At 34.3% G+C, this 72,089-nt stretch overlaps 4 protein-coding genes, 1 long non-coding RNA gene and 1 pseudogene across 7 annotated transcripts; 1 reads left to right on the top strand and 5 right to left on the bottom strand.

Annotated features, from left to right (window-relative positions):
* Positions 1–1,402: 1,402 nt before the first annotated feature.
* LOC123890540 (F-box/kelch-repeat protein At3g23880-like) lies at positions 1,403–2,629 on the bottom strand. Its single transcript, XM_045940181.1, has 2 exons — positions 2,289–2,629; positions 1,403–2,213 (listed from the first exon to the last, which is right to left on the bottom strand). Exons 1-2 carry the CDS (start codon positions 2,627–2,629, stop codon positions 1,403–1,405), a joined length of 1,152 nt encoding a protein of 383 aa, XP_045796137.1.
* A 20,774-nt stretch (positions 2,630–23,403) lies between these two features.
* LOC123890532 lies at positions 23,404–28,133 on the bottom strand (annotated as a pseudogene).
* A 2,367-nt stretch (positions 28,134–30,500) lies between these two features.
* LOC123890528 lies at positions 30,501–30,953 on the bottom strand. The gene has a single exon (XM_045940160.1). The coding sequence runs from the start codon at positions 30,951–30,953 to the stop codon at positions 30,501–30,503; it is 453 nt and encodes a 150-aa protein (XP_045796116.1).
* An 8,089-nt stretch (positions 30,954–39,042) lies between these two features.
* LOC123922653 (eukaryotic initiation factor 4A-III-like) lies at positions 39,043–45,033 on the bottom strand. 3 transcript variants are annotated; one of them, XM_045975358.1, is made up of 7 exons: positions 44,662–44,956; positions 43,701–44,035; positions 41,074–41,310; positions 40,205–40,312; positions 40,004–40,123; positions 39,659–39,735; positions 39,043–39,275 (listed from the first exon to the last, which is right to left on the bottom strand). In XM_045975358.1, the coding sequence occupies exons 4-7, from the start codon at positions 40,268–40,270 to the stop codon at positions 39,185–39,187; spliced, it is 354 nt and encodes a 117-aa protein (XP_045831314.1). In that variant the 5' UTR covers positions 40,271–40,312; positions 41,074–41,310; positions 43,701–44,035; positions 44,662–44,956; the 3' UTR covers positions 39,043–39,184. The 3 variants fall into 3 exon arrangements, with proteins under 3 accessions (XP_045831314.1, XP_045831310.1, XP_045831305.1); XM_045975354.1 differs by lacking the exons at positions 39,043–39,275; positions 39,659–39,735; positions 40,004–40,123; positions 40,205–40,312; positions 41,074–41,310 and having other exon boundaries at positions 42,600–44,035; positions 44,662–45,033; XM_045975349.1 differs by lacking the exons at positions 39,043–39,275; positions 39,659–39,735; positions 40,004–40,123; positions 40,205–40,312; positions 41,074–41,310 and having other exon boundaries at positions 42,600–44,091; positions 44,662–44,962.
* A 2,426-nt stretch (positions 45,034–47,459) lies between these two features.
* LOC123890519 lies at positions 47,460–48,524 on the bottom strand. Its single transcript, XM_045940148.1, has one exon. It carries the CDS (start codon positions 48,522–48,524, stop codon positions 47,460–47,462), a length of 1,065 nt encoding a protein of 354 aa, XP_045796104.1.
* Positions 48,525–49,386: 862 nt separating this feature from the next.
* On the top strand, positions 49,387–52,617 carry LOC123883886. The gene is made up of 3 exons (XR_006800512.1): positions 49,387–49,966; positions 51,986–52,229; positions 52,349–52,617. It is a non-coding gene; the product is annotated as an uncharacterized LOC123883886 (long non-coding RNA).
* The last annotated feature ends 19,472 nt before the right edge of the window (positions 52,618–72,089 follow it).

Genomic DNA, 72,089 nt, shown 5'->3' with positions numbered 1-72,089 from the left:
TAAAAATGTGGAAATACCTTGATGTAATTTTCACTCCTTTGATGATTGCGCCTGAAAACGACCAACAATCGGACGATTTCACGGTTGGTTTCGTAAAGGGCGATTTTTGGAGGGTTTTGAGTGGTTTTTTCGTTTTACGACTTCTGCAGAAGTTGGGCAAGTCTTATATATAAGACTTGCTCGCCTTACACAGAGCGAACTATTTTTTAAAGGTTTCGCCGCATTGGTAGCGAGCGAGTGTCTGATATGGGGGTGGTGACTCTAAAGGGTCAGTCACTTTTACAACGCTCGCCCTATTGATGGCGTGTGGTTGCTCGCCCTCCATAGGGCGAGAGGGGCACTATGGTCATTTCAGAGGGTGTTTGAGTGTATGCAGGGGGTGCGAAAAGTAGAACTCTTCATGTTATTAAGTGGGTTATCAATCACTCTTCTATCTCTATGTAATGTTTATGTATCATTCAGTATATGGAATATTCGTCATAGCCTTTGTAGTTTTTGAATTTTCAATTTTCACATGTGCATCCAATCACTCGGAACTCTATTTTTTCATTGTCCAGACTCCACTGCACACCAATACGCCGATTTCACCGTGTAGATGGATTTGTTGTTGAATTTCCGTTAGAGCCTATCCTCCTCCTCCACATCAATTGCCGTAATAAGTTTGTGAACTTCCTGCTCATCCCCTTCATTCAACACTACCTCTACGACATTCCAATTCCAAAATCCAGCCAAATTGCTATACAGGTAGTCTTAATAACATATTAAAACAATTCATTAAAATATGGCATTCCAAAAACAACACTGCTGCCAATATCAACACCTCAACGCAACACAACCTCCTCCGCTGCCAATATCAACACCGCAACGCAACATATCTCCAGAAGCTAACCTCTTATTTGAGAAGTGTTTGCATATCCAAAAGCAAACCACCTTATTTCTATCTTCAAGTCTTTGCTATATACGAGTGACGACAAGTGCAAAAAATTAACATACAATACCTGAGAAAATGGACTACATATCATTTTTATATGGCAGTAATCTTTAACTTTGGTGCATCGAACATTAGATTTATAATTACTAAATACTCAATGTGACCACCTCATTGTCTCTCATAGATCTCCCAAATATATGGTGCAAAATTTGAATCAATTATGCCGATGATTAATACGTGATTGTGAATGATGTAAAATGTAATGAACGATGATAGAAGCAACAACTCTAATTAACAAATTAATAAAAATAACATAGCAATTTATCTAGTTGACCATACATCAATAATAAACCATGAAATCACCGGTATCCAAAATAAGGATAAAATACATATAAATAACAAGACCATAAATTAACTTATACGTTGTAGTTGAGTCTCTAGCTCAAGGTCACTTAGCACAACATCTAAATCCTAATATTGAGAAAAAGGAGATATCAAACTCTCAACGTAGATGTTTGGTATCACCAGACCATCATTGATGTTTTGAATTTTAGGAATGTTAAAAGTATCATTTCTAAAATCATAGATAACCAAACTAGATTTCTTCTTCTTCAAAAACTGCATCAGCAGTTGGTCATCTTCTGAAACATACATTGCCCTGCGATATCCATGAAACTCGGGATCTGTCATGTAAGGAACACTTAACAATTTAGTCCAAGACTGCTCATTTCCATGTTCCTTCATAATCCAAACATCAGAATAGTTGGGACGTTGAGAGACGATACACAAGCAACCCTTCAACTCTTGGAAGGCCATGTTAGAGTGGTATGGCTCCTTAGATAGAGGATGTAAAAGCTTCCGATAGGAATCTTTTTCCAAGTCAAGTGAAAGAATATGCCATAAACAATTATCAACATCATATACCAACCAATCAACGGTGTCGTAATTGACACATATTCCCATCCGTAGGCGGAAATAAAATGGAACACTTCGCATCCTTGTCCAATAATCGGTACCAAGCATATGACTGTGAACATTAAGTTGTCTATTCTCGGTCAAAGAAACAACGACAATCTTATAATTATCGGTGAAACGATGATACATTAAGGTATACTTGGTTTGTATATAGTGATTTTGTTGTGGGTTTTCCAAAGGAGGCAATAACTTAAACTTTCTAATGGAAGGGTTAAAAACAAGAGCTGACAATGCATCAATCCCAAAACAGAAGATGCCGTCACGGGAGGAAACTCCCCCAAAACTGAGTTTTTTAGTAGAAAGGAGAGTGTACTTTATCTGCGAAGCAGTAATAGTGGAGAGGTTGTCATTGTTGAGAAGAGAAGACATTAAAAAATCAGATAGAAGAAACTTACGAAAGTAGTAGGGCACAGGAGTTAGGATGAGGTGGACGCGATCGTGAAGTGTGGTTGACAATCGAAATTCCTTCTTATGAAATTTGGAATCATGGGAGATGAGATAATTCCATGACTTGCAGACGCAACAGAATTGGAGGAGGAATTTTACAGGGATCCAACATAGGATTTTTGTAACCAGATCGAACGGAAGAGTGGGCAGAGACGGCGCGTCAATTGAATTGTCTGGAGTTGTGGATGAGGAAGAGATCGGTGTTAGCTTTTCCTCCGTCGGTGACTGGTACGAACCGCCGTTGTTTTCGCCATTGCCTTTGCTACCTGCCGTCATCATCACTCTGAATCCAAAAGGAAAACACGAACGTGGTTTAGATTGCGGCAGTCAGAGTTGGATGTTACAAAATCCACTCTTGCATTTTATACTAATAATATTACAATCTTCAATAATATTTTTTTTGGTTAAATAGTCTAGCGCGGCTAGAAATTATATTTAAAGGTGAATAAGTGGAGTCTCTGGTGTTCAAATTTCAGCTCCTACACATAAAAATGTGATGTTCCTACTAACTGAGTTAAGCTCGCGGAGACCAATAATATTTTTAATAATATAAATCTTACAATACAGGTAAGATTATATACTCCCTCCGACTTCATTTATAAGCAAAAATCAACAAAAAATTTGGCTTTAAATATAAGCAAAAGTAGTTAAAAGTAAACAAATTCAACTCACTTACCAAAAAAAAACAAATTCAACTCTATTTAATGTTATTGTTCCAAAAATATCCCTCATTAATTATTCTACTTTTTAAGATGATTGCATAATCCCAATGCAAATTTAATGTATTGTAAATGATACAGTAGTTTTGTAAATATAACAATTTTCTTAATAAATATGAAATAAGGGTTTTTAGCCTACAAATAAGGCCGGAGGGAATATATGTTAAATTTTATCAAAATCTAAAATCCATGTGTGTCATTCTCTTTGGTTTTGGAGGAACAATGAGTTGCATAATTAAATGTTCCAAAGACCCTTGTCCCTTGTATCCTGTGCAACACATTGCACAAGCTGTGAAATACTAGTATAATCTTGTTGTTCATACTAATAAAATCGTGAGTGACGTTCAACACGAAACAGTTTTGATAGGTTGCCAGTCGCCATTAAATGGGTAGGTGAAGTTGAACTCGAATGGGTCTTGCAAAGAGAATGAGACAATTGAATGTGGTGGTTTCATACTGTAGGGATTTAAGAGGAGTTTTTCAAAAAAATTTAACCTCTTAGCGGAACAATCCCGATGAACGGATCTTGATTAAACCATTAATCACAAAACCACAAGTTTATGTGTTTACCTCTTGAAGTGCAGAACCTTTGAAGTAGAAACTGTTTCTGATCACGAGCAAAGCAAAGTAGCGATGCATCTACTCGGTCCACACGAACAGAACTTCTCCGATGACCGGTGCTAGCCAGTTCCACCAGAGATTCAGAGAGAATGGGGTTTAGAGAGCGGCGGCTAGGTTTCACTTTGTGAATTAGGTTAAGCTTACAAAACTTCATCACAAGGGTTCTATTTATAGAACCACTTGTGTGATCATCAAACCAAGCACTGCACCGTACCTTACGGTGGACCGTATTTCTCTATTTTCATAAATTAAATAATAAGTCATACTTAATTATTTAATTACTAATAAGTCCTACTTATTATTTTATAAATAAGTCTTACTTATTTATTTCTCTCATCTATCTGTTCTTTGTGTGTGACCCTATAGGTTCTCGTAACGTTGGCAATAATATTAAATCACATATCTAATATTATAAACAGTGAGCGGTATCTAGCAACACATCACTGCTACCCAAGTGACGAGAATGTCATGTGATCTGACGAAACCTTTCTATGATAACGATCTTATGTATAATTATCCCTTTGCCCTTATATCTATATTGACCACAAGGCATAGATCGTGTCACCCTTGTATGGTTCAATATTTTATTTCTTGATCCCAGAATATACTAAACAACGAATAAGCTCAATATCTCATATTGACTTAGTTCGGCGTGGCCACGCATTTTATCAGTTATATTCCATCAAGAGGCCTACAGATATTGCTCCTGTTATGTAAGAGGGGCAAATTCCATCTAGGTCACTCATGTCCCTCAGCATGATTTGTAGAGTACCCATCAACCGACTTTATAGTCATCCTGTTACGGACAATGTTTGAACGGCAACTAAGTATTCTACTCCACATCTAGGGTCCATAGTGGTTTCAGGTCGAAGGGTGGTATACACCATTATCACTATGAGAATAACTTATGACACTTTTCATAACATACAATGTAGCATTCTCATGGCGGGTCAATCCAATATAAATATTACTCCTAATATTTATATCTATGTGAAGACTTGATATCTCATATCCATGACTCGTGAGATGAAGTCATCGGTCTACTCACATAATAGTCTCTATGTTTTACTGTTATCCCACATCACAGTAAAACTTGACTATGGATACTTTAAGAATAGTGTCATTATGTTTAATGGAGTCTCACTATTAAGTCACACTTAATGTTCCATTAATTAGACTAGCTATTCTAGGGACTTTATTAGTTTCAAACAAACATAATAAAGAAATGCCTTATTATATATATTAAATATATAAATCAAAGTCATCATACAAAAGACGATTCTATCAAAATAGATTGGCTTTTAGGGCTTACTCCAACAATCTCCCACTAGCACTAAAGCCAATCAGATATTAACTCAACATCTATTGGACTAGCGTCATCATCAAGCATCTTCTATGCAAGATTTTCTATTAGTGGATAAGAAACTCTTTCCTATGTTGGTACCCGATACATCTTCCAATTTACACTTTTGATCTTCTATAAAAAGAAATCAAGTGTCAAAACTTGTATTTGAATCGTTGGTGAGATCTGGTTTTCCGTTGCTTGCAAGATTAAACCATTACCATCTTTAATGAGGTCAAGGGAATCTGCAATGTAAGGAAAACAATTTTCTGCCTCATTTTATGAGACAAACTATTCAAATCATATATTTGACCTTTGTAATAGATATATCAATCTTCTGAAGTTTGTAAGCTTACAGATTTGACATCCGAGCATAAAGTTTATTCCAGACTACAATCTGGGTATACTGTTCTTCGGTTTTGGACAATCAGTATCATTGTAACTCATTTACAATGATCATTTCCATATCCGATCAAGAAGTCATCCTTAGTGATTTTAAGATATCCATGGATATTCTTGATGGTGATCTAATGACAATCACTAGAAATAATTGGTACATATTGTTTATACTAATAGCATATAGTACATCTGGTCTAGTACATATCATGATATACATGATCAATCCAATTGCCAAAGCATTTGGTTACTTCTCATGCATCCCTTTCTCATCCAATGAGGTTGGATATTGTCTAGGAGACAAAAAATACATCATGTGACGTGTGCAATAATTTCAATAAAATTAAGCACATGAGGTGTCTGTACACTTCATCAAATTTGTACATAGGCTAAGGTTGAGATATGTCAATAATCTATCTCTATAGATCTTGATTCCTAACTTTTAGGAAGTCTCGCCTAAGTATTTCATTAAGAAACAATTACCTAATCATGTCTTACATGTGTAGTGTATGAAAATTGTCTTGATGATCAGTATGTCATCCACATACAATACCAAATTAATTTAAATACTCCCACTGACTTTCTTGTGTGCACAAGAGTTCCTTTATTAATCTTAGTTTTCATAAAACTTGATCAATAAAACTGATAATTCAACTTTGAGAAATTTGAACAAATTCATAAATGAATTTTGTAATTTATATACTTTTCTAGCATCCTTTAGATTAACGAAACCCCGTCCATATGTCAAATACATATGTAAGGTCATTCCAATTAAGGAATGTAACCTCGTTGTCCATCTGCCAGAACTCGTAGTAAAACATACAATAATTGCAAGTGGAATCAAATGAGTTTAAGCACTATGATTGAAATAAAGGTTTCATCATAATTGCATCATGATTTGTATGAAACCTTTCACATTCAATCACACCATAAAGGTATTCACAATACCATCCATGTGAATCTTTACAACAAGACTCATATTTATCCTATGAGTCTTACTCAATTGGATGACAAAACAATATCCATATATGTTTTGTGTACATGGACTCTTTATAAGTCACATTCTCATCTTCCATGAGCATCATATATCACCTTGTCGAGTCATGGTAAAACCGTGACTCTCAACTGTGTGATATGACATATCCGACTTATATAGGTCTTGTGCTACTCGAACTGGTGATCCAACAACAACTCTTGTTGAACCAATTCATGTTCCATTCTCAAAACATGTGTTTTGTGGTACTCGAATTTACTCAAGTTCTACATCACTCCCACTATCTTTTCTAGAGACACATTCCTTCTAAAGGAATATTTTAATTCTAGTAACAAAACAACTTTTGTCCTTGAGAGTGTTGTAGAATTAGTATTTCTAAGTTTCTTTAGGATCCCTCCACAAATACACATTAATCCAAGTTGGAATTATGTTTATCTTATAAACCGTACAATCCCAAACTACCATAAAGTCAAACTAGGTACTTTTACCTCCATATCAAATATGGTGTCTTTATGATTTCTTTTATTGGAACTTTTGTGGGTAAAGAATAACTCTAATTAAAATAATTTTTCGAAAGAGTCACTGGAGATATAAACGAACTATCTTATTTGTAATCATGTCGAACATGATGTAATATAAATAGTTGTTACTATACTCCTTATCTAAGTATTTACCATTACGACTTGTTCGTATGGTCTTAATACTTTTCAAAATTAATCATTTACTTCATTCATAAATTCTTTGAACAAATTCAAAGAATCATACTTTGTGTCAACCACACATATTCACATCTACTAAGCTAATTAGTAATGTAAATGAAGTAAAAGAAATAAAATTATATCTAGCAAATAATTAGTTTAGTGGTTCATATACATCTCATATGTATATATTTCAAATAGATAAAATGTCACTTTGCCTTAGTTGGTAATTGACATACTGAACTATTTTCAAAAGTGGAACTTACATTCTTCAAATGATATAAATCAAATGAGTTCAAAATTCCTATCTATGGAATCTAGAAATGTGTGTCTCACTTATTAGTACTAAACAATATTAATTGCCACTAATTTACAAGGTTCAAATCTTATTTGATCCTTATACATCATTGTTATAGATAAGGTTATCAAGTTGATGGAACTCAATTCCATTACTCAATTAGAACAATAGAATAGAAAACATTATTTGGATAATGAAACAACACTTGTCTATTATTCAAACAAGCAGTCCTTTTTCTTGTCAATACAAGGTTTAGGTCCAATGTTTCTATTATTAAATGAAACATAATAACAATTATTTGGTTCCATGTCAAACTCAACTTCTACGATCAATGAAACTATTTTATTCTAAACGTAGGTTGACTTTATCTATGGTCAAATTTTCACTTCTTTAAACAACTTCATATTTCAACAAATATGAAATTTGCATTTGGTATCATATACCTAAGATGCAAAAGTGAATAATTTAACTTTCTATAACAAAATGTACGAAGAAGTCTTACTTCTTTCTTTCATTTTGACTCTTTCAAAACTATTAGCAGTTTTTTCTCGTATTTGAGAACAATTCTCAATATATATGTACCAATTCAGAAACTCTTTTATGAACTTTATGTCCTTCATAAGGACCTTTTACAGTAAAATATAAATTATTTGCCAAATATATCTAATTACGAAAATAAGAATATTTGTATCATGATTAAAACATATTTAACTAGGTCTTTAATTAAATATGCTCCCACTATTTTACTCAAACCAAATGACCCTCAACATTTGATTCGGAAAATTCCGTTGGAAGATTTTCTAGTGGGAATGAGATCCATATTTCACTTTGTTTTAAGTCAGCGTTGGGCTGATTACACAAAACGTAGTTATTTAGGTAGGAAACTGTTTCCAATTGTATCTCATACAACTCTCATATCCTTTCCGTTGGGTGAATAACACTTATTCTAATCCATCATATGGAATAACCCAACATTTGCTTCTAAAGTCATATAATCATATTATATTTTCTTTAGTTAAGTTAAACCCAATAAATAGCAATCGGATAAACTGGTTATCTCACCGCAACTTATCAATATTGACAATGCACTTTACGTTGGCAAAACCTACATTAATCGATATTGATCTTGAAGGGTGCTATTCTTTGGAAAGCATAAAACTTAATATAGACACATCTTACTAGTATAGAAAATGCACCTTGCGTTGGCAAAACCTACATCTTCAATATTAGTCTTTATGAGTACTTGAAGGATTTTTAATTAAATTTGATCTCACCGACATGTGTATGTTTCACTTTACATGACATTCATGTAAATATGCGTTTAATAATTATATAAAACATACATGGCAAATATAATTAAAACATACATCTCATGCATCACATACATAAAATAAACATGGGTAGTATAGTTATGGCCTTCTAATAACGAAAGAATTAAATAAACTAATTTATTACAATTCTTTGACCCTCGAACAGACTTCTCAAGTTACTCCGCCGGCGTCGTTGTTTGGTTTTGTCTCCGGTCATCTCATGAGCAATTTACAATTTACAAAATATTTAAATAAATAAAATAAATTGTCACGACACGCAGGCCGTATTTTTAAATAAACCACGACACGCAGGTCGTATTTAAACCAAACAAAATAAAATCAAACAAACTATGGCCATAACTATACACCTCTAATTAAAATTATAGTTATCATTATAAATTAAATTAATATATGTAAATCGGATATTCACGTAATTAATTTATACTTTAAAATGTTAATGACAATATCAATAATTTTAAAAGCATTGACTTTATACGTTTTGTTTTGGACATAAAGCATGCGTATATCACGCTATATCCAAAGCAGCACACAAAATATGATCATATCATGTATATACTTTATCAAATAAAAACAAACCAAATCAAATTTGAATATATGAAATGAATTTAAATAATTAATTTAAAATAGAATCAAACCTTTTGATTCACAATGACTTTGAAAGTACCTTTGAAAGTACCGAATCAATTAAGTTTAATTCAAATCTTTTAATTCTAAATTAAATATTTGGAATTAAATCTTTGACAATTCTCCAATTATCAAATATGGTAATTTAATCAAAACTCTTTTGATTCATAATCAATTTTATAGTATTGAATCATATCATAATAATTATGAGCCAATCGCAACAAATTACGGGCAATTGATTCAAAGATCTCTTAACCATTAAGAAAAATCAAATCACAGTTTTATTTGTCTCACAAATATATTTATACCACATATAGCTACTGATTAGTTACAAGCACTTATGGAAACGATTTCCAGAGAATATACATAACTAATTCATATCAGTCAAGTACTCTTTTAAATCAGATTAAGTAATTATCACATAATTACTAAATTGAAACCAAATTGATATCAAATTTTAATGCTAAATTAAAATTCAATCTCGGTGATATAGTAACAAAAGCTCCTGATTCAAAATAAGCCAAAACAGAATTGATCTCTTTTATCGCACATCACATGTACGGCAAGCAAAATCAAAACCGTATTTCATAAATCCTATTTCAAACATAAACTAGACTCAAAACCCTTTTGAATCATGTGGTACATTAATTATCATGAGAAGGTTACTGCACATCGCAGAGTTTTAAGAAAATACATGGCTAGTTTAATTCCAAATGCAAGTCACAAAAATTAAAACAATTTTTCATTTGGCATCATGGAAACAAGATAACTTCTCATGCTAATTTCATGTGGCTTCTAGTAAAATAGGACCTCTTGGATTAAAAACAATTAATTCACAAGTATCACAACATATATATCACATATATAACAAGTGATAAATGGAAACCGATTCATAAAATACATTGAGTGCTCACACGCAGCAACATAAGTAAATTCATATGAATCAAATCCAATTCTAATAAACACACTTAGGGATTAAAATATTGTTAACATGTTGTTTCTTCAAATTAAAAATGAAAGCAAAATCAAGCCATGATTTAAAACACCTTTAAATTATTGCGTAATAGTTTTGAATCTAATAATAATAAAATTATATATTGGTTTTCGAATCAAATTCCATCTGCTCCAACCATTGAAGCATAAAACCAGTAATTATCATTCAAGTATATATCACATATATACACAGAACAAAACAATAATGCTTTTCACGAAGAAACACATATATATACATATATCAATCCGATTTGAATATAATGATTTAATCAGAACCGATGCTCTGATACCACTGTAGGGATTTAAGAGGAGTTTTTCAAAAAAATTTAACCTCTTAGCGGAACAATCCCAATGAACGGATCTTGATTAAACCATTAATCACAAAACCACAAGTTTATGTGTTTACCTCTTGAAGTGCAGAACCTTTGAAGTAGAAACTGTTTCTGATCACGAGCAAAGCAAAGTAGCGATGCATCTACTCGGTCCACACGAACAGAACTTCTCCGATGACCGGTGCTAGCCAGTTCCACCAGAGATTCAGAGAGAATGGGGTTTAGAGAGCGGCGGCTAGGTTTCACTTTGTGAATTAGGTTAAGCTTACAAAACTTCATCACAAGGGTTCTATTTATAGAACCACTTGTGTGATCATCAAACCAAGCACTGCACCGTACCTTACGGTGGACCGTATTTCTCTATTTTCATAAATTAAATAATAAGTCATACTTAATTATTTAATTACTAATAAGTCCTACTTATTATTTTATAAATAAGTCTTACTTATTTATTTCTCTCATCTATCTGTTCTTTGTGTGTGACCCTATAGGTTCTCGTAACGTTGGCAATAATATTAAATCACATATCTAATATTATAAACAGTGAGCGGTATCTAGCAACACATCACTGCTACCCAAGTGACGAGAATGTCATGTGATCTGACGAAACCTTTCTATGATAACGATCTTATGTATAATTATCCCTTTGCCCTTATATCTATATTGACCACAAGGCATAGATCGTGTCACCCTTGTATGGTTCAATATTTTATTTCTTGATCCCAGAATATACTAAACAACGAATAAGCTCAATATCTCATATTGACTTAGTTCGGCGTGGCCACGCATTTTATCAGTTATATTCCATCAAGAGGCCTACAGATATTGCTCCTGTTATGTAAGAGGGGCAAATTCCATCTAGGTCACTCATGTCCCTCAGCATGATTTGTAGAGTACCCATCAACCGACTTTATAGTCATCCTGTTACGGACAATGTTTGAACGGCAACTAAGTATTCTACTCCACATCTAGGGTCCATAGTGGTTTCAGGTCGAAGGGTGGTATACACCATTATCACTATGAGAATAACTTATGACACTTTTCATAACATACAATGTAGCATTCTCATGGCGGGTCAATCCAATATAAATATTACTCCTAATATTTATATCTATGTGAAGACTTGATATCTCATATCCATGACTCGTGAGATGAAGTCATCGGTCTACTCACATAATAGTCTCTATGTTTTACTGTTATCCCACATCACAGTAAAACTTGACTATGGATACTTTAAGAATAGTGTCATTATGTTTAATGGAGTCTCACTATTAAGTCACACTTAATGTTCCATTAATTAGACTAGCTATTCTAGGGACTTTATTAGTTTGAAACAAACATAATAAAGAAATGCCTTATTATATATATTAAATATATAAATCAAAGTCATCATACAAAAGACGATTCTATCAAAATAGATTGGCTTTTAGGGCTTACTCCAACACATACGAGGGTGCAATGGAGAATGGTTAGGGTCTTGCAAAAAAGAAGCTAAAGTCGCCACATCAGTGACACATGTTTGACCTACTTTCCTTCTGCCCTTTTATCCATTTACCAGCCATAAGAGGGTTTTTCTTCTCGCACCTCCTCTTTTACACATGTGCCCTCTGATATTCTGATTTTGTCATCTCGCTACTTAGAAAGTGAGTGTGTAAATAGCAAAATTTGGGAGAAAAAGAGTTTCATTTCTAGATAGCAAACTGAGTTCACATTCTAGGATGTGAACCTTATAAAATACATTTCGCAAGTTAAAGTGTGAATCATTCATTCACCTAATTTCCTATTTTCTGTCAAGTTTATCAACTCTTGTAGCATTGATACATGTCTATTGGAAGTATAAATGTAAACTTAGTCATATAAACCAAAGTAACAATTTAGTATAGCTATATTTATGGTGTATGTAATCGGTTGATAATGTCACAACCGCTCTAGTGGCAAATTAAAATATGATATGATATAAGATAGTGACAACATTTTTATAAGGTTCACTAGTTAAAGTGTAAAAGTGTGAATTGAGTTCGCACTCTAAGGCTAACTAGCGAACTGTGTTTTAGTTCACTCTTTAAGCAGCAAACTTTGTTTCAATTCGCACTCTAAGTAGCGAGTGACAATATTTTATACTCAAACTCAACGTCTGTGCCCCCATGAATAAAAAATCATGAAATAAAGAGTTCGTTTTCTAGATAGCAAACTCAGTTCGCATTCTAGAATGCGAACTCTTTTTTCATGATTTTTTTAAGGGGAATGTTAACTTGTGCCCTTAAGAGCACATGTTAAGAAGACCAATGTGGTAAAAAATTATTGCAATAATTTTGTAGGTAGTTTTTGTATCATTAAATACTTTTGTATCATTAAATGTTAGTTTCTATTTTTAGGTAGTTTATCATGTGCCCTTAGGGCACATGTTAACATGACCCTTTTTTTAAATAGTCACAATTATTTTGTCTATTCTAGAAGGACTATTAACCAGAAGATATGTAACACCCAAACCCGTTAATTAATTAACTCTGCCTTTATAAAATCTTTTTATAAAATACGCAGCGGAAAATTGAAAATATGCTTATAAAGCGCTGGTTTGAATACTACAAGCTTCATTCAAAGATAATACTAATACAATTAATTAGTAAAATGTTTGAATAAACAACACAAATCTTCGCATCGACACGATGCGTCATTAGTCGTACAAAACGGATACATTTTCAAAATGAAACTAAACCAAACAGAGTGTTCTCAAAGGACTCTATATAGATATAAAACCCCTTTTTCCCGTGTCTCAATCAGAGCAGAGCTTCACCATTTCACTCGGACGAGGCTAACACATAACCTGTCAACCTGGACCCCCAAAGGTCCAGCAAATAACACAAAGCAGAGAGTTAGAAAACATAAACATAAATATAAGTGTGAGTAGTATACTACACACTTCACACGCTATCATACATTTCTAACTCACGCACATACATCGTCAAATACGACTACCAATTAATCATTCATTTACAAACACACAAATCATATAGTTTCACGTCTTCTCGGACACTACCAAAGTGTTCATTTTATAGTCATGACGGACTCTACACTTGTTCATTTTATAGTCATGACGGACTCTACACTTGTTCATTTTATAGTCATGACGGACTCTGCTCACATACCAAGACATGGCAACAATCACAGTATTAAACAATTAGTAAATACCAAAGCTTAACACATACGGAAAACACATTACAATCCAATCAGATAATGTCACATAACAATTATCAAGTATATGTACATTTACCCTAATGCAATCTAATGCCATTTACTCATGTCATGTCCCCTAGACACAACTAATGCATGTGGTACCATTTCCACGTTGTTCAGATTTTAGTCATGACGGACTGTTCAGATTATAGTCATGTACGGACTGTTCAGATTATAGTCATGCACGGACTCTACATCAGTTTTACATCATGCAGGATGCTGTCAATTTTACATCATGCAGGATGTTCGTCACCCCATTTAAGATGGACTAACAGTTTTACATCATGTTGGATGCTGGCCAACTTAGACCATCTCATTCAGTTTTACATCGTTGCTGGATGGTGTCAGTTTTAGATCATGCAGGATCATCATCAATACAGTTTTAAATCATGTCGGATCTCGGTTATCATCAACCATCTCACTCATAAAGAGGAGTCACACAGTTTTATATCATGTTTGGATATGGGCTCTAGATTTCGGATAACATAATCCCATCTTCGGCCACTTTTGGAAAACATAGTCCATTTACTCTATTGGAATACACATGATTCCAATATCACAATTTATTCATAAATGCATGATTACTTATAAACACATCAAATACATGACGCTCTCTAGCTCGAAGCTAATTATTCATTGATACGAAAACACAATTCCAACATCTATCATATTAGGATAACACAATATCCTATTACTCAATTTATAATTATTCACATGATAATTATCTGCATACTCATTTTTATACACACAAGGTTTCATTTACACTTATGTCATAAAACATACATCATTCTCTTATCATTGTAAATTAATGCTAAAACATATACATACTCACTTTAAGCTACAACTTATTGCATACACGTTTATCAATCATATAACGATTAACAATAAGAATTAACAGTATCAACATGTATCAACAATCATGTAAGGATACCCTTAAACCATGTTACAAGTGCCTAATTACACTTATAAACATCAACAAAATTGCTGTCACAGAGGCCTTCGCTGAGCGAAGGCTCAGCGAGACATGGCGAATCTCACCAGGAAGTCACCTGCTCATGGCGAGCATTGGCGAGCTTCAGCGAACATGTTCGTTATAGCGAACTCATGGTCGCTTAGCGAACTACACCAGAAAAGAATATCTGTTCTTGAGTTTTCTAAGGCGGTTTAACATGGAATCCACTCAAAAATCCATCTAGACATGTTATAAATTCTTATAAACAGCTAATTCAAGCATATATGGTATCTATGAACATTAATTAACACTCACAAACACCCACATACATCACACTTACAAATTCATACCAATTTCTTGCATTTTAAGCAAGTTTAACAAAACATGCAAATCATTGATCAAACATCTACATATGCCCACTTTCAACTCCCCAAAGTTGTTTACCTCATCTACCATGAGTTCACTACACATGTTAGGATCAAAAGAATCCATTTTCCATTAAGAAAGTCACCCACAAAACCCACAAGAAAATAGAGTGGAAAGAGTTTGGGAGTGGAGGAATCGACATCCTCCCCTCTTTCGAATCACTCACGAATATGTAATCTAACTCTCATACCTTAGTTCGACGATTCCTCGAGCTTGCTCTTCTCTTTCTCTCCCTCATGAGCTCCTTGCCCTAGCTAAGCTCTTGAACTTCTCATGGATTTGTAACTTATGAGACTATTCACCCAAACTTATGCTACTTATAGCTCCCCCAATGTTTACTAACTCTTGGCCCAATAGACTAAGCCCAATTGCTTCTCACACGCCCAAAAGCCCAAACAACATAACTTCTCGCTCACTAACTTATGTTCGCGTTACTTAAATATTCGTCGCTTAGTAAAATAACTAAATGACAAATATTAAATTTTGGGTCGTTACAACTCTACCCCCCTTAAAAGATTTTCGCCCTCGAAAATTACCCGACTAAAACACAACTCCGGATAAACTCCCTCATCCGACTTTCTAATTCCCAACTTGCATTCTAACCAACGAGTTTTCTAGTCATAATACCTTAACCGATACGGTCTCTTACACAAACTCCGATTCAAAATCACACTTCTTCCGGATTCGTACCAACAAAACATACAAATCCAACCCAAACCAAGTTTGACAAAATCAGTCAATCCCAATCGACACAATCTCGTCTACTCATCAACAATAGATCAAGGACAGCTAATCCCTCGATTTGTCGATAGATAGTCAACAATCGTGATGATGGCATAAACCATTCTCATCAAACCACTTAAAACTTTCTCTTAACATCTTTCGGTACTCACAGCACCGCCCCAAAAACAAATTCTACTCCGTCTAATGCACTCCGAAAAGACACCTCTGTTGCATACTCCGCAACTCCTTAAGTTCCATAGGTTCTCAACATTTTCTTAAATCGTTTCACTGTGCCGAATCTCATTCCAACCGTCAAATTCCTTTTTCCTTGCAATTCCCAAATCATTGCGTCGAACATTCAACATAACTGTTTTATTTTCCAAATAATCTCTTATCCAATTTCTGACTTCCTTAACATGACCTTCCCGATATCATTTCCCGTCGAAATATTCTTATCCAAAATATTACCTTAAGTCACTCGTCGACTCACTATCATCCCACCGTTCACGATGAAAGTATCCATAATCATTTATTTCCTTCCCACATGGTATTACTATACTATTCCCATAGATACGATGTGTCCGACATCTCTAATCTCCACCGACTTTTCCATTTCATAGTTAACTTTTTCCAAATGCTACAAAACATCCTTTGATACTTTACTTTGAGCATTGCTTCCAAATTCTTAATATACACTTTCCAGACACAACAATCGCTATAAATCTTTCCTAGGCTCTGCTCGATCACCTAGTAATTCCATATTTAATCTCGGCGACCACAAAAAGTTGATTTCCAAACAACCATGATCTTCATCTTGTTGATTCCAACAACGTCCTTATTTGTCGCACACAATCCAAATAGTTACGTACCCTATCATCCTTCTTGTAACCAGTGTACTCTTCTCCATTCGACCAATCTTTAGTCGCATCTCGTGACTATCTTACAGTCATAAAAATCCTAATGTTCATCCACACAAAATCTCTACTCAAATCTTGACCAGTCTCTTCGAACTATTCAAAATGTTTATTTCCCTTAAAGGTGCACTTGCTAATAACTAACAAGTTTAGCTCCCACCGATACAACTCTATGGGTATTTGCACCATTCTTATAACCATCACCTAATCATCACTAGGTTCGCCTACTCTCGACGCACAACGTCTCCCCCGTTTTCCAATAACGGTTTTCCGCTTAACATCTATGTCTGCTATCTCAACGAACACTTAGTCCAATAACTCTTCATCTAACAGTTCCCGCAACTTGTTGCTCAAGTTCCTTCCACTTCGAACAATGCTACTCAGTCTTGAACAATCTACTTCAAGAACATCTCTATTCGTCCTTACTTCTTGCGTTCGAAACATCTCGGAGAGACACAACCTTTTTATATCGCATCCCCTTTCTATTTCCGAACTCTCTTGAGTTCCCTTCCTCTTACCATTCAATTCTCTTTTTCCCAAAGAGCTTGCCACCCTGACCATTCTCAATTATTCCAACATTAATTTCATCAGATTCATTCGAAATCTTATCATCAACAAAGTTTTCATCTTTATCACTCTTCCTCCTCTTTGAAGATGAACCATCAAGTGAAAGACAACCAACAATGGAACATTCTTGCTACGAGTTCTGCTAGAAACATCACCAACCCCACTTATTGTAATCGGGCTTTCAGTTTCCTAACCACACTTTTCATCTTTGACATCAATCTCCCACTTAACTTAACCCACTTGTACTCTTCCACTAGAACTCCCGGTATGAACACCTAGTCGTTCTATCGATTCTAAACCTATTCTTCCCAAGAAGAATCTATAGTACCGACAACATCTACATGCGTGTCGCATACAAAGGGTAATCATAAGATATGATACCTAAGCATCTACTCAAAACCCCGGTGCAGTCCTCTTGACATACACGCCACTACGAAAACACATAAGTACACTATCCCACATCTATGCTAATGTAACAAACTACGTAACAACTAGCATACATAATCACTACCACATGTCTATACATATATTTATAACTAAACTATATGTAAGACAATGAAACATCCATGTACACAAGACATCGAGTCAAGTACATGCTTTACATTTCATATCACTCACAGATATGAATTCCACAAAAATCAATTCAAACGTGTATATATATATATATATATATATATATATATATATATATGTATATACGTATAAAATACAGCATGCTTTCAACAAGTTCTCAATACGAGAATACATCCCACTAAAGTAAACACTTAAGCAATAAGCGTACGAATGTACAACAAAAAAAGACAGACACAACTGGCACACACGCTCACTCGATCTGACTGCACAGACCGGCTCTGATTGACACATAACCCCCACAGTCCGAAGACGACCTGCTCTGATACCAATTGTAACACCCAAACCCGTTAATTAATTAACTCTGCCTTTATAAAATCTTTTTATAAAATACGCAGCGGAAAATTGAAAATATGCTTATAAAGCGCTGGTTTGAATACTACAAGCTTCATTCAAAGATAATACTAATACAATTAAGGGTAAATGATCATTTACCCCCCTGCAAAATAAGGAAATTTTCGTTTACCCCCCTGCACAGATTTTTTTTCTGTTTACCCCCTTGCAAAAAATAGATTCTCTCATTTCGCCCCCTGGGTGTACAGCAGGACAAGTGACTGTGCAAATTTGCTGACGTGGCTTGTACACATGGAAAAAAATCATTTATATTTATTTTTAAATTCCACGTCAGATAATATTTTTTTCAAAAAAAAAAAATTAAAAAATTTTTTTCCTACAAAATTTAAAAAATGAATTTTGTTTTTTTTTTTCTTTCAAAATTTTAAAAAAAATTTCCCAGAAATAACTTTTTTTTTCGTACAAAATTATTGAGTATTTTTTTCCTAAAATAAAATAAAAAACGAATTTTCTTATTTTACTCCAAAAATAAAGATTTATTTTCAAATCTTTTTGAATTAAAAAAAACAGAATCTTTATTTTGCGTCATGATTGTATTTGTTGTCGTCTTCTTCAATCGCCGAAATCATCTTCTACATCATTATATTGTCTTCTGCTTCTTTATAATTTTCTAGTTTTAGGGCAAATGGTTTTGATAGAAGAGGAAAACACCATTAAAACTTGTTTTTCTATTTTATATTTTTTTTTGAAAATCTTTTTCTATTTTTTTTAATTCAAAGAGAATAACAAAAAATAAAGTTTTGTTTTTAAAAAATAAAGATTATGTTTTTTTTAATTCAAAAAGTTTGAAAATAAATCTTTAAAATTTTTATTTCGGAAATAAACTTTATTTCGGAGTAAATCTTTATTTTGGGAGAAAAATAAGAAAATTCATTTTTTTTTTAATTTTGGGAGGAAATTTTTTTTTGTTGGAAAGTTTTTTAAAATCATTTGTATGAAAAAAAAATTAATTTTTTTTGTAGGAATTTTTTAAAAAAATTTTGGGGAAAAAAACAGATTTTTTTTTTATTTTGTAGGAAAAATATTATCTGATGTGGAATTTAAAAAATAAATATAAATGATTTTTTCCACATGTACAAGCCACGTCAACAGGTTTGTATAGTCACTTGTCCTGCTGTACACCCAGGGGGCGAAATGAGGGAATCTATTTTTTGCAAGGGGGTAAACAGAAAAAAAATCTGTGCAGGGGGGTAAATGAAAATTTGCTTATTTTGCAGGGGGGTAAATGATCATTTACCCTACAATTAATTAGTAAAATGTTTGAATAAACAACACAAATCTTCGCATCGACACGATGCGTCATTAGTCGTACAAAACGGATACATTTTCAAAATGAAACTAAACCAAACAGAGTGTTCTCAAAGGACTCTATATAGATATAAAACCCCTTTTTCCCGTGTCTCAATCAGAGCAGAGCTTCACCATTTCACTCGGACGAGGCTAACACATAACCTGTCAACCTGGACCCCCAAAGGTCCAGCAAATAACACAAAGCAGAGAGTTAGAAAACATAAACATAAATATAAGTGTGAGTAGTATACTACACACTTCACACGCTATCATACATTTCTAACTCACGCACATACATCATCAAATACGACTACCAATTAATCATTCATTTACAAACACACAAATCATATAGTTTCACGTCTTCTCGGACACTACCAAAGTGTTCATTTTATAGTCATGACGGACTCTACACTTGTTCATTTTATAGTCATGACGGACTCTACACTTGTTCATTTTATAGTCATGACGGACTCTGCTCACATACCAAGACATGGCAACAATCACAGTATTAAACAATTAGTAAATACCAAAGCTTAACACATACGGAAAACACATTACAATCCAATCAGATAATGTCACATAACAATTATCAAGTATATGTACATTTACCCTAATGAAATCTAATGCCATTTACTCATGTCATGTCCCCTAGACACAACTAATGCATGTGGTACCATTTCCACGTTGTTCAGATTTTAGTCATGACGGACTGTTCAGATTATAGTCATGTACGGACTGTTCAGATTATAGTCATGCACGGACTCTACATCAGTTTTACATCATGCAGGATGCTGTCAGTTTTACATCATGCAGGAGGTTCGTCACCCCATTTAAGATGAACTAACAGTTTTACATCATGTTGGATGCTGGCCAACTTAGACCATCTCATTCAGTTTTACATCGTTGCTGGATGGTGTCAGTTTTAGATCATGCAGGATCATCATCAATACAGTTTTAAATCATGTCGGATCTCGGTTATCATCAACCATCTCACTCATAAAGAGGAGTCACACAGTTTTATATCATGTTTGGATATGGGCTCTAGATTTCGGATAACATAATCCCATCTTCGGCCACTTTTGGAAAACATAGTCCATTTACTCTATTGGAATACACATGATTCCAATATCACAATTTATTCATAAATGCATGATTACTTATAAACACATCAAATACATGACGCTCTCTAGCTCGAAGCTAATTATTCATTGATACGAAAACACAATTCCAACATCTATCATATTAGGATAACACAATATCCTATTACTCAATTTATAATTATTCACATGATAATTATCTGCATACTCATTTTTATACACACAAGGTTTCATTTACACTTATGTCATAAAACATACATCATTCTCTTATCATTGTAAATTAATGCTAAAACATATACATACTCACTTTAAGCTACAACTTATTGCATACACATTTATCAATCATATAACGATTAACAATAAGCATTAACAGTATCAACATGTATCAACAATCATGTAAGGATACCCTTAAACCATGTTACAAGTGCCTAATTACACTTATAAACATCAACAAAATTGCTGTCACAGAGGCCTTCGCTGAGCGAAGGCTCAGCGAGACATGGCGAACCTCACCAGGAAGTCACCTGCTCATGGCGAGCATTGGCGAGCTTCAGCGAACATGTTCGTTATAGCGAACTCCTGGTCGCTTAGCGAACTACACCAGAAAAGAATATCTGTTCTTGAGTTTTCTAAGGCGGTTTAACATGGAATCCACTCAAAAATCCATCTAGACATGTTATAAATTCTTATAAACAGCTAATTCAAGCATATATGGTATCTATGAACATTAATTAACACTCACAAACACCCACATACATCACACTTACAAATTCATACCAATTTCTTGCATTTTAAGCAAGTTTAACAAAACATGCAAATCATTGATCAAACATCTACATATACCCACTTTCAACTCCCCAAAGTTGTTTACCTCATCTACCATGAGTTCACTACACATGTTAGGATCAAAAGAATCCATTTTCCATTAAGAAAGTCACCCACAAAACCCATAAGAAAATAGAGTGGAAAGAGTTTGGGAGTGGAGGAATCGACATCCTCCCCTCTTTCGAATCACTCACGAATATGTAATCTAACTCTCATACCTTAGTTCGACGATTCCTCGAGCTTGCTCTTCTCTTTCTCTCCCTCATGAGCTCCTTGCCCTAGCTAAGCTCTTGAACTTCTCATGGATTTGTAACTTATGAGACTATTCACCCAAACTTATGCTACTTATAGCTCCCTCAATGTTTACTAACTCTTGGCCCAATAGACTAAGCCCAATTGCTTCTCACACGCCCAAAAGCCCAAACAACATAACTTCTCGCTCACTAACTTATGTTTGCGTTACTTAAATATTCGTCGCTTAGTAAAATAACTAAATGACAAATATTAAATTTTGGGTCGTTACAAGATACAAGGACGGAAACCAAAAACATGCGAATTTACAGGAATGAATCGTATATTTAAGCCATAAAAAAATAAATGTCATTCATTTTCAAGGTTTTTTCTTGATAGTGAAGACAACTATCCGAACAACCTACTCCTTACCTCATAGTCAAACTCGCATAGGTAAGCATCCCCTCAAACTTCTCCAAATAAAAATGTACTCTTTGTGGTATTTTCAATTTTCACATGTGCATCCAATCACTCGGAACTCTATTTTTTTCATTGTCCAGACTCCACTCCACACCAATACGCCGATTTCACGGTGTAGATGCATTTGTTGTTGAATTTCCATACGAGCCTATCGCCTCTACATCAATTGCCCTAAGTTTTGTGAATTTCCTGCTCATCCCCTTCGTTCAACACTCACTCTATGACATTCCAATTCCAAAATCCAGCCAAATTGCTATACAGGTAGTCTAAATAACATGTCCTTTTTTATATTTCAACAATTCATTATAATATGGCATTCCAAAAACAACACTGCTGAAAATATCAACACCTCAACACAACACAACCTCCTCCGCTGCCTCTGGTGCTCTGGTTAATCCCACTATAGGGATAATAACCTTGACAAATGTTGGGAAGGGAATAGGACGGGTGTCACCTGCGATTATGTGGAACATCATGTTAAACATAATACTTCAAAAAGGTAGGGAAACATAGATCTCCAGAAACTAACCACCTTATCTGAGAAGTGTTTTCATATCCAAAAGCAAACCACCTTATTTCTATCTTCAAGTCTTTGCTATTTACAAGTGACAAGTGCAAAAAATTAACTTAAAATACCTTGGAAAATGGACTACATATCATTTTTATATGCTAGTAATTTTAACTTTGGTGCATCAAACATTAAATTTATAATTACTAAATACTCATTGTGACCACCTCATTGTCTCTCAAAGATCTCCCAAATAATTTGAATCAATTATGCAGATGAATAATCTGTGACTGTGAATGATGTAAAATGTAATGAACGATGATAGAAGCAACAACTCTGACTAACATACCAATTTATCAAGTTCACCATACATCAATAATAAACCATGAAATCACCGATATCCAAAATAAGGATAAAATACATATAGATAACAAGATCATAAATTAACATATATGTTGTAGTTGAGCCTCTAGCTCAAGGTCACTTAGCACAACATCTACATCCTAGTATTGAGAAAAAGGAGATATCAAACTCTCAACGTAGATGTTTGGTATCACCGGATCATCATTGATGTTTTGAATTTTAGGAATGTTAAAAGTATCATTTCTAAAATCATAGATAACCAAACTAAATTTCTTCCTCTTCGAAACCTGCATCAGCACTTGGTCATCCTCTGAAACATATAGCACCCTGCTATATGCATAAAACTCGGGATATGTCATGTATGGAACACTTAACAATTTAGTCCAAGACTGCTCATTTCCATGTTCCTTCATAATCCAAAAATCAGAATAGTTGGGATGTTGAGAGATGATACACAAGCAACCCTTCAACTCATGGATGACCATGTTAGAGTTGTATTTCTCGTTAGAGAGAGGATGCAAAAGCTTTCGATATGAATCTTCTTCCAAGTTAAGCGAAAGAATGACCCTAAATAATTATCAACATCGTATACCAACCAATCAACGGTGTAGTCACTAACAGATATGCCCACTCCACGTAAGCGGGAATACGGGATGCTTTGCATCCTTGTCCAATGATTAGTACCAAAAGTATGACTATGAACATTAATTTGATTATTCTTAGCCAAAGAAACAGCAACAATCTTATAATTATCAGTGAAACGATGATACATTAAAGTATAATTGGTTTGTATATAGTGATTTTGTGGTGGATTTTCCAAAGGAGGCAATAACTTAAACTTTCTAATGGAAGGGTTAAAAACAAGAGCTGACAATGCACTACAAGAAAAAAGGAATATCACGACAGGCAAACTGCAGCGGTTGCATTCTAACCGTCGTCGCTTTTCCCTTTTGTGGCAGTTACTGTAGCAGTTCCTTTCCGCCGTCGCATTTTTCCCCCTTTTGCATCTTATCTCTCTAATCTACCCAAACACTTCATTAACCCAAATCCCTAATCGATTTCAGTTTTCCTTCTCGTCTCAGATCTGTACTCTTCGAACCCAAATCGATTTCAGTTCGTCAAACCCAAATCACTTCATGCCTCAGATCTTCGATTTCTCTCTTCACACACCTTGAATCCCTAATAAATTTCGAAATTTCCCTATCTCACGGTATGCTTAACTTCGAAATTTCGATTCATTATGTCTTCTCAACGCTCTCTGCTTTCTCTGATTTTGTTTTCATTGTAAACAGTAAGTTGGTTGATTTCATTGTGATTTTGTGCATATACGTAGTTATTCGAACCACCTATATGTGGGGTTTTCTATGATTGCTTGATTTCTAACAGTTGCATTTTGTTTGTACTAACTTTTGTTTGATTTTGTCACTTTGTTCTTATATTGGTGTTTACTATTTTTTGCTTTTGTTTCTAGTTGTGTAACAAGATTTCTAAACCCCTATTTATGTTGTTTCTAAACTTGCATCGGTTAATTGCTAAAGCAGTTTGTGTAATATTTATGAACATCTATGAACTCTGATTTTGATGTGTTTGTTGGAGTGAATTTGAATTAGGGGTTGAATCATGATGATGGAGTGTTGTGTTTGGGATTACACCTTTTCAGTTTCTCCAAATGTAAGATTTTTGTAAGTTTGGCGTGTGTATTGCAAAAAGTGATTGTTTATAGTTCCAGTCACCATGTTATTGTTCCTCTTTGTATATGCTCCTTATTAGATTCTTATTAGTTTTAAATGAATTTTCACTTTGAATTTGAAAAATTTGACAAGGTTGCTGCATGTTAAGTTGAGACAGCTTTATGCAAGATTTGCTTCAAATGTTGGGACTGATTCTTAGAAGAGTGATTCTGGCAAGAGGAACCCCAACAACCAAATGCTTGGAAGGCCTGTGAGTTGCAATGGAGGTATAGTACTTTGTATGTAATTGTATAATCATTCTTGTTAATTATTGTAATAAGACTTCACCTGATTGGTTTTGCCATTTTGCAGGCTTGCAATAGCTTTGCAGTAACATATGTTCCATTAGATGACACTCTTGGTATGTCTTTTCTTCCTTCTCGGACTTGTTTGGATTAAAATCTTAATTAAGCAATTATCATATAAGTTCTTACGTATAAGCTAGTTTATAGTAAAAGATAAATAAACTCAAATTATATTCATATATAAGCTATCTTGAAGAGTTTATAGAAATAAACTAAAAACAACTTATGAACATGTCATAAGTTTCTTCCATAATTAAGCTCTCACAAAGACACAAAAAGTCTCGTAAATGCTTATGATAGTAGAAAACCTCAAATAAGTTAATCCAAACAAGACAATGTGATTTGTTTTATCATTTCAAACATATCCTCTGAAGAAACTTTGGTCATAAACAAGAGGATCGTTTAATGACTTTAATTAACATTTGTTTATGCTTAACAAGTCCTTATGCTGTGGAGTTTATCATAAACCATGCTGAAGTTTCAATTGCATTTCTACAAGAAAATAAGATCCCATCAGTATGTGCTAGTTCTTTCTTTGAGCTTAATGTTTTGTTTTCACTATTGAAATATGAAATGTCTTCCACATTTAATTGTTCTACTGTTTAAATCTTCTGAGATAGAAATAAGCATCTATCTTTTTATTTCTTCCTAAACTAACATTTATTTTCATAGATTTTGTCATGTCTTGATCACTGTTCTTTAAATCTCAAAAGTAGGTCAAGCATTATTGTCTTATTTACTCACAGTCCAGATTTTGTCATGTCTTGCTTTACCTGAATCATCTTTGAACTTTTCTCGCTATGACGGTATCAGGTCAGTGGTTGACTCCCCATGTAACCCCCCTCTCTCTCTCCCTCCATATACACACACAACTGAACACAGTGTTTTGTTGTGTTCTTATTTTCATTGATAAATAATTTTGTTTGGCTTGGATCCATTTTCTCTATTCTAGATATGGAAACAAGTTTACGCTGATTAGTTGGACTCTCTCTTTGGAGATTCCTAAGCCAGAGGGTTAAGCTCTGAGGTACACTCCTTTCAATCTTAATTTCAAATTTGGCTGGAAGAATTTTGGTAGCCTTACGTATTATACAAATGCCTATACAAAAGAAATGATCTAATTTGCTTAAAAATGAAAGTCCAATTTGACACGGGTTGCTAATATTTAGTTGGCTTTCTATTTTATTTCATTTTCAGGTGACAACGAGAGGTTTGGGATCTATAAGAAGACGTTTTATGTGAGTTAATGTGTTACAAGCAATAACCGCTACAAGTAATAGCTTTAAGGAGGCACTAAATCAAAATAATATCTTCATTTCCCTTCAGCTGCTAATAAAATTGGTAGGCATTTGCATATATTTCTTTTGGCATCATTGCACATTAGTGATGCCTATAGTATTTATTGTTTCATATTCTTTGACATTTGCAGGTAGAAAGAAAACTGATCTTTTGGCTAAATATGTTGGTGACTTCATGACTATAAGTATTTTCATTTTTCTTATTGGCTAGATTTTTATCTCATATTTCTGATTTTATGTGAACTGGATAAGTTAGGTTGAGGTTTCCATTACTGGTATTCAACTTCACCAACAAATATGAGGTGCTCGTCATATTGTCACAAAGCTAGTAGTCATGGAGTTGCATATGGGAAATGAAGCAGGTCATGGAGATGCATATTTTTAATTTTAGTGTTTACCAAAGAAGAATAGATACTTAGATATCATAATTTTGCTGTGTTTGTTATTAAGTTTGAACCATTAGCAAACTTAGTATTTTTTTTTATACTTAAGTAGTCATGCATATAGATTGTTATGCTGAATTTTTGCACTATGTGTGTAAAGCTACTGGAACTCATTTGAATTCGAATTTAATGTATGAAATTCCATTTAAATTTGAATCGTTATTTTATTTTGAATGCATGTTATTTTTCTATATTTTGGTCAATATTATTTTTCCATTGATGATCAATAATTAGGAGTAAAGAAAAAAAATTGGTGTAAAAAAAAAACATTTAAAAATTTGGGAAACAAAAAAAAAACAAATAGCGGCGGTTTTAACCGACGCTGAAAGCTCAAAAAACTGGAATAATAAATTCAAAAAGTGGCGGTTACGAACCGCCGTAAATATCATAAAACCGACGCTAACATCCTACCGGCGGTTATTCCGACGGTTTGCTATAACCGTCGATGTATGACCTAGCGACGCCGCTTGTTGCAGCGGACGCCCAACCGCTGCAGTAAGCATTTAGCGACGGTTTAAACCGACGCTAATGGTTTTTTTCAATGGACGCCGCTTTCCAACTTCCTTGTAGTGATGCATCGATCCCAAAACAGAACATGCCGTCACGGGAGGAAACTCCCCCAAAATTGCATCCTTTATTAGGACTGAGAGGGTACTTTATCTGCGTAGTAGTAACAGTGGAGAGGTTGTTGTTGAAAAGAGAAGACATTAAAAAATCAGATAGAATGAACTTACGAAAGTAGGAGGGCAAAGGAGTTAGGATGATGTGGAGGCGGTCGGGAAGTGTGGTTGACAACCGAAAGTGCTTCTTTTGAAATTTGGAATCTTGAGAGATGAGATAATTCCATGACTTGCAGACGCAACAGAATTGGAGAATGAATTTCACAGGGATCCAACATAGGATTTCTGTAACCAGATCGAATGGAAGAGTGGGCAGAGACGGCGCATCAATTGAATTGTCTGGAGTTGTGGATGAGGAAGAGATCGGTGTTAGATTTTCCTCCGTCGGTGACTGGTAAGAAGCGCCGTCGTTTTCGCCATCGCCTTTGCTACCTGCCGTCATCATTACTCTGAGTCCAAAAGGAAAACACGGCAGTGGCGGGGAGTCAGAAAAAAAGATTGGGAATTTTTCTTATCAAAAAAAAAAAGAAAAAAAGATTGGGTGGGCCGCTAAAATAATTATACTCCCCTCGGTTTCAAATTAAAAAGAGTTTAAAGGGAAAACAGAGAAATTAAGGGTGTATCTTGGTTCCCATGTTTCGTTCCCAGTCGGTGACTAGTATATTTGTTCCCATGTTTCGATCCTTCCCAGTAAAACACAGCGTGTTCGAATTCTAACCCCTTTTAAAATTTGTTTAGAATATTTACTATTAATTTTTTTTTTTACAAATATGATTTAGAAGTCTGTTTTATTTGTAGCTCTATATATAGAGTCATGTAAGCAAGTGTATAAATAGCAAAAATTGGAGGAAAAACGAGTTCACTTTTTAGATCGCAAACTACGGGAATGGATTATCTACGGCCACTGGACCATCCAGTGACATCACATCCATCAAACAAAATTGAAAAAGAAAAAAGTTGATGAGAGAGATGAAGTTTAATGGTTTTGATCAACACTTGAGAGAATCCAGTGGAAAACCCACTGGATAGGATCCATTCCCGCAAACTGCAAACTGAGTTCGCATTCTAGGATGCGAATCTTATAAAAATCAAATTTTTCTGTCCTCTTCACCCTTCTCTCATCTCCCATGAAATAACTTTGAATAAAACACAATTCGCAAATTAAAGTGTGAACCATTCATTCACATAATTCATATTTTCTGTCAAACTTATCAACTCTTGTATCTTTGATACATGTCTATTGTGAGGATAAATGTAAACTTGATCATATCAAATAAAGTAACAATTTAGTATAGTTATATTTACAGTGTGTGTGATTGATCGATAATGTCACAACTGCTCCTGTGCCAAATTAAAATATGATATAAGATAGTGGCCACATTTTTATAAGGTTCATTAGTTAAAGTGTAAAAGTGTAAACTAAGTTCGCTCTCTAAGTCTAACTAGCCAACTGTGTTTTAGTTCACTTTCTAAGTAGCGAACTTTGTTTCAGTTTGCACTCTAAGTAGCGAGTGACACTATTTTATACTCAAACTCAACGTTTGTGCCCTCATGAATGAAAGAAAAACATGAAATAAAGAGTTCGCTTTCTAAATAGCGAGAAGGTTATTATGGTAATTCAAGGGGGTGCATGAGGAATTCTAGAGGGCGCAAAAAATAGATCTCAAAATCCTATTGGAACTTTCACATATAATCTTGGGCTTCAAAATTCTCAATCATTTTTTCCTGCCTTGAACTTTCACAATTTTGACACCCTGATTCAACTTCCCTTTACTATTTCATGTTAGAGATCTACTTTTCGCACCCCCCGAGACACTCAGTCACCCCCTGGAAATCCCATTATACCCCTCTCGCTATGTGTGGGGCGAGCGTTAAAAAATGAAGAATTGCTAAAAACACCGTTCGCCAGGTATATGGCGAGTAAATGGACGATGGTTGCTCGCCCTGGGTGTAGCGAGCGGTGTCGGTGGTAAAAAACACCCCCCACTCAGTCAAAACATTGTGCCACATGGCACAACGTGATTGGACACGAGGGAGGCTGTGACATAGCACCAACCAATCACAATGGAGCAGAAATGCTATAAATGGCAAGGCTTTGTGTGAAAAAATTTCACACCACTCTCTTCTTTCCCTTCTTCTTCATTCTTTTTCTGTCAAATTTTTTTCCTTTGTTTTAGTTGTTGTTTTAGTTACAGTTATGTGTAAACGGCGGCATAATCCGTCGTCGCCTAATCATAACATTTTTATCGGTGTTGTTTTATCACTAATTGAAATGTTATGGTAGTCGACGGTGGACTTTTTGCGTCCAAATTAAAAATGTTATGACTAGGCGAAACAAACCCGAGTTGTCATGGGACATTGAGGCATGACAATGTATTTTGGTGTTAGATTTATTAGTTTTATTTTAACGTACTTTTTTTGTCTAACGCCAAACTCGGGGAAATGAAGACTCTAGCAATTAGGGTTTCTTCTCTTTATCAAGATTTCCTGTCAATATCATACACACGTTTCCTCTTCATTTGTAATGTACTTTTTTTGTTTAATGAAATGAAATTTCTCTTCCTCTGCAATTTTCTGTAATTTTCTATTCTGTTACAGATATATTTCACTGTATGTGTGGCGAACTGTTAAATATTTCGCCATACATACAGCGAACTGTTATTTATTTCGCTCTGTGTATGGCGAGCTTACGTAACTAATAACAAAAGAGAACAAAATTAATTGAATAAAACAACATTAATTAAAATTAACTTATCATTAACATTAAATTAACAAGACATTAATTAAAAAAACAGTTAAATAACGTAAACTAAGGATCAGATAAATTAACTGCGTAGACTTCGTCCTCTTCGGGTCGTACCATGAGAGCTGCGATTTCGTCGTAGGTCCACGGACGTGTCGGACGGATCATGCAGGACAATATATTTTCGACAGATCTAACCAACTCCGCGTCCAGCTCGATCGGTACATAACTCCTGTACTCTGAGAAAACAGAGAACATTGTTCTCACATCGTCGTTGTTATGAAGTTTGACGTGTGTGAACAACATTGTTCCGTTGTTTGAAATCCTCGACGGACGACGGTACTCGACATCAGTTACCGTTCTTGGATCTCGGAAGTTGAGACGTCGGTTGATTTGAGTCAGCTGCTGCTTCAGATCACTGAGTGAAACTTGTTCGTGAATTCGAAACAGATTCGTGTTTCCGCCGTTGAAGTAGACTGCGGCTAGGCGGGTGTTTGGTTGATATTCTACACTCTCCATATTTTTTTTTTGGTTTGAGTTGCTACTGATCCAAATACCCATATTTATACACCTTCCCACCAATTTTAGACCACACACATGTCTGTGTCAATAGTGGCCACTCAATTTCATAACGCTCGCCTTGTACGTAGCGAACTGTTAGTTGGTTCGCCTCACATATGGCGAACAAGCAGGGTTGATCGCCCTACCTATGGCGAACTATGACTTGCTCGCCTCACACATGGCGAGATATAGCAGGTCTGAGGGCCAGAATGATGCCCATGTTTATACACATCTATCCAATTTTGGACTTTCCTGTTTCGTATCAAATCTAATCAAAAATTCACAACCAACAACATTTCAAATATTGAAATAAACAAGCATCAAAAGGCAAGCATATGAAATACATATTTACATAAACATCATGTTCACAAAATACATTATCCGGGAAATTAAAACACCATGATCAAATGTTCACAAAAACATATATATACAACAGCATAATGTAACACTACTGCTCCTGCTGCTGTTCCTGCTGCTCTGGCTGCTCTTCTGGATGCTGCTGACTACTAGTAGTGGATCCCGAAGCAGTCATCCTCCGCCTCCAGGTCACGTATCAACTCCTCACCCTCAACACCTGCATCCTCCACATCAACATCAACATCATCAGCACCAGCAGTAGAAGATGAACCACCCTCACCCGCCTTCTTCGTATTCCTTCTCTTAGGAGGATGTTCCTCGGCGTTTTTCCTCCTCGCCGATGCCGTGACCTTAGTCGGCCGACTACTTTTAGCTACTTCATCGCTCTTGTCTCCCTTACCACCCTCAGCAACAGTCTTTCGCTTCATTTATAAACCCTAAAACCACAAACAAAAGCAAAACAGTCAAGGCAAAATCAAACTCAGTCAAACAGATCCAGAAGGCTCGCCTCACATACGGCGACCAAATTCATGCCGCTCGCCTCACCTAAGTCGAACGGAATCAAAAAAGCTCGCCCCACAACGGGCGAACTATAGCAGCGTAAACTAAAAAAAAAAAATCGAAAGAATTTGCATGAAACGTCAAAATGTGGCCGTACCTTGTGTTAATCTTCAATCCTTTGATGTTTTCGACGGCAAACGAGCAAGAATCAAGCGATTTGACCGGTGTTTTCATCAAGGGCGATTTTTGGAGGGTTTGTTTGTTTTTTGATTTTTTGTAACTTCTGCAGAAATAGGGGAAGAAGGTGGGGGTCTTATATATAAGACCCGCTCGCCACACACAGGGCGAACCATTTTTTAAGTTCTCGCCTCATTAGTAGCGAGCGAGTGTCTGATATGGGGGGTGGTGACTCTGAAGGGTCAGTCACCTTTATAACGCTTGCCCTATTGAGGGCGTGTGGTTGCTCGCCCTCAATAGGGCGAGAGGGGTACAATGGTCATTTCAGGGGCTGTTTGAGTGTACTCAGGGGGTGCGAAAAGTAGGACTCTTCATGTTATTAAGTGGGGTATCAATCACTCTTCTATCTCTATGTAATGTTTATGTATCATTCAGTATATGGAATATTCGTCATAGCCTCTGTAGTTTTTGAATTTTCAATTTTCACATGTGCATCCAATCACTCGGAACTCTATTTTTTCATTGTGCAGACTCCACTGCACACCAATACGCCGATTTCATGGTGTAGATGGATTTGTTGTTGAATTTCCATAGAGCCTATCCTCCTCCTCCACATCAATTGCCGTAATAAGATTGTGAACGTCCTGCTCATCCCCTTCATTCAACACTACCTCTATGACATTCCAATTCCAAAATCCAGCCAAATTGCTATACAGGTAGTCTAAATAACATATTAAAACAATTCATTAAAATATGGCATTCCAAAAACAACACTGCTGCCAATATCAACACCTCAACGCAACACAACCTCCTCCGCTGCCAATATCAACACCGCAACGCAACATATCTCCAGAAGCTAACCTCTTATTTGAGAAGTGTTTGCATATCCAAAAGCAAACCACCTTATTTCTATCTTCAAGTCTTTGCTATTTACGAGTGACGACAAGTGCAAAAAATTAACATACAATACCTGAGAAAATGGACTACATATCATTTTTATATGGCAGTAATCTTTAACTTTGGTGCATCGAACATTAGATTTATAATTACTAAATACTCAATGTGACCACCTCATTGTCTCTCATAGATCTCCCAATATATGGTGCAAAATTTGAATCAATTATGATGATGATTAATACGTGATTGTGAATGATGTAAAATGTAATGAACGATGATAGAAGCAACAACTCTAATTAACAAATGAATAAAAATAACATAGCAATTTATCAAGTTGACCATACATCAATAATAAACCATGAAATCACCGGTATCCAAAAAAAGGATAAAATACATATAAATAACAAGACCATAAATTAACTTATACGTTGTAGTTGAGTCTCTAGCTCAAGGTCACTTAGCACAACATCTAAATCCTAATATTGAGAAAAAGGAGATATCAAACTCTCAACGTAGATGTTTGGTATCACCAGACCATCATTGATGTTTTGAATTTTAGGAATGTTAAAAGTATCATTTCTAAAATCATAGATAACCAAACTAGATTTCTTCTTCTTCAAAAACTGCATCAGCACTTGGTCATCTTCTGAAACATACATTGCCCTGCGATATCCATGAAACTCGGGATCTGTCATGTAAGGAACACTTAACAATTTAGTCCAAGACTGCTCATTTCCGTGTTCCTTCATAATCCAAACATCAGAATAGTTGGGACGTTGAGAGACGATGCACAAGCAACCCTTCAACTCTTGGAAGGCCATGTTAGAGTGGTATGGCTCCTTAGATAGAGGATGTAAAAGTTTCCGATAGGAATTTTTTTCCAAGTCAAGTGAAAGAATATGCCATAAACAATTATCAACATCATATACCAACCAATCAACGGTGTCGTCATTGACACATATTCCCATCCGTAGGCGGCAATAAAATGGAACACTTCGCATCCTTGTCCAATAATCGGTACCAAGCATATGACTGTGAACATTAAGTTGTCTATTCTCGGTCAAAGAAACAGCGACAATCTTATAATTATCGGTGAAAAATGATACATTAAGGTATACTTGGTTTGTATATAGTGATTTTGTGGTGGGTTTTCCAAAGGAGGCAATAACTTAAACTTTCTAATGGAAGGGTTAAAAACAAGAGCTGACAATGCATCAATCCCAAAACAGAAGATGCCGTCACGGGAGGAAACTCCCCCAAAACTAAGTTTTTTAGTAGAAAGGAGAGTGTACTTTATCTGCGTAGAAGTAATAGTGGAGAGATTGTTGTTGAAAAGAGAAGACATTAAAAAATCAGATAGAAGGAACTTACGAAAGTAGTAGGGCACATGAGTTAGGATGAGGTGGAGGCGGTCGTGAAGTGTGGTTGACAATCGAAATTGCTTCTTATGAAATTTGGAATCTTGGGAGATGAGATAATTCCATGACTTGCAGACGCAACAGAATTGGAGGAGGAATTTTACAGGGACCCAACTTAGGATTTATGTAACCAGATCGAATGGAAGAGTGGGTAGAGACGGCGCGTCAATTGAATTGTGTGGAGTTGTGGATGAGGAAGAGATCGGTGTTATCTTTTCCTCCGTCGCTGACTGGTAAGAACCGCCGTTATTTTCGCCATCGCCTTTTCTACCTGCCGTCATCATTACTCTGAATCCAAAAGGAAAGGAAAACACGAACGAATCAGATCGTGCTACCACTACCCTCTTTCTAGTTTAGATTGGGGAAGTTTAGTCAGAGTTGGATGTACTTGCAAAATCTATTCTTGGATTTTATAATAGTTCACATTAATATATTTGAGTAATATTTATTTTGATAGAGAATATTTGAGTAATATTGCACCATTTAATAAGTTTCAACAATATTGTTGTTGTGTTCTAGGGTATGTTAACTAAAAGTAGAATTGTTTCATTGGAATGTGTGATAATTTGACTTTTAAAAAAAGGGCAAATTACACTAACCTCCTCTAAGGTTCATTAAAATGTCACTTACACCCCCTTTATTTTGTAACAAGACACTATAACCTCCCCTACTTAATTTTAACCTAAACAATAACCTCCCCTACTGATTTAACACCGTTTGCCTCCGTTAAAATAGGTTATTCAACTTCCAAATATGAAATAGATAGATCGATTCTTTCATTCCCTTTCTTCCAACCACTAAGTTTCCTTCCACTTCCCTTCCATTTTGTTTCTCGTTATTTTCCTATGTTTAAACTATTAGATGTGCAATCTGAAATTTGTATTCATGCGGATCTTGGGATGCATTTTAAGCCAAGTTGTTGGCTTGACAACAAATTACAAACATGAAGCTATTTGTGGTGCTAAAAAATTGCAGCAGCACCTGTATCAATAATACTCAAAGGGCAATATCATAGATCTTGTTCAAAACTAATATCAAGCAGCTACATAAACTGCCCCGTAGTTTCTTTTCAAATGGTACAGACACAACAAAAATGTGAAGAAATTAAAGGCAAAAATTATTGATATTAGAATTTGGTTCAAATAATTTATGGGCAAAATGCAAAAGGGAAGACACAATTCTAAGATTTGCTCCGACTAGGGATGGCAAAAATATCCGTACCCGCGGATATCTGTGGATAAAATCCGCCACGGGCACGGAGCGGATAGTTTAATGGATATCCGCGGATAAAATAAATAGATATTTCAATTATCCGTATTTAATGGATACGGATGCGGGTTTAATACTATCCGTACCCGCGGATATCCATACCCGCTAATAAATTAGTAAAACTACTTAAATGTCCCTATTTAAATATAAACTGTAGTATTTTTATCATATTAAAAAAAATAGTCTTCTCATATTTTTATGTTTTCTCTTCATATTCAATAGAGAAAACTTTTCATGTTATTTTTTCATCTTTTGAAGTAAAATTTTTCATCATCTTCTTATAACTTTTCATTTACGATAAAAAAAATTCTAATTTGTCATTTCATCCATGGATATCTGTAAATATTCACGGATATCTCAAAATCTGTGGATTACCCACTTAACGGATACCCGCACGGATATGGAGCGGACACGGATATCATATTTATCCAACGGAGTGGACACGGATATCATACTATCCGCATCCATGGATATCCATTGACATCCCTAGCTCCGACACAGTGTAGGATTGTGTTTTTCTCATTAACCGTGCTAATGGTGTTAACTTAAGGGGAGGTGAGTGTTTTTTCATAATTAGAGGGGGTGTTTGTGTTATTTAGTGAAAACTTGAGGGAGGTCAATGTATTTTCCCCTTAAAAAATGAATACACAAGTTTTGAGAAAAATATTTCTACTTTGAGTTATTTATCATGTGTGATTAAGGGCATATGTTAGCCTTTGTTTAAATTTTATACTATTTATCATTGAATTTAAATTACTCTTTTTTTACAGAAATTTTTTATATCATATAGGTTACATATATATTATATTTTATAAAAATCTAAAATCAATTTGTGTCTTATTGTAAAATATATAGGTTAAATTTATATTTCAAATAAGATCATATTGAAATTTAAGATTTATTTTTATTTAAAATTTGAATTTGTTTCATGTCTCGATTGTTTTTTATTTGTTTTTATTTAAATAATTGATTTTCACATATTTTTAAGTTTCGTTTGAGTTTTCTTCTTCGTGGTTTATTCGTCCGGTGTTGTTTTATTCTCCTCGAGTTGTTTGTTTTGATATTCGTCTTGGTATGGTGTTTGTTTGTTTTTAAGATTTACAGATTTGCTTCGTTTCAAATTCAGTACGGATTAAATGACTTTAGCGTCTTCAACGTTGCATATCCAGATGCATGACTATTACAGACATTTTAATTTTGTAAAATCAAATTTATGTTTTGTCATTAGGCCGTTTTATGCTACTCCCTCCTATTTTTTTTAGTGTCCAGTTAGAATAATAACACCAAATTAATAAAGTGTATTTTTGCACTTTATCTTCCTATTATACCCTCGTTTTAATTCACCAATAAAATCCTATTTTTTTCACTCTTTCCAATATATTTAATATATTATGTATCAAAACAAAAACAAAAATTTAATATGTTATGTACCAAAAAAATAAAAATAAAAATAAAAACTTTAGTTTTCCAAATATATAACATTAATTAGTTTTATTGAAAAAGATAAGAGAATTGACAAAAGGTATAATTGACAAATTGTACTCTTAAAAACACAAAATGGACAGTTAATTAGAAACGCTAAATGTATTAACTCGGATGTTGTGAGCTTGTTTGCAAAATCATCCTTATTAGTTTTAGCGAGATTGAATATGTAATGATTTTGATTGATGTATTTTACAAATTTGAATGAATGAAAGTTACTTTTAGTAAAAAAAAATAAATAAATTAAGATTTATATTTCCGTTTAGAATATTTAAAATTTGTTTAGAATATTTAGGATTAATTTGTTTTTTACAAATATAATTTAGAAGTATGTTTTATTTGTAGATCTATATATAAAGTCAGTCATGTAAGCTATGAGAAAAAGAGAACAAGAAAAAATTGAATTTGAGAGTCTTCTCTACCATCAAATTCATCGCCACAACTCTTGTAAAGGATCTATTGAAAATGGATTAATTTCATAGGTATTAAATTTAAGGGTAGATGATAAGTACGTACCTATCATTGTTAACTTCTTAAAGTCTATTTGCATTGCACTTGCAGTTGCAGCAACAATGTCAATAGCTTCATTGACCATTTTCTGACAAACAAAAATATGTTCTATTGGCAATCACTCTCTCAATGTTATGTGTACTAGGATTTAGTATATGGAATATTCGTCGCAACTCTGTACTTTTTCTTACCTTGTATCGCAAACCAATTTCAAGACAGCTGAACTTAACTTTCACCATGTTTTCTAGTAGGGGTTGATTTGGTGGAGACATTTGTTTCAGTTCAAGATGTAACTTTATGAGATCTTTATTCACTTACATACAAAAGGACTAGAAGAGTTATAGATTCGATTCAGCGAAAGAAATAACCCACACAGTAATTCTCTGTAATTGGCAGAAGGTAATGCTGCAAACTTTCAGAAAGACAAAGACCATAACATTAAAGGGTTTGTATGGTAAAAAAGTTAATTTTATGGGGTACATGATGCTAAGGGGTTTAGTAGTTTTGCTCTCTGCTAAGGAATCTTGAGCCTGTGTGAGGAAGAAAATGTTTTGGGCTTGGTTTACCTACCATTAAGCCACAGAGAAAAATCAAGGAAAGGTAGAAAGATGCCGCCAAAAGTGTTAAATTAACTAAGAGACAAATTCACAATTATTTTGCCTTATTCTAGAAGGACTATTAACCAAAAGATACAGGGACAGAAACCAAAAACACACGAACTTACATGAAAGAATCGTATGTTTAAGCCATCAAAAAATAAATGTCATTCATTTTCAAGGTTGTTTTATGATAGTGAAGACAACTATCCGAACAACCTACTGCTTACCTTGTAGTCTAACTCGCATAGGTAAGTTTCCCCTCAAACCTCTCCAAATAAAATGTACTCTGGTATTTTCAATTTTCACATGTGCATCCAATCATTCGGAACTCTATTTTTTTCATTGTCCAGACTCCACTGCACACCAATACGCCGATTTCACGGTGTAGATGCATTTGTTGCTGAATTTCCATACGAGCGTATCGCCTCCACATCAATTGCCCTAACACTAGTGGAAAAAACACTTTTTAAATCGGTTCGTGGAGGTTATTTAAATCGGTTGGGCGACAGATTTAGAAGCCGTCGATTTAGAAAGTTTTTCGCTTTTAAATCGGATCTTGATCCGATTTAAAATCTTTTATTAAATCGGTTAGTCTGATTTAAAATCGTTTATTAAATCGGTTAGTCTGATTTAAAAAAAGTTCAAAAATTACTTTAAGTTTCTAAATCTATATTGAACCGATTTAAAATCAACAATTTAAATCGGTTCACCCGATTTAAAATCTTTTTTTTTTTTTTTTTCATTCTCCCCCCCAAATAATACATGATTTAGACATTAAAACAGATTTCCACACACATTCCTTTTAATATTTCAAATACAATCATTCATAAAAAAATATCAAAGAATCAAATTTCATACCAAATTATAAATAAATTCAATTACAAAATATTCATGAAACAAGGTTACCAAAAGTATCATGGATTTAAATATATCTTAACAAAACTAAAGAATGTTACTACCAATACTGCAATACACTATCCTAACCTAAAGCAAAGAGACACAGGTCTGCAAACAGAAGCACAAAACCAAATAGCACCAGCGCCTCAACAAAGAGATCCCTGACACCGCACCTGCACACAGACACAACAAAAGTTAAGTACAAAAATTGCAAAGAAGTGAAAATGAGCATATGGTTATAATACAAAGCACCAGGTAGAGAATCATTTTCACAGTATCTTATTCACATCATTGTCATTATCATTAAATCCTCATAAAAACACAAAAAACAAAGTTCAATCCATAAAAACAAGAACAAGATATAAGTCTAATATTTCAAATAAATATAATATCCAATATATAACTGAAGTCTTAATCTTTCATGATTAATGTCATACCTATTCATGGCATGAAAATGAGCATATGAAAAAATTGATCCACACTTAGAGCAAAACCAGCATTGCATCTATACTGTAGTTTTAGCTTTTCAACATTTTATTTGGAATGGAAAAGTTACCTCACAAATGCATCTGCAATAAAATCATCAAACCCAATCACAATTGCTGCATTAGCCATTGCACGATAAACCAAAATCTACATGAAAGAATATATTAATATTAATTAACATTAGTTGGCTAATGAGCCTCTTGACAAACAGTAACCATCTTTTATCCCCATCTCTTCGAAGTCGTATTGGTAGATTCCACGAAGAAAATCGTCTTTTATCCCCATCTCTTCGAAGATATATATTAATTATAATGTCAAGATAGAAACTGTAAACTGATCACCATATGCAAATATAAAGTAAGTACAAAATTTAATACTCTACCATAAAGATCTTAAAAACCTTGAAATTATTTACCTTTCGCTTGGTGTTACAGAATATAACAGCTTGAGTGATGGTAAGAGTATCATAAAGATCACACAGAGTATCAAACTTCCACTCCTCCCTTTCAACCGCAACAAAAAATTGCTCGATGCCCTGTATTTACGGGGCAAGGTAATTGCATCAATATCCAGTTAAATATCAGAAATCACAAAGACAATAAAAGCAATTGCTTACCTCTAATGTCAATTCATCACGTTTTACAAGGATCCTCACAGGATCTGTCATAAACTTATTTGTCATCTCCAGATTTTCATGAGGTAGCGTAGCATAAATTAAGCAAACCTACACAGTAAACACAACAATTCAGAGACTACATAAATCTGAAAAGAATACAGACAAGAATGTTCATGTTCCACAAGTTTAGCAAAACAAACATCACTCCAGTAACTGGGACCAAGAAACATCCAGTTATGTTATAAAATGAGGTAGAACTTGTACCAAAAAAAAAAAAGAGGTAGAACTTCAGGTAGTTTGGCCAACATAAGTTTGAAATCTAAATAAAGACAACAGATTTATGAAAAACTGTAGCAGAACCTTATCACTTAGGTTTCATTAAAGAACACAAAAATGAAATGATTACAGTTTGCAGATTATATTATGAAAAAAATAAGTATCTTCATTGTTTAATCAAAACATTAAAATGACTCCTTCATACGATGTCCGGTCACTAAATCAAATTAGCAAACAGGAACACTGCACACTTCTTACATCCCTATCTAATAGCACAATTTGCTGAATTGGAAATTGGTATGTATAAAAGACAATGTTCAATATTATTTTTGTTCATTGTCATTGTCAAACCTTAAGATATTGTGAAGTCTACATATGGAAAACAATAAACTAACTATCCCAGTGCACTTTAGTTTAGTTTTAGCATATATATTAAGATATCAAATTGCAGAAATTCCATTCCAAATACAATGACAGAGACGAGGGCATGTAATCAAAAAATAAAAACATAAGATAATGCTTGAAGCCTTGAACCATGACAACAAATAAGTAGAAAAGAAATCAAGCATTGGCAAGTAGAAGCAATGAACTACCAGAATTAGCAAATAGCTCTTGTGCGCAATGTTCTCCTTTTAATCATGTTACAAACTCGGCCATGAGTTCCAGAAATCACATGAACTCCATGCTCAAGTTTCCTTATGTCTTCTCCCACACATTTGCCTCCAATGCAAGCACGGGCTTGTATATTAATGAAATCTCCAATCGCCAATATAACCTTCTCAGTCTGTGAAGCCAGTTCTCTTGTCGGAGACACAATTAAAGCTTGCACCCTGTTCAGAAATTACAAAATTGGACTCACAAATTAATAAACTGATGTACATTGTTCAGAGCAAACACATACATCTTTAATATTATAAAGTTGCCCAAAGATAAAAAAAAATGTCATGAACGGAAGGCCAGAAACATTAACTTTCCATTTACAAATTTAGATAACTGTATCAGAAGATCAATAGTGGTGTATAGTGTATACAAAAATGAATAATAATCATTAATTAATATTCACTTGAAATTAAAAAATAAAATTGTATCAAGTATCTCTAAAGCAAGCAAGTAATTAACCACTATTAACAAACCATAGGTGGGTATTATTATATATAAGAACCTGGAACAAATCCTAAGTAGGGTAACCAGCCCCATCATTAAACTTTCTGTAATGCCATTAAATTTCCTAAATCCACATTATCCAATCCAATATAACACAAACATCAATAAAAATTCAAAACCCCTAATTCCCATAAAAAACACTAATCAACAAATCCAACATAAAATCACCTCTACTCTTCAAATTCCTAATCCAAACAAATCAACAAAACCAAAAAGAGAAAAAGAAGAAGAAAGAAACTCACTCTCTGACGGAGGTATCAACAACCTGACAAACAGTAACCGTCTTTTATCCCCATCTCTTTGAAGCCGTATTGGTAGATTCCACGAAGCAAATCGTCTTTTATCCCCATCTCTTCGAAGCTTCCAATGGCGATTCGCCGGGACTACGGATGTTGTTGCCATCGCCACCGCCGATTTGGGCTCGAAGATAGAAGTGAAAGGCTGGGTTTCGATTTTAGAGAGAGAGAAGGTTCTTCATTGTGTGTGAAATGAAAAAAGAGTTAATAATTTATGTTTTTTTTTAATATTAAATAATTTTTTTAAATCAGGCTAACTGATTTAATTTGTTATTCACTTAAAAACCTGCCTTCCGTGTCCTGTTTTTGAGGTAATTAAATCAGGTGGATGACATCTGATTTAGAATGTATGATTTAATGTTTTTTACACTAGTGTAAGTTTTGTGAATTTCCTGCTCATCCCCTTCGTTGAACACTCCCTCTATGACATTCCAATTCCAAAATCCAGCCAAATTGCTATACAGGTAGTCTAAATAACATGTCCTTTTTTATATTTCAACAATTCATTAAAATATGGCATTCCAAAAACAACACTGCTGAAAATATCAACACCTCAACGCAACACAACCTCCTCCGCTGCCTCTGGTGCTCTGGTTAATAATCCCACTATAGGGATAATAACCTTGATTGTGAATGATGTAAAATGTAACAAACGATGATAGAAGCAACAACTATGATTAACAAATGAATAAAAATAACAACAATTTATCAAGTTCACCATACATCAATAATAAACCATGAAATCACCGGTATCCAAAATAAGGATAAAATACATATAAATAACAAGATCATAAATTAACATATATGTTGTAGTTGAGTCTCTAGCTCAAGGTCACTTAGCACAACATCTACATCCTAGTATTGAGAAAAAGGAGATATCAAACTCTCAACGTAGATGTTTGGTATCACCATATCATCATTGATGTTTTGAATTTTAGGAATGTTAAAAGTATCATTTCTAAAATCATAGATAACCAAACTAGATTTTTTCCTTGTCAAAAACTGCATCAGCACTTGGTCATCTTCCAAAACATATAGTATCCTGCCATATGCATAAAACTCAAGATATGTCATGTTAGGAACACTAAACAATTTAGTCCAAGACTGCTCATTTCCATATTCCTTCATAATCCAAACATCAGAATGGCTGGGACGTTGGGAGACGATGCACAAGCAACCCTTCAACTCTTGGAAGACCATGTTAGATTCGTACTTGTCGTTAGAAAGAGGATGCAAAAGCTTTCGATAGGAATCCTTTTCTAAATCAAGCGAAAGAATGAGCCATAAACAATTATCAACATCATATACCAACCAATCAATGGTGTCGTCATTGACAGATATTCCCACTCGTACACGGCAATAAAACGGGACACTTTGGATCCTTGTCCAATAGTTAGTACCAAGTATATGACTGTGAACATTAAGTTGTCTACTCTTAGCAAAAGAAGCCACAGAAACAGCGACAATCTTATAATTATTGGTGAAACGATGATACATTAAGGTATAATTGGTTTGTACATAGTGATTTTGTGGTGGGTTTTCCAAAGGAGGCAATAACTTAAACTTTCTAATGGAAGGGTTAAAAAAAAGAGCTGACAATTCATCGATCCCAAAACAGAACATGCCGTGACAGGAGGAAACTCCCCCAAAACTAAGTTTTCTAGTAGAAAGGACACTGTACTTTATCTGCCTAGAAGTAATAGTGGAGAGGTTGTTGTTGAAAAGAGAAGACATTAAAAAATCAGTTAGAATGAACTTACGAAAGTAGTAGGGCACAGGAGTTAGGATGAGGTGGAGGCGGTCGTGAAGTGTGGTTGACAATCGAAAGTGCTTCTTTTGAAATTTGGAATCTTGGGAGATGAGATAATTCCATGACTTGCAGACGCAACAGAGTTGGAGGAGGAATTTCACAGGGATCCAACATAGGATTTCTGTAACCAGATCGAACGGAAGAGTGGGCAGAGACGGCGCGTCAATTGAATTGTCTGGAGTTGTGGATGAGGAAGAGATCGGTGTTAGCTTTTCCACCGTCGGTGACTGGTACGAAGCGCCGTTGTTTTCAGCATCGCCTTTGCTACCTGCCGTCATCATTACTCTGAATCCAAAAGCAAAACACGAACGTGGTTTAGATGCTACCAGTGGTAATTTCCCCTAATGAAAGAAATCCATAACAAACAACTGTGAGAAAGAAACTGATATCTGATCAACGAGACTACATTTCAAACTGAATACAAATATCACAAGACTATCTTATTCTTATTTAATATTGTGTATAAGATCAAACTGAGATCAAGAATACAAGGTTTGTCATCAGCTTATAAAAGAAAGAAAGTGCTTCATCAACAAAGGTGATTTTGATCCATCAAAGTGAACACAACACAAATGTCCACAATTAAACAAAGTTTTAGTTGCAGTTACGATGACAATAATATCACAAAGTAGAAAATCACCAAGTTAGTTTACAACAAGAGGCATCATGAAATCAAATAGTTTTTAGAACAAAAACCCTTCATTCTCACTATTTTAGAACAAAAACACTATTGCAGAACCAACCAAAACTACTTATTTATATAACCAAAACAGCTTATTTATATAATCACTTAACAATCAAAACAGCTTAATAAATTTAAAATTCAAAACAACACCAAATCATCAAACAAAGATTCTAGATTGAGAAGGTTAGGTTGTTAAAAATTAATTGCAGTATGTTAGTTTGCTTACCTGAAACGAGACGAAGAGAAAGAGTGAGTGCGGTGCGGTGTGGTGCGGCGCGGTGAGCTGAGCAGTGGTGCGGCTGCGGCGGAAGATTGAACGGCGTTACGGCGAGGTGAGGGAGAGAGATTGAGAGCAGTGAGAGAGGGATTGAGAGCGGCGGCCGGTGGCGGTGGGTGAGAGAGGAACAGCGATTTTGAGAGAGAGGGATCGAGAAAGAGAAAGCAAATTCTAACTCTTTCTAGTTTAGTTTAGATCGCGTAGGTATAATCAAAGTCAGATGTACTTACAAAATTTACTCTGTGAAGTGCGAACTCTTGGATTTTTTTTTTTTTTTTTTGGTCAGGCGAACTCTTGGATTTTATACGGGTCCACATTAATATTTTTTGTTGACTAAATATTAGTATTTGTAGTTCACCATATAAATTTTATCCTACATCTGTCCTTAATTATATCACTGCATATATGTCAATGCATAATTTTGATCATTAATATCTTTAATTGTCTATTAATAAAAATTATAAAAACTTGATATTTTGAAAATACTCGTCGAGACAAATCAAACAAGATCTTATATTTTTTTTTGGTAGGAAACAAGATCTTATATGCTAATATTTACATCTATATATTATTAAAAAATACAGTCAAAGCAAGGTAAATGAATAATGCATTTTTGTCAAACTGTGTCTTATAATTAAGGATGGAGGTAATAATATTTACCATTGAATTTAATTTAATTTTTTTTACAGAAAAATCATCATATAGGTTACGTATATATTATATGTTATGTTATAAAAATTTAATTTATATTTAAAATAAGATTATATTAAAATTTAAGATTTATATTTCAGAATATTTAAAATTTGTTTAGAATATTTATGATTAATTTTTAAAAAAAAAATATGATTTAGAAATCTGTTTTATTTGTAGCTCTATATATAGAGTCATGTAAGCGAGTGTATAAATAGCAAAAATTGAAGGTAAAAAGAGTTCGCATTTTAGATAGCAAACCGTGTCAATGGATTATCTATGTCACTGGACCATCCAGTGACATCATAGCAAGATATTTCTTAAATCCACCACATACAATCTTTTTCATCTTCTTCTTTTCCAGAATCTATCTAAATAATATCTACCATGTTAAAACCACTGTGCAAAGACTACACCGCTGCCTCTGTGGATAACCATTACTAAGATTGGAAATCCATTGTTTCAACAAATAACTAGAAACCGATTCATTGCTTCCTAACTTTTTTTTCTATGAGAACTACAAATTTTTAGATTCTTGTATGCAAACAAAAAAAAACCATAATCTTTCTTTCTGCCTTCTTTCTTTTTTCTCTAAATTCAATTGTTCATAGTTTTTTTTTGGTACCCAAAGCAAAATAAAATACTTGGGAGAAAAATAGTATAGTTTCTTGTTGTGAATAATTTTGTTATTTGAGATTTCATAAAAATTACGGGGTGGCAATTGCTTAGTGATTATTTTGGGTATGATGATTAATGAGTGAACAAGGATCCACCATTGTTGGTGTGAAGAAGCTCAAAAGGAGAGAGAAGATAAGCAGGGGGAGTACTTATATGTGGATAGTCTACCATGTACTTTAATTGATTAGTGGTTCAAACTAATGGGTTCAAGATGGACCAATCTTTTCATGGGTCTAGGCTAAAAGGATCCTATGGAATATTCGTCATAGCTTCCGTAGTTTTTGAATTTTCAATTTTCACATGTGCATCCAATCACTTGGAACTCTATTTTTTCATTGTCCAGACTCCACTGCACACCAATACGCCGATTTCACGGTGTAGATGCATTTGTTGTTGAATTTCCATACGAGATGGAGAGGAAGAAAAGCAAAAGAAGAAAAATAAGAGAGGGGGATGGTCTACGTTGCATCACCATCGTAGGGAAAGGTGTAAATATATATATACATTTACGTATTTTCTATCACAGACTAATTGAGGAATAATGTAGTTATTTTTTTCCATTTATTTCTTCATTTTTTCTCTCTCTACAGCAGTGTTCAAATGGCTTCTACAATATATTCCAACCATGTATAGCACAAGTTTGTATACAATATTTTATTGACTTTAATACAGTTTTGGTTTCCCTATTTTGAAAATCCTGAACTTTTGATCTTCTATTTTAAAATCCAACTTTTTGATCCCCTATTATAGTTTTTTGTGAGTTTTAGTTCCCAACTCAATTTGGTCAAACTTTTGTTTATGTGTCATGCTCATGTGGACAACAACAAATTTTCATGTCATTAATTTTTTTAAAAAAAAAATCAAAGATTATATTTTAAAAGTCTTTAAAAAATAAGATAATTAATTAATAATAATTAAAAATCCAAATATATAATTACTCAAATATATAATTAAAAATCACTGAATTACTCAAATATATAATTTTTTTAAGGATACCCAAATATATAATTAAAAATCACAAAATTACCCAAATATATAATTAAAAATACCTAAATTACTATTAATATATAATTAATAATCACTAAATTACCAAAATACCCAAATATATAATTAAAAATTGTTTCTTCTTTTATGATAAATTAAGAGCGTCTAGGCATCAATGATTGAATAGATATTCCAACGAAGTTGGCACACCTAAACACTTACATCCTATACCTATATCTCATATTAAGATAATAAAAATAGTAAAAAAAATATGTACATGAGGGCTATACCTTACCCCAAAAGTAAATAAAATAAAGTAGTACAAGATAGCCATCCCTAAAAAGGGAATTCACAAATTACTCGAGCTTTCGGTTTGCAAAAACCCCCCTCCCATTTTATTGGGAACTATTAGATGTGTCACCCCTAGAACGAGTGTTATATGGCTGCCCAACACTCCAAGCCAATTGCTTTATTTTCTTCTTTTGTCTTTGAGAAACAACAGGGGTGAAAGGCTTCTCTCTATTTGCCATCGCGGCCCAAGCTTGTTTAATTATTCGAAGGTCTTCTTGAACCACCTCATCATACTCCTCATCCGGCAATATCACAACCCTTTGCGTTGTATCGGGTATAGCACGAGCGGAGGCATCAAAGTCATTAGCCTCCAATACTGCAATCTCTATGAAAGAATTTTCAACTGCTACTGTATCAACGGGCTTCCCTGGCTGCGTTTCTGGAACGCTAGAGGAGTTATCATCTGTTTCCTCTGCTTCTTGGTCCAAATCGTGATTAACAATACCAGCCACATCATTAGTGGTCACTTGTTGCAGCACCGGATCATCAATATGAGTATCTCCAAGAACAATGTCATCCTGAACATTATTTAGCATCATACTAAAGGAGGTTGGATGTTGGACCAAAACTCCGTCAATAGCATCCGGAATTGCGCCATTATCCTTACATGGACTTTTGGGGCACTCTTGTGCTTGTTGGCGTTCCAAATCATGCTTCTCATCCTGCTTATTCCCCTCATGTGTGCCTATCAAATGACTTTTCTCCACTTCAGCCACTTCAGCAGAAATGCTAGGTAAGGTCTTCTTTGGTGCGTACTGCATGTTTGCAGCTTCCTTCTTGATTGTGATTATCTTTTTGGCATGATTATCAACCTTCGCTTCAGACGGTTTCAGCCAGTTACAAGCTTGAACATTATGACCTATAATTCCACAGTGCATACAAAAGTCAGACAAACATTCATATACCACTGCAAGTTTAAAAGAATATCTCTCACGCTCCACCCGAATCTCATCGAAGACGTGACGGGATAGATCCATATCGACCAAAATACGTGCATAATGGCCAAAAGCACGAGTTTTAGTAGCTTCATCTAACGACAAAAGAGTACCGATAGCGCTAGCTATTTCAAACAACGTACGTTGGCGCCAATATTCTTGGGGCAGCTCCATGAGTCTTATCCAAATTTGTGTATGAGTTTGACGCTGCTTGTGTATGGCCAAAAACTGTTTCTTCAAAAAACTGTTCATATGCGTAAAACCTGTTCATATAATTTTACTATTTTTTAAATTATTTTTTAAATTAATTATTTAACTATTTTATTGTTTTAATACTTTTAAAATATTTGATTTTAAAAAATTAATGATTTTAAAAATATATAATTTTTTTAATACTTTTAAAATATAATATTTGATTTAAAAAAATATTTTATTTATTAATTATTTTATTTTTTTTAATACTTTTAAAATATAATATTTGATTTTAAAATAAAGTTAATGACATGGAAATGTGTTGTTGTCCACATGAGCATGACACATAAACAAAAGTTTGACCAAATTGAGTTGAGAGACTAAAACTCACAAAAAACTAAAATAGGAGGATTAAAAGTTGAGTTTTAAAATAGGTTGATCAAAAGTTCAAGATTTTCAAAATAGGAGGACCAAAACTGCATTAAAGCTTTTTTTTTTTGGTTTATTCATTAAAGCCTATTTTATTTATGTCACGAGTTAGTTGATCCTCACATGTACTGTGATTCATATAACCAATCCCAAATATGCTATTAACTCGGGTGTTGTGAGCTTGTTCGCAGATTCATTCTTTTTAGTTTTTAGCAGATTTGAATATGTAATGATTTTGATTGATGTATTATCTACTAATTTAAATGAATGAATATCGTTATTGTTAGTAAAAAAAAATAAAGTATAACCACATACCCAATGGAAAAGGAAAATTTTCCGTAAGTTATAATTTTCTTTACTGATAAAATCATATAAGATAGATTGTGGATATTAGAAGGCTAAGAGACTATTAACACCACAAAAAATGTAGTGCAACAATGGGAACATGACTAATAAATAATGGTGGTTTTTAAGAATTATACATGTCCATAATAGACAACCATATTGATGGACAAGACGCAGCGCCCATGTTAACGGTGGCTAACGTACGGTACAAATCTAATTCTCTTTTTTCTTGGTTTTCTCACTCGTTATATTCTTCTATTTTTTTTGCACACACTTTTTGATTTAAATGTTCATTTTGGCCCTTAAAAATTCAAGAATACCGGAATAGATAATTTGATATGCGGAAGGATTCACACACGAGCGTCATATATTTAATTTTCATTGTTTTTTACAATAAAACAACTTCTCTATCACTCTTTTATTTCTTTTTTTTTTTTGCAACTTATTTCTTATTATTGTGTGTTGATTATTTTTTTGTAGTTGTTTAATTTTCTCCAGATTTTACATATTTTATACGAGTTGGTTTCAAATCAAAATTTGTGACATACGACCAATGCCGATTGCAAAGAATTGTATATTTTTTTATAGTGCAGATTTGTAACCAAAGAGACGATTAAAGAGTAAAAGGAGAAAATCACAAAAACACAGAGGTACTCCTACATCATGATTTTAGAGTTTCTATGATATAAGTTAAAAAAAACATTTACTATTTTATTTCATTAATTTAGTTTTTGGTTATGTTCATTTCTAATTTCCTTTTTTAATTTCTTCTCTACGTTATAGGTTGGTCCCTATTTTTCTTTTTCTTTTCCAAGGAGTATGTGGTGAAAGGGACACAGAAACTTACAAAACTTAATTAAATAAATTCAACATAGAAAAGAAATATATCATGCGAAAAATGCACTACAATGAAAAAAATTCACATTAATACAATAGAGAATGATCACACAAACAACATGCCTGTTTGGCCGCTAGTATATAAAATTTTAGTTTTATATTATAAAAACTAAAATTTGGGTTAGTAGTGCAGCTTGTTGCCTGTTTACCTTTCATTCAAGTGTAATTATCTTCTTGAGACTAATTCATACAATATTGGTAATTATAAAAAAAAAAAAAGAAAAAAGAAATAGTTTTGTGGTGCATATATGAAAAATAAATAAAATGGCACCCAGGGTGTTGAACCCATAGCAAAAAGCCTATGGGTGAAGATTCACACCACTTGGCTGCAGCATGCGTTGTGTCATTTAATGGATTTAAATAATATATATACAAATGCTAAGTTGCTACTATATGAAAATACAAATATTTATGAAATAAAAAATAAAATTTGACGGAAGCCGCGGCACGGCACCTCCCAAGAAGATCCGCCCCTGTGTCTACACATATTTAACCCTACAAGGATTTGTTTAACTAAACCTTTTTTATGTTCAAATCTTTCTCACAATTATATGTCGATAAATAAATCTAAATCTAAACATAGATACAGAATTTGCATAAACTTGACACGTGGTTGGTTGGTTGGACCTAATTAGATATATGTTGAATTTATTTAATTTAATTGGACAATTTCACTTGTTTGATGACAAAATACTGTTTGTTTTCACTTTATTTTATTTACAAAAATACTATCATTATAAAGTTTATGAGCTGGAATTAAACCTCTATGATGCTCTAGACCTCTCTAAATTTTACTTATATTAAATAAAGCAAAGGGAGAAAAAGTTAACTTGCTTACACCAACCTTATAGGAGAAATTCTTCCATAGACACAAATACAAACTATTTGGATTTAGGCACACACACATAAATGATAAAAATTAAATCATAAATAATTTAGTCACATCAATTTATATCAATCAATTTTTTATCTTTAAATTTTAATTAACTTTGTGTGTGCCTAAATCTAAAAAGTTTGTGTTTGTGCCTATAGAAGAGTTTCTCACCTTATAGATATTATAGATTATAGATTATAGATAGATTATAGATATAGATTGCTCCGTTTTGTAATGATCCTTATCCTTATCCTTATCCTTATCCTTATCCTTATACATATTACAGATAGATTGCTCCGTTTTGTAATGATGAAAAATAAGGAACGGGTTTTATAAAGGGATGAAGGGGGTGTGTGTGGGAAAATTTAGAAGTGTGTTAGTATCTGGAAGAGTGAGTGAGTGAATGTTGGGGACTTTAGAGCAACTTTAGTGGGAGATCCTTAGGTGGTGCTTAAATCTAAGCACTAGATCCTTAAATTTTTTCACCACTAAAGACAATCTAGGTGAAAATCCTTAATCCTTATTTCTAAGAATTTGTTGATGTTACACTTTAATTATCACAATGAATATATTATTTTCACTTTAAAAATAGTGTAACCCCAATAATACAAATTTGAATATAAACAATTCGAATTTGAATATTTGAATTGTATTATTATTGAATTGAATTTGTTGATGTTACACTTTAATTATCACAATGAATATATTATTTTCACTTTAAAAATAGTGTAACCCCCAATAAACAATATAAACATATACTTAATTATTTTATTCGGTTATTTTTTTACACAATCAATTTGTATCAATTTGTATTATTATTGAATTATTATTGAATTTGTATTATTATTGAATTGAATATTGAAAGTGTAACCGACATATATGAAACTAATATATATAGAGATGACTTTTCATGGAAATTTCATTATACACTCTCCACCAAAGAAAACAAATTTCATCAAAACACGTTTTTCTTGAGCAACTTTCATTCCAAATGGCACCTAAGCATGATTCTGTTTCTGATATCTCACCTGCAAAAGAGAATTGGAATTTTATTGTTAGAGTTGTACGTTTGTGGTACGTTAAAGACACGGTGAAAGACAAACTACCTTTCTCTATAGAAATGGTGCTAATGGATTCAAAAGGTGATTATAAAACATTATCATTTTACAAATATATTTTTTACATATACAAATTCTTTTTTAGTTGTTTATTTATTTGATTCCATTTTTTTTATAACACTATTGGTTTCATATATATGTAGGGTGATCATATTCATGCAACCGTTCGTCGAACGTTGATCTACAAGTTCGACAAAGAACTGAAGGAGGACAAAATATTTTTTATATCGAATTTTGGAATTGCGTCAAATGTTGGTTCATATCGAACCACAAGACATCCTTATAAGCTGACTTTCCAATTTTCTACTAGAATTAAATTGTCTGAATGTCGTTTTGTGCCAAAAAAATTGTATCTGATTAATAATTTCGCTGATATTTTTACTGGTCATTATGATACTGACTATTTAGTTGGTGAGTTTTAATCGTTTGTTTGGTTATAAAGATAATGATAAATGTGTAATCGTTTACCTAATATAATATAATAACTAATGTCAAATTTTTCACTTAATTTCTTTATAGATATCATGGGGATGTTGAGAGCAGTTGGTATTGAAAAAACGTACCAACGAAATGGAGCTCTTTCCTCTCACATACTCCTCTCTCATGCATTCTCTTTTCTCATGCATTTGACAATTATTTGCATTATTTCAATTCTCTTCTCTCTTTGCAGTTACACTTTAATTATTGAATTATTTTCATTATTGAATTATTTTCGGTTACAATATAACACTAATACAAATTTTGTTTTTTGCACACTCAACCTATAAACATATACTTAATGATCACACTAAATGTATTATTTTCGGTTACAATAGAACACTAATACAATTTTTTTTATGCACACTCAACCTATAAAACATATACTTAATGATCACACTCAATGTATTATTTTCGGTTACAATAGAACACTAATACAAATTTTTTGCTACACTACCTTGACTGCAGTCTGGCAAGTGGATCAGTCTGTCGTCGAGTAATAATTCACACTCTAGGTGTCTAGAATGAGTTCGTATCCACATGGACCGTGTCAGTGTGCGACCAAGTTTATTTGAGTTCATTTAAGATGCCTTCGCTTTGGTTTTAAAAGAGTTTGGTTTTGAAAAGATGCGATAAGCATAAAGACAGAAAATTAAAGATAGTGAATTCAGTATCAAGGAGTAAAGGTAAGGACTAGGTTAGGTGGATAATATCCAGCTCTTCTCTGCTTGTCGCCTAATATAATTATCCAGGTGCAGCCTTTACACCCGCTATATGTCCGGTCGGATTAATCATCTTTATTAAGTAGTGTCAGCGTACCAACAACTACCCTAATCACTACTACAAGTCATCCATGCCTAATAAGAGAGGGACTCTTGGTGGCCTAATCCAAGCTGTCACTATCCCACTCTCATCAGAATGGCATTCAAGTGTGTGGTATAATTTGCACAATCAATCGCATTTGGCTTCTAGCTTTGGTATGAACAACCGGCATAACATTTACCAGTTCCGTCTCTTTCGGCACGAATCTCTATAAGTGAGAAACTAGGCGTCAAAGTGTCGGATGTTATCATACTACATGCACTAGCCTCATTATTTATTGATCGGGGTCAGCCGTCTTTGTTGTGACTGATACTAACCCTATGAACATTAATTATAATACGGCCGGTAACAGTGATGTGTTGCTAGATACCGCTCACTGTTTATAATATTACGATTAATATTATTGCCAACGTCATAAGAACCTACAGGGTCACACACATAAGGGCAGTTAAGAAGGAAAAAATAAGTAAGACTTATTGCGGGGGTGCAGTTAGTGACAAACGGTTATTGGGCTTGAGAAGCCCAATTTCGTGTAAACTAAAGACCTCATAAGAAACTCTATAAATAGAGCCTTATGAAGTTCAGTAGTTACGTTTTTACAAACCCTAACCGAATTTAGAGAAATTCTGAATTTCTTTATACCCTAAACCGCACAAAATTCCCTCAGGCTTCATCCAAGAACAGCTAGCACTGTGAGATCGAAGGTTCCTGTTCGTGTGGACTAAGTGGAGGTGCTGCAAGTGCGGTGATTGTGATCAAGAAAGGCGGCCACAAATTTGTTCTTCAAAGGTAATATTCTAGACCTGATCATGCTCATTCACAAGAATCCATTGATGGGAAATTTTAATTTTAAAATTCCGCTGCGTTTATAAAAGTGTTTATGAAACGATTTCCCAACAGTGGTATCAGAGCCACTTGTGAAACCATGAATCGGTTGTTGTTTTATTACTGTTTTATTAATATGGTTTTGAATCGGTATTAATAATAAGAATAACAAGGATTAATAAAATTTGATTGATCGGTTTTTAAAATATATATGTGATATATATTTCTGATACGACGCATCGGTGTATGTGATACATTGATCGTGTCATTCATTCGAATGTTTGAGTGATTGGCGTTTAATTTGGATGATTGTGAGCGTGAGCTTCGGAACCGTTTATGGTGAAGCATCATATATCCGATCGTTCATCTAGAACTAGCAGTCCTGAAACGTTTTGATGAATGGTGGTTGTATTAGGGTTTATAACAATACAAGTGTTGTGTTGTTATATAAACAGAACATATTGTTCATTGAAAGTTTTAAGTGATTGTCGTGAGCATGGATGATTGTGAGCGTGAGCTTCGGAACCGATAACTGGTGAAGCATCATATATCCAATCGTCTATGGTGAACAAAATCCTGAAACGTTTTGATGAATGATTACTGTATTAATTTTGTAACAATACAAGGGTTGTGTTGTTATAAAAACAGAGTACGGCTAGGGTTTATATCTGAACCACCGTCCGCTGACCGAGCAGCGGAACCCCCGGCTAACTCTGCGTAAGGTGATCAATCATGGTGTTTTATTAATTGGACTAATTAATAATAATAAATTGTGTGTTTATTGTTATTAAAGTTGCATGATGAATGGTTATGGCCTTAGTTCTTCCTTTCGTTTTATTTGGGATTTTAAATACGGCCTGCGTGTCGTGCCTCTCTTATATTTTCTTGATGTAATTTCTTTTCTCATCTCACTCCCTCGTATGAACACGAGTTTCTTGTAGTGATGTAATATAAGATTAGCAAATAGGACAGGAAGGACAGCAATGAAGATCTATCTTGGAGAAGTATAGGTCGTTCTTAGATATAGCATAGGTTCTCTCATGAGAGTTGTATGAGATACAATTGGAAAGGAGTTTCCTACCTAAATAACTAAGTTTTGTGTAATCAGCCCAACGCTAACTTAAAACGAAGTGAAATATGGATCTCATTCTCACTAGAAAATCTTCCAACGGGATTTTCCGAATCAAATGTCGAGGGTCATTTGTTTTGAGTAAAATAGTGAGAGAGCATGTTTAATTAAAGGCCTAATTAAATGTGTATTAAAATTGTTCAGTACTTATATTTTCACTTTTACAATTGTAGATCACCATGTCAAACACCAATACTTCAAACAACATTTTGCGAAGCATTCTTGACAAAGAGAAATTGTCTGGGACAAATTTTCTTGATTGGCATCGTAACTTGAGGATAGTCCTCATGCACGAGAAAAAGCTGTATGCTATTGAGGAACCCCAACCTAACCCTGAGGATGAACCTGCAGCCAATGCTCCTAAGGCTCAAAGGGATGCTTATCAGAAGCGTCTTGATGATGCCATGGATGCAAAGTGCCTCATGCTGGCTACCATGACCTCTGAGCTTCAGAAGCAACATGAGGACATGAATGCGTTCGATATGATCGAACACTTGAAGACGCTCTACCAAGAGCAAGCCAGGATTGAGAGGTTTGAGGTTTCCAAAGCCCTGTTTTCAGCCAAGCTATCTGAGGGATCTCTAGTAAGTCCACATGTGCTCAAGATGATTGGGTACGTGGGGAACTTAGAAAAATTAGGATTTCCACTTGGAAATGAGCTTGCAACTGATCTGATCCTACAATCGTTGCCGGAGAGTTTTAATCAGTTTGTTCTGAACTTCACCATGTCGGACATGGAGAAGACTCTGCCACAGCTGCTAGGCATGTTGAGGCAAGCTGAGCAGAACATGAAAACAAAAGGGAAGTCCAACCATGTTCTTATGATTGACAATGGAAACAAAGGGAAGGGCAACAAAGGGAAGGGAGGCAAAGGGAAGGGCAAGGAAGTTGCCAAACCCAAACCTACCCCTAAAGCCTTGAAGCCCACTGGGGGAGTTGCAAAGGAGGGTAGGTGCTTCCACTGTAACAAGACTGGACATTGGAAGAGGAACTGCCCAAAATACCTGGAAGATAAAAAGAATGGAGTAGAGAGCTCCAATTCAGCAGGTATCTTTGTTATTGAAATTAATTTATCTACTTCTTCTACATGTGTATTAGATACCGGATGTGGTTCTCACATCTGTACTAATGTGCAGGGGCTGCAAAGGAGTAGAGGATTGGCTAAAGGTGAAGTCGACCTACGAGTGGGAAATGGAGCAAGAGTTGCCGCATTAGCTGTAGGAGTTTTTAATTTGACTTTACCTTCTGGTTTGATAATACAGTTAGAGAACTGTTTTTATGTACCTGCCATTAGCAGGAATATTATTTCTGTTTCTTGTTTGGATAAACTTGGTTTTTCATTTATAATAAAGAACAATTGTTGCTCCATTTATTTAAATGATATCTTTTATGCCACAACACAAATGAGTAATGGATTATATATTCTTGATCTTGAAATGCCAATATATAACATTGATACAAAAAGGATTAAACCTAATGAGTTAAATCCTACATACCTTTGGCACTGTCGTTTAGGCCATATAAATGAGAAACGTATTTCCAAGCTCCACAAAGATGGGCTCTTGGATTCATTTGATTATGAATCTTTTGAAACATGCAGATCTTGCTTATTGGGAAAAATGACAAAGACCCCATTCACTGGTAAAGGTGAAAGGGCAAGTGATCTCTTGGCTCTCATACATACTGATGTATGTGGACCATTGAACACACATGCTAGAGGAGGTTTTCAATACTTCATCACATTTACTGATGACTACAGTAGATATGGATATGTATATCTAATGAAGCATAAATCCGAATCCTTTGAAAAGTTCAAAGAATTTAAAAATGAAGTACAAAACCAACTAGGAAAGAAAATCAAAATCCTTCGATCAGATCGAGGAGGTGAGTATTTAAGCCTAGAGTTTGATGACCATCTAAAAGAGTGTGGGATCTTATCCCAACTCACTCCTCCTGGAACACCACAATGGAATGGTGTGTCTGAGAGAAGAAACCGAACCTTGTTGGACATGGTGCGGTCTATGATGAGTCACGCTGATCTTCCAAACTCCTTTTGGGGATACGCCCTATTAACAGCAGCTTATACACTTAACCGTGTTCCTTCTAAAACGGTTGAAAAGACACCATATGAGATGTGGAGTGGCAAGAAACCACATATGTCTTACTTAAAGATTTGGGGTTGCGAAGTTTATGTAAAACGTCAAATTTCTACTAAACTTGAACCTAAGTCTGACAAGTGCTTCTTTGTGGGATATCCAAAAGAGACAAAAGGATATCACTTCTACAATCCTTCTGAGGGCAAAGTGTTTGTCGCTCGAACAGGAGTATTCCTAGAAAAGGACTTTGTTTCCAAAGGAATCAGTGGGAGGAAAGTAGATCTTGAAGAAATTCATGATCCACAAAGTAATGACACATCAATGGAGGAACAAGAGCGGGATGCACAAGATGTTGTGACAGAGAATCCTGCTCATATAACACAAGAACCACGTAGGTCCAACAGGATACGTCAAGAACCTGAAAGATATGGATATCTCATATCGGAACAAGGTGATGTATTACTCATGGATCAAGATGAGCCTGTGACTTACCAAGAGGCCATTACTGGGCCTGAATCTGAGAAGTGGCTTGAAGCCATGAAATCTGAAATGGATTCCATGTACACAAATCAAGTTTGGAACTTGGTGGAAGCTCCTGATGGGATTAAACCCATAGGATGCAAGTGGGTCTTCAAGAAGAAGACTGACATGGATGGAAAGGTACAGACCTACAAAGCGCGATTGGTTGCTAAAGGTTTCAAACAAATTCATGGGGTAGACTATGATGAAACATTTTCACCAGTTGCGATGATCAAATCCATTCGGATCTTACTTGCCATCGCTGCATACTATGATTATGAAATCTGGCAGATGGATGTAAAAACTGCCTTCCTTAATGGAAGTCTCATTGAGGATGTGTATATGACACAACCTGAAGGCTTTTGCATTCCAGGAGAAGCCAAAAAGATATGCAAGTTACAGCGATCAATCTACGGATTGAAGCAAGCTTCTAGAAGTTGGAATCTTCGTTTTGATGAAACTGTAAAACAGTACGGATTCATTCAAAATGAAGATGAGCCTTGTGTTTACAAGAAGGTTAGTGGGAGCATAGTCGCATTCCTAGTATTATATGTAGATGACATATTACTAATAGGAAACGACATCCCTACCTTGCAACAAATTAAAACTTGGTTAGGGAATTGCTTTTCTATGAAAGATCTGGGTGAAGCAGCCTATATATTAGGAATAAGAATCTATAGAGATAGATCACAAAAACTGCTTGGCCTAAGCCAGAGTACATACATAGATAAAGTGTTAAGACGCTTTAATATGCATGATTCCAAGAAAGGATTCATTCCTATGCAACATGGCCTATGTCTCTCAAAGACACAGTCTGCTTCATCTAAGGAAGAAACGGAGCGCATGAGTAAGATCCCTTATGCATCGGCCATAGGATCCATCATGTATGCCATGATATGTACTCGACCAGATGTCTCATATGCCTTAAGCGCAACAAGCCGTTATCAGTCTGATCCTGGTGAGGCTCATTGGGTGGCTGTCAAGAACATCCTTAAATACTTAAGGAGGACTAAAGACTCATTCCTAATATATGGAGGCCAAGAAGAGCTAAATGTAATTGGTTACACTGATGCTAGCTTCCAAACAGATAGGGATGACTTTAGGTCGCAATCAGGCTATGTGTTTTGCATAAATGGTGGCGCTGTGAGCTGGAAGAGTTCAAAGCAAGATACAGTTGCTGATTCTACAAACCGAAGCTGAGTACATCGCTGCATCAAATGCAGCAAAGGAAGCTGTTTGGATAAAGAAGTTCATTACTGAACTTGGCATATTCCCTAGCATTGTGGACCCCATTGAATTATTTTGTGACAACAATGGTGCAATCGCACAAGCTAAGGAACCTAGATCTCACCAAAAGTCCAAACACATACTCAGGCGTTATCATCTTATTCGAGAAATAATTGATAGAGGAGATGTGAAGATATGCAGAGTACCAACACTTGACAATGTTGCTGATCCACTTACAAAGCCTCTTGCTCAGCCGAAGCATGAGGGCCACACTAGGGGCATATGTATTAGGAGTATGCCTGATTGGCTCTAGTGCTAGTGGGAGATTGTTGGTGTAAGCTGTAACGACCCAATATTTTTGTACACATATTATTTGTGATTTTCTTGACTTGTTATCAGACCTCTTATTTTATTATAAAGAATTTGACTAAAGTATAATTTAGCCTATATCATGAGACTAATTATAATTAGTATTATATCTAATATATTAATTATTAATTTAGTTGGTCAATTTAACTAAGGCAAAAATAATTGAATCAGTTTTACTATGCACTACCACATCCCACGAGATTAGAATGGCAGTGAGCAAATGATGCTCCATGTTATCATTAACCATAAATGCTATAATCCCAAGCAATGAATATTCCCTTTATTTCTTCCAGCAATATTCCCGTAACATAACATTCTATTTGACAAATTACTTACTCACATCATATTCATTTCAATTTCATTAAAAATACTATAATATAGCCAATGAATGTCCAGACCCATTTTCCTTCTATGGCCATGAATTTGTATTGATTCCATTCCATTCTCGGTCAATGAGTTTAACGGATTGATTGTTGTTATTATCTCAATTAATTAATTATAATTATATGCCAAGTATTCTTCCTTAATATTTCTTGTTGGTCCAAAGAAAAATGAGTTCATATATACCCTTGAGACAACATCACAAAACTAACCTAGCCTCCACAAACAAAGTCTTACACCCATGCTATTACGTTGTATGTCTCCTCTAGTATTCAAGTGATAATCACGTTATGTTCTTGGCCTTATTCTCCTCTAATTCCATTGTGGCATATGGTTCTCGGTTGGATTGTCAAATCGGACTCTAGAACGAGAGAGGCGGTAGCTGCGAATTTAGACTAGTGTATGCTTGGAAGGAAAGCGTCCGAGGTAAGGGCTTTTTCCCCATACATTCATGCTACATAGGAATTTGTTGTGGAATGATAGTAAAATCTTTGTCACTTAAAATGAACCAAAGGAATTAACCCTATATATAAAACAATAAATAAATAATTGGAAATATGTTTTTAATCCGTGTATGCCTATGTTTGGTTAATTTTGTGAACTATGATTATGCCCTTATATATGATTATAATGTGTACTGCCATGTTCATAATATATAGAATCAATGTGGAATACTTGATGTCGTGGTGAATACAATAGACTTACACACATACTATTATGTTTCTGGTTAGTGAGAATGTCATTCCCTTGTTAATATAAATTAATAGATGTAAATAAAAGTATAGGGAGGACTAAGTATGTCGCAGGTCAGGATGATCTTGTTAAGGAAGTGAAGTTCATGCATTATATAGATGAGTATAGAAGAGTCGGTTAAGTGCCTTTGTGGCAAGTTTTAGGGCCTGTGTGGCAGAACTTACTTTTAGCCTGTGTGGCAGAACTTATTTTTTAGCCTGTGTGGCAGAACTTATTTTTAGCCTGTGTGGCAGAACTTACTATTTAGCCTGTGTGGCAGAAGCCTGTGTGGCAGATTTTCTTATCCGGATCATTGTCTCATATAGGGTTGTCTTAGTTGCATTGCATTGCATATAGAAAGGGAGAAAAAAATACAATAGTAAATAGTTATTACAGTTATAATAAAAACAAAGAAAAAGTATAGTTAGTCCATAGTAAAACTGCGATCGTTGCTTCTCTTATTTCATTCGACTTGTCGTGCAATTTGTAATATATGTTGCTTTGTTTATTTTGTGGTACTTCTTATACTTTTGCTCTAATCACCAAACTCTTTTAGAAAACTAATAATTATATGTTTTTGGAAAGATGAAGTGTTTTGTTATTATTTTGTAACATTTTCTTGTGGTGAGTATGATTCAATATGGATAAGGAAATTGACCCTTACAACCAACATTTTAGGTACTCAAGGAGAAAGCTTTGATTGAATGTGATGTGATGCTTGAAGCGCGTACGAACGGGGAAAAATTGGGTTTTGTAAATTGAGAATTTTATGTAATAAATTTATTGTTGTATTTTCTTCCGTTAGAATTTTCAAAATATTACTCATTTTAATTAAGTTTATATTTTAAGTGAATTTCAATTCAGATTTTATTATACTATTTTATTTGATTAAAAAAAAAAGTAGCCGCACGTTTTCAAACTAAGCAAAATTCTAACTAATATCTTGGATAAAAATCCGGGATGTTACATTTGGTATCAGAGCAATAATCCTCGGACAAATATTTTTGGGATGGGAGCGATGTTTAATTTTTACGACGCATGTTTTGATTGTTGCGTGATTTATGTATGACTTTGTTATTATTGATGTTTTTCGGTGTGTTTCTCATAAGTTGATTGTATGATTTTCTTGTTAAAGGAAATGATTTTGTGATTGTTAGAAGCTATGTTTGCTTTTATGAATTTTCTATTGAATAGTCTATACTCTTTTAATTGAAAGGAATGAATTTTTTTTAGGACGACTATATGTTATAAGGTATTTTTATGAGTGAAATATTTTTGAATAATTTTGTGGTCTTTAGTTGTGAAGATTTTTTTTCTTTTTTTTTCTAGGATGATTTTAAGATAAGTAAATTCTTAGAGAATATCTATGAAGTAATATGATTTTTAGAAAAATGTTTTTACCATATTTTGAATTAGAGATTAGAGGTTTTTCTTAAAGCTGGAAAAAAAAAAAATTTATTTTTGCAATTTTCTTGCTACTTATGTTATTGGCTTTTATTTAGATCAGAGTGCGCAGCAGAAATATGACATTTAATATATTTTATATTTCACCTTATTCTTAAACTTTCTTATCTTCTCAAAATTTATTTAAAGAAGTACTTTACATAAAGAGTTTTTGAAAATTATACTTCCAATTTTTCTATTATTTAGTTTCGGGGACGAAACTAAATTTTTGGTGGGTAGAATGTAAGACCCGAGAAATTTATTTTAATATATAGATAACTATTTTATTTACCAGTCAAAATGCTTTAATTTAATTTCGTCTTTTATAACAAGTGGTTTTATTACGTTTGATTTTATAAGAAAAATTTACGTTAATTTTTTTATTTTCTAGTTTCGAGGACGAAACTCTTTTAAGGGGGTAATAATGTAACGACCCAATATTTTTGTACACATATTATTTGTGATTTTCTTGACTTGTTATCAGACCTCTTATTTTATTATAAAGAATTTGACTAAAGTATAATTTAGCCTATATCATGAGACTAATTATAATTAGTATTATATCTAATATATTAATTATTAATTTAGTTGGTCAATTTAACTAAGGCAAAAATAATTGAATCAGTTTTACTATGCACTACCACATCCCACGAGATTAGAATGGCAGTGAGCAAATGATGCTCCATGTTATCATTAACCATAAATGCTATAATCCCAAGCAATGAATATCCCCTTTATTTCTTCCAGCAATATTCCCGTAACATAACATTCTATTTGACAAATTACTTACTCACATCATATTCATTTCAATTTCATTAAAAATACTATAATATAGCCAATGAATGTCCAGACCCATTTTCCTTCTATGGCCATGAATTTGTATTGATTCCATTCCATTCTCGGTCAATGAGTTTAACGGATTGATTGTTGTTATTATCTCAATTAATTAATTATAATTATATGCCAAGTATTCTTCCTTAATATTTCTTGTTGGTCCAAAGAAAAATGAGTTCATATATACCCTTGAGACAACATCACAAAACTAACCTAGCCTCCACAAACAAAGTCTTACACCCATGCTATTACGTTGTATGTCTCCTCTAGTATTCAAGTGATAATCACGTTATGTTCTTGGCCTTATTCTCCTCTAATTCCATTGTGGCATATGGTTCTCGGTTGGATTGTCAAATCGGACTCTAGAACGAGAGAGGCGGTAGCTGCGAATTTAGACTAGTGTATGCTTGGAAGGAAAGCGTCCGAGGTAAGGACTTTTTCCCCATACATTCATGCTACATAGGAATTTGTTGTGGAATGATAGTAAAATCTTTGTCACTTAAAATGAACCAAAGGAATTAACCCTATATATAAAACAATAAATAAATAATTGGAAATATGTTTTTAATCCGTGCATGCCTATGTTTGGTTAATTTTGTGAACTATGATTATGCCCTTATATATGATTATAATGTGTACTGCCATGTTCATAATATATAGAATCAATGTGGAATACTTGATGTCGTGGTGAATACAATAGACTTACACACATACTATTATGTTTCTGGTTAGTGAGAATGTCATTCCCTTGTTAATATAAATTAATAGATGTAAATAAAAGTATAGGGAGGACTAAGTATGTCGCAGGTCAGGATGATCTTGTTAAGGAAGTGAAGTTCATGCATTATATAGATGAGTATAGAAGAGTCGGTTAAGTGCCTTTGTGGCAAGTTTTAGGGCCTGTGTGGCAGAACTTACTTTTAGCCTGTGTGGCAGAACTTATTTTTTAGCCTGTGTGGCAGGAGCCTGTGTGGCAGAACTTATTTTTAGCCTGTGTGGCAGAACTTACTATTTAGCCTGTGTGGCAGAAGCCTGTGTGGCAGATTTTCTTATCCGGATCATTGTCTCATATAGGGTTGTCTTAGTTGCATTGCATTGCATATAGAAAGGGAGAAAAAAATACAATAGTAAATAGTTATTACAGTTATAATAAAAACAAAGAAAAAGTATAGTTAGTCCATAGTAAAACTGCGATCGTTGCTTCTCTTATTTCATTCGACTTGTCGTGCAATTTGTAATATATGTTGCTTTGTTTATTTTGTGGTACTTCTTATACTTTTGCTCTAATCACCAAACTCTTTTAGAAAACTAATAATTATATGTTTTTGGAAAGATGAAGTGTTTTGTTATTATTTTGTAACATTTTCTTGTGGTGAGTATGATTCAATATGGATAAGGAAATTGACCCTTACAACCAACATTTTAGGTACTCAAGGAGAAAGCTTTGATTGAATGTGATGTGATGCTTGAAGCGCGTACGAACGGGGAAAAATTGGGTTTTGTAAATTGAGAATTTTATGTAATAAATTCATTGTTGTATTTTCTTCCGCTGGAATTTTCAAAATATTACTCATTTTAATTAAGTTTATATTTTAAGTGAATTTCAATTCAGATTTTATTATACTATTTTATTTGATTAAAAAAAAAAGTAGCCGCACGTTTTCAAACTAAGCAAAATTCTAACTAATATCTTGGATAAAAATCCGGGATGTTACATAAGCCCTAGAGGCCAATAAATGTATTGAATAATTTACTTATCAAATAAAAGGCTTTTCTTAATTTTATATATGTTAAAATGGTAAAGTCCCTAGAATAGTCAGTTCACTTATGGAACGTTAAGTATGACTTAATCGTGAGATTCCATTAAATATAAGAACACTATTCTTAAACATATCCATAGTCAAGCTTTATTGTGAAATGGGATAACGTTAAAGCATAAAGACTATTATGTTGGTAGACTGATGATCATATCTCACTGATCATGGATAATGAGTTATCAAGTCTTCACATAGATATAAATGTTAAGGGTAACTTTATATCGGATTGACCCACCATGAGAATACTACATAGAGTGTTATGAAATGTCATAAGTTTTCTCATAGTGATAAAAGGTGTATTCCACCCTTCGACCTGAAACCACTATGTACCCTAGATGCAGGAGTGTAATACCTTGTTGCCATTCAAACGTTATCCGTAACTGGATAATTATAAAGTTGGTTGATGGGTATCCCACGAATCATGCTGAGGGACATGAGTGACCTAGATGGAATTTGTCCCTCCTACATAACGGGAGATATGTCTATGGGCCCAATATTGAACTAGACAAGGATGACATACTATGCCTTGTGTTCAATATAGACATGAGGGCAAAAGGGTAATTGTGCACAAGATATTTATCACGGAAAGGTTAGTCAGATCACGTGACATTCCTGTGACTTGGGTAACAGTGATGTGTTGCTAGATACCGCTCACTGTTTATAATATTACGATTAATATTATTGCCAACGTCATAAGAACCTACAGGGTCACACACATAAGGACAGTTAAGAAGGAAAAAATAAGTAAGACTTATTGCGGGGGTGCAGTTAGTGACAAACGGTTATTGGGCTTGAGAAGCCCAATTTCGTGTAAACGAAAGACCTCATAAGAAACTCTATAAATAGAGCCTTATGAAGTTCAGTAGTTACGTTTTTACAAACCCTAACCGAATTTAGAGAAATTCTGAATTTCTTTAAACCCTAAACCGCACAAAATTCCCTCAGCCTTCATCCAAGAACAGCTAGCACTGTGAGATCGAAGGTTCCTGTTCGTGTGGACTAAGTGGAGGTGCTGCAAGTGCGGTGCTTGTGATCAAGAAAGGCGGCCACAAATTTGTTCTTCAAAGGTAATATTCTAGACCTGATCATGCTCATTCACAAGAATCCATTGATGGGAAATTTTAATTTTAAAATTCCGCTGCGTTTATAAAAGTGTTTATGAAACGATTTCCCAACACATTCCCCTTCATTTGGTCATCTCCCATTGGCCTGGGATCCCAAGGTTTATGGGTTTGCTGACTTTGTTGTAAGGCTAAGTTCCTCGCATTTCTATTCTCCCTGATTATCTTCTCCGGATCTGGAGTAAATAATAGCTCTTTGGTACCTGTTATCATTCACAGCAAATGAATACCTTAGTAGCACTGGAAGTATAGATTGTTTTATTTTTGGGTGTTTCATGCTTCTCTCTATGGTACTTCCCAGGTAAGTGAGGTGGATCACAAGTGGATCGTTTAAGTACCAAGACTTGCCTAGCCAGAACATCCATAGTTCAAGATAACAATCATAAACTTTTTGATTTTTTTATTTTTTTTTGTTCTTTTGAATTTTTTTTTGATGAACTCAAATAACCTTAGTGCTCATGAGAACACAGTGCCCCGCAACGGCGCCAAAAATTTGACTGCAGTCTGGCAAGTGGACCAGTCTGTCGTCGAGTAATAATTCACACTCTAGATGTCTAGAATGAGTTCGTATCCACATGGACCGTGTCAGTGTGCGACCAAGTTTATTTGAGTTCATTTAAGATGTCTTCGCTTTGGTTTTACAAGAGTTTGGTTTTGAAAAGATGCGATAAGCATAAAGACAAAAAATTAAAGATAGTGAATTCAGTATCAAGGAGTAAAGGTAAGGACTAGGTTAGGTGGATAATATCCAGCTCTTCTCTGCTTGTCGCCTAATATAATTATCCAGGTGCAGCCTTTACACCCGCTATATGTCCGGTCGGATTAATCATCTTTATTAAGTAGTGTCAGCGTACCAACAACTACCCTAATCACTACTACAAGTCATCCATGCCTAATAAGAGAGGGACTCTTGGTGGCCTAATCCAAGCTGTCACTATCCCACTCTCATCAGAATGGCATTCAAGTGTGTGGTATAATTTGCACAATCAATCGCATTTGGCTTCTAGCTTTGGTATGAACAACCGGCATAACATTTACCAGTTCCGTCTCTTTCGGCACGAATCTCTATAAGTGAGAAACTAGGCGTCAAAGTGTCGGATGTTATCATACTACATGCACTAGCCTCATTATTTATTGATCGGGGTCAGCCGTCTTTGTTGTGACTGATACTAACCCTATGAACATTAATTATAATACGGCCGGTATAATAATAACGTAATTAAAGTGCGTAAATAACATGAGACATATAACATGAATAATTATATTAAAAGCGTGAACAATATAGTTACAAGCATCATGGAAAAGTTTCAACATCTCCTCCTAAACCTAAAAGAAACCTTGCTATGATCTACATAATTAAAGAATCATGCTTACCAATGGCGTATATGCTTTGCCTCGGAAGTGCTAAGCCCTCCTAAGCTCCTCCTCTCTCTAGCTCCTTGAGAGAAGTTTCTCTCTATTTCTGAATTGTCTCCAGAAATCTGAATTGTGTAAATTATGAGGGAGAAGAGCTCTATTTATAATTTTTGTGGGCTGATCGCTGTCGTTTCGCGATCAAAATAAGTTTTAATTAAGAAAAGTAGTAACAAGGTAGTTAACCTTGGTCGTCTCACAAGGACCTCTAATTTAATAATTAGTAAAAATAAGAACAATGAATAACACAATTAAATATGGGGTTTTGGGTTTGTTTAGATCGAAAGAGTATTAGAAATTCAATTGATAAAAAGACGATCAATCCATTGGTTTTAGGAAAACTTCGTTATGATTCTATCCTCGGTTCACATAAAATATTGTTTATATATTCATGCCTTGGTTGGTTTATAAGACCGATTATACAAGCGATAAACAGTTTATACGAATTCATTCGATTAAGCAAAGAATGTGTTCAACTAACCATGAGTAGTGAACAAGCGTCACTTAGAACACGGTTTGTATCATGACAGATTTCGACCAACCCTTTTTTGCTAAGCGCGAAAAAAACTATATCAATTCCTATTCGAACTAGTCATACAAGCGATGAATCAATCCGAAAAGTCTCACAATATATAACTCAAAATAGAGATTAAGCATCACTATATTCGAGTTTCATAAATAAATAAAGAGCATGAATTGGTAAGAGAAGACAATAAATAAATAAACTGAATTACTATTAAGAATTGAACCTCAAGAAGTCATGAACGATGTTCCCGTATACCAATGGATCAACCTAGGGTTGCTAGTTCTCCATGAGAATGTAGCAGCCTTTCTTTTCTATTTTTTTGCGTGAAATCAGAATGAGCAGCCCTAGCTGCGTTTTTTGGCTTTTATAATACATGGGAAACGGGCTCTAAAAGTATCGGGCCGAAAATTAGAAGTTTAACCCGAAATTACATTATTATCACTAAGTCTGGAACATAAATGTGAATAAACGACTCCTTTTTGCTCTGAACTGGATTTCGACATCAACATGAAAGTTGTAGCTCTTTATCTTAGCTTTCCAACACATCTTCCCGCGCCTCAATCCGATATTCGTAGCTCAAGTTATGGTCTGCGCAATGAGAAGGTATCAATATGTCATTAAATACGAAAATTGGTCAAATAAATTCATTAAGGCTCAATTGTGACCCAAAACTTAGAAACATAATAAAAACTCGATATTATTGTAGAAAGACTACTAATATGCTAAATTATAATACTAGAAAATATGTGCCAAAATGCACTGATCAAATTCCCCCACACTTATTCTTTTGCTCTCCTGAGCAAAACTCAAGAACAAAGCATGCTACAATCATCACAAGCAATCAACAAATTCTAGGATTCAAGCTTCCAACCGTGGACTGTATTTCAAAGATTGACATAACTCTTGTATATCAGCTGCCAACGATAACCCTGCGTGTGTGTGTGTACTGCCTATTACTTTTCAACCAGAGTCATGACATGATCCTTCTCGAAAATACACAGTCAGGATACTAAACTAGCTTTTCCTTTCTTACAATTCAGAGTATGGGTCCGGATTTCAGCTTGGGGGAAAACTGCACTTTTCATGTTCTCACAGGCGATTTGTTTTAGCGCAGGGACACCACTTAAGTTCATTTTAGTTATGCTTTAGGTGCTATTCTACCTTTTCACCTAACGGGATCTCGTTTGTTGCGAGTCCAACCTGTTACTCCGAGTAGAGCACCCTACACAGCATTTGTTCCTCCAGTTTTAGGCACAGGAACTCCACATATATCTTATTGTTCCTCCAATTTTAGGTACATGAACTTATATTATTATCTGATAGAAAAGCCATGTAGTGTCCCATCATTTAATCTAGCCATGATCCTGCAATCAAGTAATCTAGCTTTTCCCCCAAACTTAGTCTTAGTCATACTTCTGCATCAAATTCAGTACTCAAATAACTTAGGCTAATGACTGTGTATTTTAAAGATTTATCAAGCCACTACTAAGTTTGCAAGTTTTCAGCAGTTGTGCATTAAGGTGCAAAGATTATCATATCCAACATGAAAACAAGAATTTCCAAAAAAATTTCACCAATCCTACAACTATACTACTCTAGCCCTAGAACATGTGACTACTCATAACAATTGCAAGCATGCCAAAACTGTTTTTATTCTATTTTTGTTTTTTTATTAAATAACTAAATGTAAAATGTCCCCCCCACACTTAAATCAGACATTGTCTGCAATGTAACAATAAGCATAAAGTGATAAAAGGAAGGAACACACCCGAGGGATCAAGGTGGAATTGTAGTTGTAGCTTCCATGTCTGGTAGTTTTGGTGGAGGCCTTTCCGTACTACGAATGCACGAGACAAGAAAAAACAAATAGCAAGTGAACTTGGATATCAACAAAAAATCTGGTGGCTTAGGAGGAATAGCCAGCACATATGGTAAACCTGCACTAACAAAAACATGAATATCAGAAAATCCACATTTAGCTTGTGAGTCAAATAACTTGGGTGGAAGAGATGCACAAATGATGAAGGATGGCTGCTTGTTGTGCGGCTTAATCAGAGGTTCCACCAACAATCTTTTTGCTATAGACAATGGTTGCTTCCGACTAAAATCCACACTTTTTGTGTTAACTTCAAGAGTTATTGAATTTGTTGGGATTTCTGCACAACTGGTTGCCGGAATCAAAATGTCTTCACCTAAAATAGCTGCATTGATCTCATGACAAATATTACAAACACCACATTCACAAGCAAAAATTTCAAAAGATTTATCTACTTCAAGAGAAGTATATAATTCATCTAAATCAGATTTCAATAAATTTTGTGGTGTAATCTCTTCCATGCATTCACTTGAATTTATGTTGCTTATTTTGTGTTCATCAACGGAAACAAGTATTGTTTCAATGGGCTCACTTGGAGTTTCATCAAGACTTGTATCACATTTCATTACCTCTAATAGTGCAGCAGGTTGTACATCAACATGAGACATCTTGTCCTCTTGAATTCGATGGACGGTGGAGATTATTTGTTCAACTTGATCAGTTTGGACTTTCATAACTTGCATATGTTGAAGAAATTGCAAATGATCTTCAGCCATTCTCTTATTATTTTCAGCCATCTGCATTATCATTTCTTCCAAACTAGGTTGTGGTTCAACTACCAATGAATCAATTTGCTGAAACTGTGGATGTGACCAAATAGGCTGTTCTTTAAGATATGAATTTTGTTCTTGATAGTATTGTCCTTGAAAATTACCTACAGATTGGGTCTCACCACAAAGAGCAGTATCTAACAATATAGGACATGCATCACTAATATGAAAACTCGAAGAACAAATATTACACATCACAGTTGGAATATGATTTTGATAGCATGTTTGTTGTTTTCTTGCATCCAAGCAATTAATTATATAAGTCAACTGGTCCAATGAATCTTCCATTTTTTTTATAGGTTTTTTTTTTTTTTTTTGTCTAAATGAAATGAAGAGAAAAAAAAAATTGAGAAATAAAATCTAAAAAAAAATAAAAATACCACCTAAAATCTCTAAAAATCAAACAAATCTATATATAATTTTTTTGGATTTTTTTAAATATATGGAAAATTCAAAAAAAATAAAAAGTGGTTTAAACAATGGAATTTCGCAATTTCAGCCTGAATTTTCGTATCGAAGATACGAAAGTTTTGTTCCTTGATTTTGTTCGGATTTGTGGACCAAATTTCGGATCAATCCGAGATATGAACCGAAAATTAATTATTTTTCAGCTTCACTACAAAATTCAACGTCAGAACCTGAAACATAACTAAAACTCACAAAACAAAATTGTTAGTAATGTTAGTTAGTTCTCAATTTTACTAATCCTAATCAGAGATCCCCGGCAACGGCGCCAATTTGATCGCTGTCGTTTCGCGATCAAAATAAGTTTTAATTAAGAAAAGTAGTAACAAGGTAGTTAACCTTGGTCGTCTCACAAGGACCTCTAATTTAATAATTAGTAAAAATAAGAACAATGAATAACACAATTAAATATGGGGTTTTGGGTTTGTTTAGATCGAAAGAGTATTAGAAATTCAATTGATAAAAAGACGATCAATCCATTGGTTTTAGGAAAACTTCGTTATGATTCTATCCTCGGTTCACATAAAATATTGTTTATATATTCATGCCTTGGTTGGTTTATAAGACCGATTATACAAGCGATAAACAGTTTATACGAATTCATTCGATTAAGCAAAGAATGTGTTCAACTAACCATGAGTAGTGAACAAGCGTCACTTAGAACACGGTTTGTATCATGACAGATTTCGACCAACCCTTTTTTGCTAAGCGCGAAAAAAACTATATCAATTCCTATTCGAACTAGTCATACAAGCGATGAATCAATCCGAAAAGTCTTACAATATATAACTCAAAATAGAGATTAAGCATCACTATATTCGAGTTTCATAAATAAATAAAGAGCATGAATTGATAAGAGAAGACAATAAATAAATAAACTGAATTACTATTAAGAATTGAACCTCAAGAAGTCATGAACGATGTTCCCGTATACCAATGGATCAACCTAGGGTTGCTAGTTCTCCATGAGAATGTAGCAGTCTTTCTTTTCTATTTTTTTGCGTGAAATCAGAATGAGCAGCCCTAGCTGCGTTTTTTTGGC

This window comes from Trifolium pratense, linkage group LG1 (genome assembly GCF_020283565.1).
Source record: "Trifolium pratense cultivar HEN17-A07 linkage group LG1, ARS_RC_1.1, whole genome shotgun sequence".
NCBI classification, from domain to species: Eukaryota; Viridiplantae; Streptophyta; class Magnoliopsida; order Fabales; family Fabaceae; genus Trifolium; species Trifolium pratense.
This window is presented reverse-complemented; position numbering and strand designations above follow the sequence as displayed.

Bases quoted from the DNA above. Each gene is read 5' to 3' on its own strand.
- LOC123922653 (XM_045975354.1), bottom strand. From the start codon at position 44,031: ATGATGACGGCAGGTAGCAAAGGCGATGCTGAAAACAACGGCGCTTCG.
- LOC123890528 (XM_045940160.1), bottom strand. From the start codon at position 30,953: ATGGAGAGTGTAGAATATCAACCAAACACCCGCCTAGCCGCAGTCTAC.
- LOC123890519 (XM_045940148.1), bottom strand. From the start codon at position 48,524: ATGGAGCTGCCCCAAGAATATTGGCGCCAACGTACGTTGTTTGAAATA.
- LOC123890540 (XM_045940181.1), bottom strand. From the start codon at position 2,629: ATGACGGCAGGTAGCAAAGGCAATGGCGAAAACAACGGCGGTTCGTAC. The intron at 2,214-2,288 runs ATCTGATTTTTT...GATAAAGTACAC, and splicing joins TACTTTCGTAAGTTTCTTCT to TCTCCTTTCTACTAAAAAAC.